Source organism: Lonchura striata, unplaced genomic scaffold, assembly GCF_046129695.1.
Source record: "Lonchura striata isolate bLonStr1 unplaced genomic scaffold, bLonStr1.mat Scaffold_82, whole genome shotgun sequence".
Classification (NCBI taxonomy): domain Eukaryota; kingdom Metazoa; phylum Chordata; class Aves; order Passeriformes; family Estrildidae; genus Lonchura; species Lonchura striata.
In genome coordinates, this window is record NW_027461187.1 from 1,422,130 (window position 1) to 1,494,218 (window position 72,089).

Here is a 72,089-nt window from a genome sequence, read left to right on the forward strand (position 1 = left end):
GAACTGTCCCGGTGTCTGTGTGTCTCTGTGTGTTTGTGTGTGTGTGTGTGTGTGTGGGTGTGTGTGTGTGTGTGTGTGTGTGTGTGACGAAAGGACAGTGAGGGCAAGGAGAAAAGGAATACAGCCTAAAAGCTAAACAGAGCTGTGGAATAACACTTAACAATATTCAACTTTGCTTATAACTTCTATTAAGCTTCACAAATTAGCAAAAGAACAACTCTTAGCAGCATTTAACTTTGCTTACAGCTTGTGACTTTGTCGCTATAAGACACGTGAAAGCACGATGCGAGCCACCTGCTATTTTCAAGGTAAAGAGAAAAGTTTATTCTCTGACTCCAACTTTTATACTTTCCCAAAGGTGACATTGGATTGGAGAGTGAATGGACCACCTGTCCAAAGACATTGGACAAAGCACTAGTACATCAAGTTTGTCCAGCCCCATAAAAGATTGTAAACAATATGTTGTTGACAGAAATTGTGTGGGAAGGTTCTCCAACAGAATGGAAACTCAGAAGGCTTTAGAAAATCTTAAGAATCAGGGTGACATGACTTAACCTTACTTCCAGGCCTGACTGGCTCAGCTATCCAAGGCAATCAAAGCCCTCAGAGAGCAGCATTTCTGCCACATTTCCCTGAGCACAGGCACTCCTGTGTGCACACAGACACAAAGAGTCACTACAAGGCACCTGTGAGAAATTCCCCTGAGCAAAGGGAAATGTTCCCTGTGGAGGCTTTGGCATCTCCCCAGGGGATGAAGGGTTGAGCCTGGAGCAGACAGTGTCTGTGATGAGCTCCAGAGGAGCTGAGCCCAGGGGCTGCTGGCCAAGGCCCTGGCCCAGTGAGCATTTCTCAGCTGGCAGGGTGGCCTGAGAAGGGGAAAGGGGAATGCACCAGACCAGGAACCATGGAACCAAGGGACCATTGTTACACTGTGGGGCCATGTGAGAAGAAGTGACCATTGGGACACTGTGGGGCCTTGTGAGACCAAGGGACCATTGGGACACTGTGGGACCATGTGAGATCAAGAGACCATTGGGATACTGTGAGTCCTCATGGATTCATGGACACCACTGTGACATTGCTGGGCCTCATGGAAGCAAGGGGACCCTAGTGACGCCGTGTGCCTCAGTGGAATGTAGGCATCATTGTGACACTGTGAGGCCCCATCCAGCCAAGGCTCCATTGGGACACTGCGAGACCCCACGGAAACAAAGCTCCAGGGTAACACAGAGAGGCTGCCTGTAATCAGTGCTCCATTGTGACCCTGTGGAGCCAAAGGAGAGCGTTGTGACACTGCAAAGCCCCATGGTCCATTGGTCCAAAGGTCCATTGTGACATTGCAGGACTCATGGAACAGAGGAGTCACATGACACTGTGGGGCCTGTGGAACCATGGAGAACATTGTGACACTGCAAGGCCTCAAGGAATCATTAGGACTGTTATATGTCTATAGGATAATTTGTGCAAATAAAATTGTCGTCTCTTTTATAGTTATGTGCTGTTAAATTATACTCTTATAGGAAGTTTTTAAATCGCACAAGCCAGCAACAGCGATTGCAACACCATGTCAAAGCCACCTGGACGAGAGAGGGAGGACTTTATTTACAAGCGAACGAAAGTGGCCAGCCCAGAGAGGGATCATGCATCAAGGTTGTCCGAGAAACACCCGGACGATAAATACACGATAAATATCCGAGACCGAGATAGTCAGAGCCATCAGGGAGGTACATCTCAAATCCGAATTCCGGGACTGCAAACACAGGTGTTCATCACTCTCCGGACACGTATTGTTCAACTTGCCACAGAGAAAAGAACTCCACATGAATACATGCACTTTGAAAAGGAAGAAAGGGGACTCTGGCTCAGGCAAGGAAAATTGTATAAAAATGGGTCAGACAGGACGGTCGGTGTGAAGCATAGAGGACCCTCTGCTGCAGCTGTCAAACCTGTGTCTCACCCGGTGGCAATCCCGGGCTCCACATTGACTTTTTTTTATAGTGTCTTTTTTTCATTTTTCTCAAAGTTTATATTTGGTACACTTAATAACTTTTATTAAATTAAAAATTAATAACTTGGAGCCTTGCATTTCTAACATGTTCATCACATTCGGTTTCTCATGATAAGCCTATCTACTTCTGCTAATTCTGAGATGGGGAAAATGAACTGTCATGATTCCCGCTTGCACTAGAGGATTGTGACACGGGCTGACTTTGTGATGCCAGAGTCTTCTGTGCCATCACAGCGCAACTGTATGACATCCCAGAGTGATAGAGCAGCACTGGCTCTGTGACATCACAAGGGGGATTTGTGAGATCTCAGGGTGGGCTGTGACATCCCAGGAGGCAGTGTGACATCTCAGGGGCTCTGTGACCTTACTGGGGAGGTCACTTCAAGCCAGCTCCCACTCACAGTTCCTCCCAGAGAAGTCCAAAGCTGCTCGTGCCCGGTGGCATCCCGTGTCCCTCTGGGTCCCCCTGCCCCTGGCGCTGCAGCCCCCTGCTGAGGATGTTCGAGGAGATCAAGCCCAGAGCCTGACACGGGGACAGGGACTCAGGGCCGTCACAGTTGGAACAGGGAGACAGGGACCCCCTAGCAGCATCCCTGTGCCCCCAGGGCCAGAGCTTGGCCAGGGCTCCTTCACCCTCTTATGAAGGAGGGCTTGAGAACACTTTAAAAATCCCCAGCAGGGGAGTAGCATAAAACAGCTTTAATATTAAGTGACAGCACCACAGAGTTCCTTGGCAAGAGTCACTCTGCTCCTGACTGGACACTTCAGGCACACCAAGGAAACAAAGCAACAACAAAACCAAACAAAACCCAGGCAATCAAACCAAAAAGGAGTCAAGAACTGTCCCGGTGTCTGTGTGTCTCTGTGTGTTTGTGTGTGTGTGTGTGTGTGTGGGTGTGTGTGGGTGTGTGTGTGTGTGTGTGACGAAAGGACAGTGAGGGCAAGGATAAAAGGAATACAGCCTAAAAGCTAAACAGAGCTGTGGAATAACACTTAACAATATTCAACTTCGCTTATAACTTCTATTAAGCTTCACAAATTAGCAAAAGAACAACTCTTAGCAGCATTTAACTTTGCTTACAGCTTGTGACTTTGTCGCTATAAGACACGTGAAAGCACGACGCGAGCCACCTGCTATTTTCAAGGTAAAGAGAAAAGTTTATTCTCTGACTCCAACTTTTATACTTTCCCAAAGGTGACATTGGATTGGAGAGTGAATGGACCACCTGTCCAAAGACATTGGACAAAGCACTAGTACATCAAGTTTGTCCAGCCCCATAAAAGATTGTAAACAATATGTTGTTGACAGAAATTGTGTGGGAAGGTTCTCCAACAGAATGGAAACTCAGAAGGCTTTAGAAAATCTTAAGAATCAGGGTGACATGACTTAACCTTACTTCCAGGCCTGACTGGCTCAGCTATCCAAGGCAATCAAAGCCCTCAGAGAGCAGCATTTCTGCCACATTTCCCTGAGCACAGGCACTCCTGTGTGCACACAGACACAAAGAGTCACTACAAGGCACCTGTGAGAAATTCCCCTGAGCAAAGGGAAATGTTCCCTGTGGAGGCTTTGGCATCTCCCCAGGGGATGAAGGGTTGAGCCTGGAGCAGACAGTGTCTGTGATGAGCTCCAGAGGAGCTGAGCCCAGGGGCTGCTGGCCAAGGCCCTGGCCCAGTGAGCATTTCTCAGCTGGCAGGGTGGCCTGAGAAGGGAAAGGGGAATGCACCAGACCAGGAACCATGGAACCAAGGGACCATTGTTACACTGTGGGGCCATGTGAGAAGAAGTGACCATTGGGACACTGTGGGGCCTTGTGAGACCAAGGGACCATTGGGACACTGTGGGACCATGTGAGATCAAGAGACCATTGGGATACTGTGAGTCCTCATGGATTCATGGACACCACTGTGACATTGCTGGGCCTCATGGAAGCAAGGGGACCCTGGTGACGCCGTGTGCCTCAGTGGAATGTAGGCATCATTGTGACACTGTGAGGCCCCATCCAGCCAAGGCTCCATTGGGACACTGCGAGACCCCACGGAAACAAAGCTCCAGGGTAACACAGAGAGGCTGCCTGTAATCAGTGCTCCATTGTGACCCTGTGGAGCCAAAGGAGAGCGTTGTGACACTGCAAAGCCCCATGGTCCATTGGTCCAAAGGTCCATTGTGACATTGCAGGACTCATGGAACAGAGGAGTCACATGACACTGTGGGGCCTGTGGAACCATGGAGAACATTGTGACACTGCAAGGCCTCAAGGAATCATTAGGACTGTTATATGTCTATAGGATAATTCGTGCAAATAAAATTGTCGTCTCTTTTATAGTTATGTGCTGTTAAATTATACTCTTATAGGAAGTTTTTAAATCGCACAAGCCAGCAACAGCGATTGCAACACCATGTCAAAGCCACCTGGACGAGAGAGGGAGGACTTTATTTACAAGCGAACGAAAGTGGCCAGCCCAGAGAGGGATCATGCATCAAGGTTGTCCGAGAAACACCCGGATGATAAATACACGATAAATATCCGAGACCGAGATAGTCAGAGCCATCAGGGAGGTACATCTCAAATCCGAATTCCGGGACTGCAAACACAGGTTTTTCATCACTCTCCGGACACGTATTGTTCAACTTGCCACAGAGAAAAGAACTCCACATGAATACATGCACTTTGAAAAGGAAGAAAGGGGACTCTGGCTCAGGCAAGGAAAATTGTATAAAAATGGGTCAAACAGGACGGTCGGTGTGAAGCATAGAGGACCCTCTGCTGCAGCTGTCCAACCTGTGTCTCACCCGGTGGCAATCCCGGGCTCCACATTGACTTTTTTTTATAGTGTCTTTTTTTCATTTTTCTCAAAGTTTATATTTGGTACACTTAATAACTTTTATTAAATTAAAAATTAATAACTTGGAGCCTTGCATTTCTAACATGTTCATCACATTCGGTTTCTCATGATAAGCCTATCTACTTCTGCTAATTCTGAGATGGGGAAAATGAACTGTCATGATTCCCGCTTGCACTAAAGGATTGTGACACGGGCTGACTTTGTGATGCCAGAGTCTTCTGTGCCATCACAGCGCAACTGTATGACATCCCAGAGTGCTAGAGCAGCACTGGCTCTGTGACATCACAAGGGGGATTTGTGAGATCTCAGGGTGGGCTGTGACATCCCAGGAGGCAGTGTGACATCTCAGGGGCTCTGTGACCTTACTGGGGAGGTCACTTCAAGCCAGCTCCCACTCACAGTTCCTCCCAGAGAAGTCCAAAGCTGCTCGTGCCCGGTGGCATCCCGTGTCCCTCTGGGTCCCCCTGCCCCTGGCGCTGCAGCCCCCTGCTGAGGATGTTCGAGGAGATCAAGCCCAGAGCCTGACACGGGGACAGGGACTCAGGGCCGTCACAGTTGGAACAGGGAGACAGGGACCCCCTAGCAGCATCCCTGTGCCCCCAGGGCCAGAGCTTGGCCAGGGCTCCTTCACCCTCTTATGAAGGAGGGCTTGAGAGCACTTTAAAAATCCCCAGCAGGGGAGTAGCATAAAACAGCTTTAATATTAAGTGACAGCACCACAGAGTTCCTTGGCAAGAGTCACTCTGCTCCTGACTGGACACTTCAGGCACACCAAGGAAACAAAGCAACAACAAAACCAAACAAAATCCAAGCAATCAAACCAAAAAGGAGTCAAGAACTGTCCCGGTGTCTGTGTGTCTCTGTGTGTTTGTGTGTGTGTGTGTGTGTGTGGGTGTGTGTGTGTGTGTGTGTGTGTGTGTGACGAAAGGACAGTGAGGGCAAGGAGAAAAGGAATACAGCCTAAAAGCTAAACAGAGCTGTGGAATAACACTTAACAATATTCAACTTTGCTTATAACTTCTATTAAGCTTCACAAATTAGCAAAAGAACAACTCTTAGCAGCATTTAACTTTGCTTACAGCTTGTGACTTTGTCGCTATAAGACACGTGAAAGCACGATGCGAGCCACCTGCTATTTTCAAGGTAAAGAGAAAAGTTTATTCTCTGACTCCAACTTTTATACTTTCCCAAAGGTGACATTGGATTGGAGAGTGAATGGACCACCTGTCCAAAGACATTGGACAAAGCACTAGTACATCAAGTTTGTCCAGCCCCATAAAAGATTGTAAACAATATGTTGTTGACAGAAATTGTGTGGGAAGGTTCTCCAACAGAATGGAAACTCAGAAGGCTTTAGAAAATCTTAAGAATCAGGGTGACATGACTTAACCTTACTTCCAGGCCTGACTGGCTCAGCTATCCAAGGCAATCAAAGCCCTCAGAGAGCAGCATTTCTGCCACATTTCCCTGAGCACAGGCACTCCTGTGTGCACACAGACACAAAGAGTCACTACAAGGCACCTGTGAGAAATTCCCCTGAGCAAAGGGAAATGTTCCCTGTGGAGGCTTTGGCATCTCCCCAGGGGATGAAGGGTTGAGCCTGGAGCAGACAGTGTCTGTGATGAGCTCCAGAGGAGCTGAGCCCAGGGGCTGCTGGCCAAGGCCCTGGCCCAGTGAGCATTTCTCAGCTGGCAGGGTGGCCTGAGAAGGGGAAAGGGGAATGCACCAGACCAGGAACCATGGAACCAAGGGACCATTGTTACACTGTGGGGCCATGTGAGAAGAAGTGACCATTGGGACACTGTGGGGCCTTGTGAGACCAAGGGACCATTGGGACACTGTGGGACCATGTGAGATCAAGAGACCATTGGGATACTGTGAGTCCTCATGGATTCATGGACACCACTGTGACATTGCTGGGCCTCATGGAAGCAAGGGGACCCTAGTGACGCCGTGTGCCTCAGTGGAATGTAGGCATCATTGTGACACTGTGAGGCCCCATCCAGCCAAGGCTCCATTGGGACACTGCGAGACCCCACGGAAACAAAGCTCCAGGGTAACACAGAGAGGCTGCCTGTAATCAGTGCTCCATTGTGACCCTGTGGAGCCAAAGGAGAGCGTTGTGACACTGCAAAGCCCCATGGTCCATTGGTCCAAAGGTCCATTGTGACATTGCAGGACTCATGGAACAGAGGAGTCACATGACACTGTGGGGCCTGTGGAACCATGGAGAACATTGTGACACTGCAAGGCCTCAAGGAATCATTAGGACTGTTATATGTCTATAGGATAATTGGTGCAAATAAAATTGTCGTCTCTTTTATAGTTATGTGCTGTTAAATTATACTCTTATAGGAAGTTTTTAAATCGCACAAGCCAGCAACAGCGATTGCAACACCATGTCAAAGCCACCTGGACGAGAGAGGGAGGACTTTATTTACAAGCGAACGAAAGTGGCCAGCCCAGAGAGGGATCATGCATCAAGGTTGTCCGAGAAACACCCGGACGATAAATACACGATAAATATCCGAGACCGAGATAGTCAGAGCCATCAGGGAGGTACATCTCAAATCCGAATTCCGGGACTGCAAACACAGGTTGTTCATCACTCTCCGGACACGTATTGTTCAACTTGCCACAGAGAAAAGAACTCCACATGAATACATGCACTTTGAAAAGGAAGAAAGGGGACTCTGGCTCAGGCAAGGAAAATCGTATAAAAATGGGTCAGACAGGACAGTCGGTGTGAAGCATAGAGGACCCTCTGCTGCAGCTGTCCAACCTGTGTCTCACCCGGTGGCAATCCCGGGCTCCACATTGACTTTTTTTTATAGTGTCTTTTTTTCATTTTTCTCAAAGTTTATATTTGGTACACTTAATAACTTTTATTAAATTAAAAATTAATAACTTGGAGCCTTGCATTTCTAACATGTTCATCACATTCGGTTTCTCATGATAAGCCTATCTACTTCTGCTAATTCTGAGATGGGGAAAATGAACTGTCATGATTCCCGCTTGCACTAAAGGATTGTGACACGGGCTGACTTTGTGATGCCAGAGTCTTCTGTGCCATCACAGCGCAACTGTATGACATCCCAGAGTGCTAGAGCAGCACTGGCTCTGTGACATCACAAGGGGGATTTGTGAGATCTCAGGGTGGGCTGTGACATCCCAGGAGGCAGTGTGACATCTCAGGGGCTCTGTGACCTTACTGGGGAGGTCACTTCAAGCCAGCTCCCACTCACAGTTCCTCCCAGAGAAGTCCAAAGCTGCTCGTGCCCGGTGGCATCCCGTGTCCCTCTGGGTCCCCCTGCCCCTGGCGCTGCAGCCCCCTGCTGAGGATGTTCGAGGAGATCAAGCCCAGAGCCTGACACGGGGACAGGGACTCAGGGCCGTCACAGTTGGAACAGGGAGACAGGGACCCCCTAGCAGCATCCCTGTGCCCCCAGGGCCAGAGCTTGGCCAGGGCTCCTTCACCCTCTTATGAAGGAGGGCTTGAGAGCACTTTAAAAATCCCCAGCAGGGGAGTAGCATAAAACAGCTTTAATATTAAGTGACAGCACCACAGAGTTCCTTGGCAAGAGTCACTCTGCTCCTGACTGGACACTTCAGGCACACCAAGGAAACAAAGCAACAAGAAAACCAAACAAAACCCAGGCAATCAAACCAAAAAGGAGTCAAGAACTGTCCCGGTGTCTGTGTGTCTCTGTGTGTTTGTGTGTGTGTGTGTGTGGGTGGGTGGGTGTGTGTGTGTGTGTGTGTGTGTGACGAAAGGACAGTGAGGGCAAGGAGAAAAGGAATACAGCCTAAAAGCTAAACAGAGCTGTGGAATAACACTTAACAATATTCAACTTCGCTTATAACTTCTATTAAGCTTCACAAATTAGCAAAAGAACAACTCTTAGCAGCATTTAACTTTGCTTACAGCTTGTGACTTTGTCGCTATAAGACACGTGAAAGCACGACGCGAGCCACCTGCTATTTTCAAGGTAAAGAGAAAAGTTTATTCTCTGACTCCAACTTTTATACTTTCCCAAAGGTGACATTGGATTGGAGAGTGAATGGACCACCTGTCCAAAGACATTGGACAAAGCACTAGTACATCAAGTTTGTCCAGCCCCATAAAAGATTGTAAACAATATGTTGTTGACAGAAATTGTGTGGGAAGGTTCTCCAACAGAATGGAAACTCAGAAGGCTTTAGAAAATCTTAAGAATCAGGGTGACATGACTTAACCTTACTTCCAGGCCTGACTGGCTCAGCTATCCAAGGCAATCAAAGCCCTCAGAGAGCAGCATTTCTGCCACATTTCCCTGAGCACAGGCACTCCTGTGTGCACACAGACACAAAGAGTCACTACAAGGCACCTGTGAGAAATTCCCCTGAGCAAAGGGAAATGTTCCCTGTGGAGGCTTTGGCATCTCCCCAGGGGATGAAGGGTTGAGCCTGGAGCAGACAGTGTCTGTGATGAGCTCCAGAGGAGCTGAGCCCAGGGGCTGCTGGCCAAGGCCCTGGCCCAGTGAGCATTTCTCAGCTGGCAGGGTGGCCTGAGAAGGGGAAAGGGGAATGCACCAGACCAGGAACCATGGAACCAAGGGACCATTGTTACACTGTGGGGCCATGTGAGAAGAAGTGACCATTGGGACACTGTGGGGCCTTGTGAGACCAAGGGACCATTGGGACACTGTGGGACCATGTGAGATCAAGAGACCATTGGGATACTGTGAGTCCTCATGGATTCATGGACACCACTGTGACATTGCTGGGCCTCATGGAAGCAAGGGGACCCTAGTGACGCCGTGTGCCTCAGTGGAATGTAGGCATCATTGTGACACTGTGAGGCCCCATCCAGCCAAGGCTCCATTGGGACACTGCGAGACCCCACGGAAACAAAGCTCCAGGGTAACACAGAGAGGCTGCCTGTAATCAGTGCTCCATTGTGACCCTGTGGAGCCAAAGGAGAGCGTTGTGACACTGCAAAGCCCCATGGTCCATTGGTCCAAAGGTCCATTGTGACATTGCAGGACTCATGGAACAGAGGAGTCACCTGACACTGTGGGGCCTGTGGAACCATGGAGAACATTGTGACACTGCAAGGCCTCAAGGAATCATTAGGACTGTTATATGTCTATAGGATAATTCGTGCAAATAAAATTGTCGTCTCTTTTATAGTTATGTGCTGTTAAATTATACTCTTATAGGAAGTTTTTAAATCGCACAAGCCAGCAACAGCGATTGCAACACCATGTCAAAGCCACCTGGACGAGAGAGGGAGGACTTTATTTACAAGCGAACGAAAGTGGCCAGCCCAGAGAGGGATCATGCATCAAGGTTGTCCGAGAAACACCCGGACGATAAATACACGATAAATATCCGAGACCGAGATAGTCAGAGCCATCAGGGAGGTACATCTCAAATCCGAATTCCGGGACTGCAAACACAGGTTGTTCATCACTCTCCGGACACGTATTGTTCAACTTGCCACAGAGAAAAGAACTCCACATGAATACATGCACTTTGAAAAGGAAGAAAGGGGACTCTGGCTCAGGCAAGGAAAATCGTATAAAAATGGGTCAGACAGGACGGTCGGTGTGAAGCATAGAGGACCCTCTGCTGCAGCTGTCCAACCTGTGTCTCACCCGGTGGCAATCCCGGGCTCCACATTGACTTTTTTTTATAGTGTCTTTTTTTCATTTTTCTCAAAGTTTATATTTGGTACACTTAATAACTTTTATTAAATTAAAAATTAATAACTTGGAGCCTTGCATTTCTAACATGTTCATCACATTCGGTTTCTCATGATAAGCCTATCTACTTCTGCTAATTCTGAGATGGGGAAAATGAACTGTCATGATTCCCGCTTGCACTAAAGGATTGTGACACGGGCTGACTTTGTGATGCCAGAGTCTTCTGTGCCATCACAGCGCAACTGTATGACATCCCAGAGTGCTAGAGCAGCACTGGCTCTGTGACATCACAAGGGGGATTTGTGAGATCTCAGGGTGGGCTGTGACATCCCAGGAGGCAGTGTGACATCTCAGGGGCTCTGTGACCTTACTGGGGAGGTCACTTCAAGCCAGCTCCCACTCACAGTTCCTCCCAGAGAAGTCCAAAGCTGCTCGTGCCCGGTGGCATCCCGTGTCCCTCTGGGTCCCCCTGCCCCTGGCGCTGCAGCCCCCTGCTGAGGATGTTCGAGGAGATCAAGCCCAGAGCCTGACACGGGGACAGGGACTCAGGGCCGTCACAGTTGGAACAGGGAGACAGGGACCCCCTAGCAGCATCCCTGTGCCCCCAGGGCCAGAGCTTGGCCAGGGCTCCTTCACCCTCTTATGAAGGAGGGCTTGAGAGCACTTTAAAAATCCCCAGCAGGGGAGTAGCATAAAACAGCTTTAATATTAAGTGACAGCACCACAGAGTTCCTTGGCAAGAGTCACTCTGCTCCTGACTGGACACTTCAGGCACACCAAGGAAACAAAGCAACAAGAAAACCAAACAAAACCCAGGCAATCAAACCAAAAAGGAGTCAAGAACTGTCCCGGTGTCTGTGTGTCTCTGTGTGTTTGTGTGTGTGTGTGTGTGTGTGGGTGGGTGTGTGTGTGTGTGTGTGTGTGTGTGACGAAAGGACAGTGAGGGCAAGGATAAAAGGAATACAGCCTAAAAGCTAAACAGAGCTGTGGAATAACACTTAACAATATTCAACTTCGCTTATAACTTCTATTAAGCTTCACAAATTAGCAAAAGAACAACTCTTAGCAGCATTTAACTTTGCTTACAGCTTGTGACTTTGTCGCTATAAGACACGTGAAAGCACGACGCGAGCCACCTGCTATTTTCAAGGTAAAGAGAAAAGTTTATTCTCTGACTCCAACTTTTATACTTTCCCAAAGGTGACATTGGATTGGAGAGTGAATGGACCACCTGTCCAAAGACATTGGACAAAGCACTAGTACATCAAGTTTGTCCAGCCCCATAAAAGATTGTAAACAATATGTTGTTGACAGAAATTGTGTGGGAAGGTTCTCCAACAGAATGGAAACTCAGAAGGCTTTAGAAAATCTTAAGAATCAGGGTGACATGACTTAACCTTACTTCCAGGCCTGACTGGCTCAGCTATCCAAGGCAATCAAAGCCCTCAGAGAGCAGCATTTCTGCCACATTTCCCTGAGCACAGGCACTCCTGTGTGCACACAGACACAAAGAGTCACTACAAGGCACCTGTGAGAAATTCCCCTGAGCAAAGGGAAATGTTCCCTGTGGAGGCTTTGGCATCTCCCCAGGGGATGAAGGGTTGAGCCTGGAGCAGACAGTGTCTGTGATGAGCTCCAGAGGAGCTGAGCCCAGGGGCTGCTGGCCAAGGCCCTGGCCCAGTGAGCATTTCTCAGCTGGCAGGGTGGCCTGAGAAGGGGAAAGGGGAATGCACCAGACCAGGAACCATGGAACCAAGGGACCATTGTTACACTGTGGGGCCATGTGAGAAGAAGTGACCATTGGGACACTGTGGGGCCTTGTGAGACCAAGGGACCATTGGGACACTGTGGGACCATGTGAGATCAAGAGACCATTGGGATACTGTGAGTCCTCATGGATTCATGGACACCACTGTGACATTGCTGGGCCTCATGGAAGCAAGGGGACCCTAGTGACGCCGTGTGCCTCAGTGGAATGTAGGCATCATTGTGACACTGTGAGGCCCCATCCAGCCAAGGCTCCATTGGGACACTGCGAGACCCCACGGAAACAAAGCTCCAGGGTAACACAGAGAGGCTGCCTGTAATCAGTGCTCCATTGTGACCCTGTGGAGCCAAAGGAGAGCGTTGTGACACTGCAAAGCCCCATGGTCCATTGGTCCAAAGGTCCATTGTGACATTGCAGGACTCATGGAACAGAGGAGTCACATGACACTGTGGGGCCTGTGGAACCATGGAGAACATTGTGACACTGCAAGGCCTCAAGGAATCATTAGGACTGTTATATGTCTATAGGATAATTCGTGCAAATAAAATTGTCGTCTCTTTTATAGTTATGTGCTGTTAAATTATACTCTTATAGGAAGTTTTTAAATCGCACAAGCCAGCAACAGCGATTGCAACACCATGTCAAAGCCACCTGGACGAGAGAGGGAGGACTTTATTTACAAGCGAACGAAAGTGGCCAGCCCAGAGAGGGATCATGCATCAAGGTTGTCCGAGAAACACCCGGACGATAAATACACGATAAATATCCGAGACCGAGATAGTCAGAGCCATCAGGGAGGTACATCTCAAATCCGAATTCCGGGACTGCAAACACAGGTGTTCATCACTCTCCGGACACGTATTGTTCAACTTGCCACAGAGAAAAGAACTCCACATGAATACATGCACTTTGAAAAGGAAGAAAGGGGACTCTGGCTCAGGCAAGGAAAATTGTATAAAAATGGGTCAGACAGGACGGTCGGTGTGAAGCATAGAGGACCCTCTGCTGCAGCTGTCAAACCTGTGTCTCACCCGGTGGCAATCCCGGGCTCCACATTGACTTTTTTTTATAGTGTCTTTTTTTCATTTTTCTCAAAGTTTATATTTGGTACACTTAATAACTTTTATTAAATTAAAAATTAATAACTTGGAGCCTTGCATTTCTAACATGTTCATCACATTCGGTTTCTCATGATAAGCCTATCTACTTCTGCTAATTCTGAGATGGGGAAAATGAACTGTCATGATTCCCGCTTGCACTAGAGGATTGTGACACGGGCTGACTTTGTGATGCCAGAGTCTTCTGTGCCATCACAGCGCAACTGTATGACATCCCAGAGTGATAGAGCAGCACTGGCTCTGTGACATCACAAGGGGGATTTGTGAGATCTCAGGGTGGGCTGTGACATCCCAGGAGGCAGTGTGACATCTCAGGGGCTCTGTGACCTTACTGGGGAGGTCACTTCAAGCCAGCTCCCACTCACAGTTCCTCCCAGAGAAGTCCAAAGCTGCTCGTGCCCGGTGGCATCCCGTGTCCCTCTGGGTCCCCCTGCCCCTGGCGCTGCAGCCCCCTGCTGAGGATGTTCGAGGAGATCAAGCCCAGAGCCTGACACGGGGACAGGGACTCAGGGCCGTCACAGTTGGAACAGGGAGACAGGGACCCCCTAGCAGCATCCCTGTGCCCCCAGGGCCAGAGCTTGGCCAGGGCTCCTTCACCCTCTTATGAAGGAGGGCTTGAGAGCACTTTAAAAATCCCCAGCAGGGGAGTAGCATAAAACAGCTTTAATATTAAGTGACAGCACCACAGAGTTCCTTGGCAAGAGTCACTCTGCTCCTGACTGGACACTTCAGGCACACCAAGGAAACAAAGCAACAAGAAAACCAAACAAAATCCAGGCAATCAAACCAAAAAGGAGTCAAGAACTGTCCCGGTGTCTGTGTGTCTCTGTGTGTTTGTGTGTGTGTGTGTGTGTGTGGGTGTGTGTGGGTGTGTGTGTGTGTGTGTGACGAAAGGACAGTGAGGGCAAGGATAAAAGGAATACAGCCTAAAAGCTAAACAGAGCTGTGGAATAACACTTAACAATATTCAACTTTGCTTATAACTTCTATTAAGCTTCACAAATTAGCAAAAGAACAACTCTTAGCAGCATTTAACTTTGCTTACAGCTTGTGACTTTGTCGCTATAAGACACGTGAAAGCACGACGCGAGCCACCTGCTATTTTCAAGGTAAAGAGAAAAGTTTATTCTCTGACTCCAACTTTTATACTTTCCCAAAGGTGACATTGGATTGGAGAGTGAATGGACCACCTGTCCAAAGACATTGGACAAAGCACTAGTACATCAAGTTTGTCCAGCCCCATAAAAGATTGTAAACAATATGTTGTTGACAGAAATTGTGTGGGAAGGTTCTCCAACAGAATGGAAACTCAGAAGGCTTTAGAAAATCTTAAGAATCAGGGTGACATGACTTAACCTTACTTCCAGGCCTGACTGGCTCAGCTATCCAAGGCAATCAAAGCCCTCAGAGAGCAGCATTTCTGCCACATTTCCCTGAGCACAGGCACTCCTGTGTGCACACAGACACAAAGAGTCACTACAAGGCACCTGTGAGAAATTCCCCTGAGCAAAGGGAAATGTTCCCTGTGGAGGCTTTGGCATCTCCCCAGGGGATGAAGGGTTGAGCCTGGAGCAGACAGTGTCTGTGATGAGCTCCAGAGGAGCTGAGCCCAGGGGCTGCTGGCCAAGGCCCAGGACCAGTGAGCATTTCTCAGCTGGCAGGGTGGCCTGAGAAGGGAAAGGGGAATGCACCAGACCAGGAACCATGGAACCAAGGGACCATTGTTACACTGTGGGGCCATGTGAGAAGAAGTGACCATTGGGACACTGTGGGGCCTTGTGAGACCAAGGGACCATTGGGACACTGTGGGACCATGTGAGATCAAGAGACCATTGGGATACTGTGAGTCCTCATGGATTCATGGACACCACTGTGACATTGCTGGGCCTCATGGAAGCAAGGGGACCCTGGTGACGCCGTGTGCCTCAGTGGAATGTAGGCATCATTGTGACACTGTGAGGCCCCATCCAGCCAAGGCTCCATTGGGACACTGCGAGACCCCACGGAAACAAAGCTCCAGGGTAACACAGAGAGGCTGCCTGTAATCAGTGCTCCATTGTGACCCTGTGGAGCCAAAGGAGAGTGTTGTGACACTGCAAAGCCCCATGGTCCATTGGTCCAAAGGTCCATTGTGACATTGCAGGACTCATGGAACAGAGGAGTCACCTGACACTGTGGGGCCTGTGGAACCATGGAGAACATTGTGACACTGCAAGGCCTCAAGGAATCATTAGGACTGTTATATGTCTATAGGATAATTCGTGCAAATAAAATTGTCGTCTCTTTTATAGTTATGTGCTGTTAAATTATACTCTTATAGGAAGTTTTTAAATCGCACAAGCCAGCAACAGCGATTGCAACACCATGTCAAAGCCACCTGGACGAGAGAGGGAGGACTTTATTTACAAGCGAACGAAAGTGGCCAGCCCAGAGAGGGATCATGCATCAAGGTTGTCCGAGAAACACCCGGACGATAAATACACGATAAATATCCGAGACCGAGATAGTCAGAGCCATCAGGGAGGTACATCTCAAATCCGAATTCCGGGACTGCAAACACAGGTTTTTCATCACTCTCCGGACACGTATTGTTCAACTTGCCACAGAGAAAAGAACTCCACATGAATACATGCACTTTGAAAAGGAAGAAAGGGGACTCTGGCTCAGGCAAGGAAAATTGTATAAAAATGGGTCAGACAGGACGGTCGGTGTGAAGCATAGAGGACCCTCTGCTGCAGCTGTCCAACCTGTGTCTCACCCGGTGGCAATCCCGGGCTCCACATTGACTTTTTTTTATAGTGTCTTTTTTTCATTTTTCTCAAAGTTTATATTTGGTACACTTAATAACTTTTATTAAATTAAAAATTAATAACTTGGAGCCTTGCATTTCTAACATGTTCATCACATTCGGTTTCTCATGATAAGCCTATCTACTTCTGCTAATTCTGAGATGGGGAAAATGAACTGTCATGATTCCCGCTTGCACTAGAGGATTGTGACACGGGCTGACTTTGTGATGCCAGAGTCTTCTGTGCCATCACAGCGCAACTGTATGACATCCCAGAGTGCTAGAGCAGCACTGGCTCTGTGACATCACAAGGGGGATTTGTGAGATCTCAGGGTGGGCTGTGACATCCCAGGAGGCAGTGTGACATCTCAGGGGCTCTGTGACCTTACTGGGGAGGTCACTTCAAGCCAGCTCCCACTCACAGTTCCTCCCAGAGAAGTCCAAAGCTGCTCGTGCCCGGTGGCATCCCGTGTCCCTCTGGGTCCCCCTGCCCCTGGCGCTGCAGCCCCCTGCTGAGGATGTTCGAGGAGATCAAGCCCAGAGCCTGACACGGGGACAGGGACTCAGGGCCGTCACAGTTGGAACAGGGAGACAGGGACCCCCTAGCAGCATCCCTGTGCCCCCAGGGCCAGAGCTTGGCCAGGGCTCCTTCACCCTCTTATGAAGGAGGGCTTGAGAGCACTTTAAAAATCCCCAGCAGGGGAGTAGCATAAAACAGCTTTAATATTAAGTGACAGCACCACAGAGTTCCTTGGCAAGAGTCACTCTGCTCCTGACTGGACACTTCAGGCACACCAAGGAAACAAAGCAACAAGAAAACCAAACAAAACCCAGGCAATCAAACCAAAAAGGAGTCAAGAACTGTCCCGGTGTCTGTGTGTCTCTGTGTGTTTGTGTGTGTGTGTGTGTGTGTGGGTGGGTGTGTGTGTGTGTGTGTGTGTGACGAAAGGACAGTGAGGGCAAGGATAAAAGGAATACAGCCTAAAAGCTAAACAGAGCTGTGGAATAACACTTAACAATATTCAACTTCGCTTATAACTTCTATTAAGCTTCACAAATTAGCAAAAGAACAACTCTTAGCAGCATTTAACTTTGCTTACAGCTTGTGACTTTGTCGCTATAAGACACGTGAAAGCATGACGCGAGCCACCTGCTATTTTCAAGGTAAAGAGAAAAGTTTATTCTCTGACTCCAACTTTTATACTTTCCCAAAGGTGACATTGGATTGGAGAGTGAATGGACCACCTGTCCAAAGACATTGGACAAAGCACTAGTACATCAAGTTTGTCCAGCCCCATAAAAGATTGTAAACAATATGTTGTTGACAGAAATTGTGTGGGAAGGTTCTCCAACAGAATGGAAACTCAGAAGGCTTTAGAAAATCTTAAGAATCAGGGTGACATGACTTAACCTTACTTCCAGGCCTGACTGGCTCAGCTATCCAAGGCAATCAAAGCCCTCAGAGAGCAGCATTTCTGCCACATTTCCCTGAGCACAGGCACTCCTGTGTGCACACAGACACAAAGAGTCACTACAAGGCACCTGTGAGAAATTCCCCTGAGCAAAGGGAAATGTTCCCTGTGGAGGCTTTGGCATCTCCCCAGGGGATGAAGGGTTGAGCCTGGAGCAGACAGTGTCTGTGATGAGCTCCAGAGGAGCTGAGCCCAGGGGCTGCTGGCCAAGGCCCTGGCCCAGTGAGCATTTCTCAGCTGGCAGGGTGGCCTGAGAAGGGGAAAGGGGAATGCACCAGACCAGGAACCATGGAACCAAGGGACCATTGTTACACTGTGGGGCCATGTGAGAAGAAGTGACCATTGGGACACTGTGGGGCCTTGTGAGACCAAGGGACCATTGGGACACTGTGGGACCATGTGAGATCAAGAGACCATTGGGATACTGTGAGTCCTCATGGATTCATGGACACCACTGTGACATTGCTGGGCCTCATGGAAGCAAGGGGACCCTAGTGACGCCGTGTGCCTCAGTGGAATGTAGGCATCATTGTGACACTGTGAGGCCCCATCCAGCCAAGGCTCCATTGGGACACTGCGAGACCCCACGGAAACAAAGCTCCAGGGTAACACAGAGAGGCTGCCTGTAATCAGTGCTCCATTGTGACCCTGTGGAGCCAAAGGAGAGCGTTGTGACACTGCAAAGCCCCATGGTCCATTGGTCCAAAGGTCCATTGTGACATTGCAGGACTCATGGAACAGAGGAGTCACCTGACACTGTGGGGCCTGTGGAACCATGGAGAACATTGTGACACTGCAAGGCCTCAAGGAATCATTAGGACTGTTATATGTCTATAGGATAATTCGTGCAAATAAAATTGTCGTCTCTTTTATAGTTATGTGCTGTTAAATTATACTCTTATAGGAAGTTTTTAAATCGCACAAGCCAGCAACAGCGATTGCAACACCATGTCAAAGCCACCTGGACGAGAGAGGGAGGACTTTATTTACAAGCGAACGAAAGTGGCCAGCCCAGAGAGGGATCATGCATCAAGGTTGTCCGAGAAACACCCGGACGATAAATACACGATAAATATCCGAGACCGAGATAGTCAGAGCCATCAGGGAGGTACATCTCAAATCCGAATTCCGGGACTGCAAACACAGGTGTTCATCACTCTCCGGACACGTATTGTTCAACTTGCCACAGAGAAAAGAACTCCACATGAATACATGCACTTTGAAAAGGAAGAAAGGGGACTCTGGCTCAGGCAAGGAAAATTGTATAAAAATGGGTCAGACAGGACGGTCGGTGTGAAGCATAGAGGACCCTCTGCTGCAGCTGTCAAACCTGTGTCTCACCCGGTGGCAATCCCGGGCTCCACATTGACTTTTTTTTATAGTGTCTTTTTTTCATTTTTCTCAAAGTTTATATTTGGTACACTTAATAACTTTTATTAAATTAAAAATTAATAACTTGGAGCCTTGCATTTCTAACATGTTCATCACATTCGGTTTCTCATGATAAGCCTATCTACTTCTGCTAATTCTGAGATGGGGAAAATGAACTGTCATGATTCCCGCTTGCACTAGAGGATTGTGACACGGGCTGACTTTGTGATGCCAGAGTCTTCTGTGCCATCACAGCGCAACTGTATGACATCCCAGAGTGATAGAGCAGCACTGGCTCTGTGACATCACAAGGGGGATTTGTGAGATCTCAGGGTGGGCTGTGACATCCCAGGAGGCAGTGTGACATCTCAGGGGCTCTGTGACCTTACTGGGGAGGTCACTTCAAGCCAGCTCCCACTCACAGTTCCTCCCAGAGAAGTCCAAAGCTGCTCGTGCCCGGTGGCATCCTGTGTCCCTCTGGGTCCCCCTGCCCCTGGCGCTGCAGCCCCCTGCTGAGGATGTTCGAGGAGATCAAGCCCAGAGCCTGACACGGGGACAGGGACTCAGGGCCGTCACAGTTGGAACAGGGAGACAGGGACCCCCTAGCAGCATCCCTGTGCCCCCAGGGCCAGAGCTTGGCCAGGGCTCCTTCACCCTCTTATGAAGGAGGGCTTGAGAGCACTTTAAAAATCCCCAGCAGGGGAGTAGCATAAAACAGCTTTAATATTAAGTGACAGCACCACAGAGTTCCTTGGCAAGAGTCACTCTGCTCCTGACTGGACACTTCAGGCACACCAAGGAAACAAAGCAACAACAAAACCAAACAAAATCCAGGCAATCAAACCAAAAAGGAGTCAAGAACTGTCCCGGTGTCTGTGTGTCTCTGTGTGTTTGTGTGTGTGTGTGTGTGTGTGGGTGTGTGTGGGTGTGTGTGTGTGTGTGTGACGAAAGGACAGTGAGGGCAAGGATAAAAGGAATACAGCCTAAAAGCTAAACAGAGCTGTGGAATAACACTTAACAATATTCAACTTCGCTTATAACTTCTATTAAGCTTCACAAATTAGCAAAAGAACAACTCTTAGCAGCATTTAACTTTGCTTACAGCTTGTGACTTTGTCGCTATAAGACACGTGAAAGCACGACGCGAGCCACCTGCTATTTTCAAGGTAAAGAGAAAAGTTTATTCTCTGACTCCAACTTTTATACTTTCCCAAAGGTGACATTGGATTGGAGAGTGAATGGACCACCTGTCCAAAGACATTGGACAAAGCACTAGTACATCAAGTTTGTCCAGCCCCATAAAAGATTGTAAACAATATGTTGTTGACAGAAATTGTGTGGGAAGGTTCTCCAACAGAATGGAAACTCAGAAGGCTTTAGAAAATCTTAAGAATCAGGGTGACATGACTTAACCTTACTTCCAGGCCTGACTGGCTCAGCTATCCAAGGCAATCAAAGCCCTCAGAGAGCAGCATTTCTGCCACATTTCCCTGAGCACAGGCACTCCTGTGTGCACACAGACACAAAGAGTCACTACAAGGCACCTGTGAGAAATTCCCCTGAGCAAAGGGAAATGTTCCCTGTGGAGGCTTTGGCATCTCCCCAGGGGATGAAGGGTTGAGCCTGGAGCAGACAGTGTCTGTGATGAGCTCCAGAGGAGCTGAGCCCAGGGGCTGCTGGCCAAGGCCCTGGCCCAGTGAGCATTTCTCAGCTGGCAGGGTGGCCTGAGAAGGGAAAGGGGAATGCACCAGACCAGGAACCATGGAACCAAGGGACCATTGTTACACTGTGGGGCCATGTGAGAAGAAGTGACCATTGGGACACTGTGGGGCCTTGTGAGACCAAGGGACCATTGGGACACTGTGGGACCATGTGAGATCAAGAGACCATTGGGATACTGTGAGTCCTCATGGATTCATGGACACCACTGTGACATTGCTGGGCCTCATGGAAGCAAGGGGACCCTGGTGACGCCGTGTGCCTCAGTGGAATGTAGGCATCATTGTGACACTGTGAGGCCCCATCCAGCCAAGGCTCCATTGGGACACTGCGAGACCCCACGGAAACAAAGCTCCAGGGTAACACAGAGAGGCTGCCTGTAATCAGTGCTCCATTGTGACCCTGTGGAGCCAAAGGAGAGCGTTGTGACACTGCAAAGCCCCATGGTCCATTGGTCCAAAGGTCCATTGTGACATTGCAGGACTCATGGAACAGAGGAGTCACCTGACACTGTGGGGCCTGTGGAACCATGGAGAACATTGTGACACTGCAAGGCCTCAAGGAATCATTAGGACTGTTATATGTCTATAGGATAATTCGTGCAAATAAAATTGTCGTCTCTTTTATAGTTATGTGCTGTTAAATTATACTCTTATAGGAAGTTTTTAAATCGCACAAGCCAGCAACAGCGATTGCAACACCATGTCAAAGCCACCTGGACGAGAGAGGGAGGACTTTATTTACAAGCGAACGAAAGTGGCCAGCCCAGAGAGGGATCATGCATCAAGGTTGTCCGAGAAACACCCGGACGATAAATACACGATAAATATCCGAGACCGAGATAGTCAGAGCCATCAGGGAGGTACATCTCAAATCCGAATTCCGGGACTGCAAACACAGGTTGTTCATCACTCTCCGGACACGTATTGTTCAACTTGCCACAGAGAAAAGAACTCCACATGAATACATGCACTTTGAAAAGGAAGAAAGGGGACTCTGGCTCAGGCAAGGAAAATCGTATAAAAATGGGTCAGACAGGACAGTCGGTGTGAAGCATAGAGGACCCTCTGCTGCAGCTGTCCAACCTGTGTCTCACCCGGTGGCAATCCCGGGCTCCACATTGACTTTTTTTTATAGTGTCTTTTTTTCATTTTTCTCAAAGTTTATATTTGGTACACTTAATAACTTTTATTAAATTAAAAATTAATAACTTGGAGCCTTGCATTTCTAACATGTTCATCACATTCGGTTTCTCATGATAAGCCTATCTACTTCTGCTAATTCTGAGATGGGGAAAATGAACTGTCATGATTCCCGCTTGCACTAAAGGATTGTGACACGGGCTGACTTTGTGATGCCAGAGTCTTCTGTGCCATCACAGCGCAACTGTATGACATCCCAGAGTGCTAGAGCAGCACTGGCTCTGTGACATCACAAGGGGGATTTGTGAGATCTCAGGGTGGGCTGTGACATCCCAGGAGGCAGTGTGACATCTCAGGGGCTCTGTGACCTTACTGGGGAGGTCACTTCAAGCCAGCTCCCACTCACAGTTCCTCCCAGAGAAGTCCAAAGCTGCTCGTGCCCGGTGGCATCCCGTGTCCCTCTGGGTCCCCCTGCCCCTGGCGCTGCAGCCCCCTGCTGAGGATGTTCGAGGAGATCAAGCCCAGAGCCTGACACGGGGACAGGGACTCAGGGCCGTCACAGTTGGAACAGGGAGACAGGGACCCCCTAGCAGCATCCCTGTGCCCCCAGGGCCAGAGCTTGGCCAGGGCTCCTTCACCCTCTTATGAAGGAGGGCTTGAGAGCACTTTAAAAATCCCCAGCAGGGGAGTAGCATAAAACAGCTTTAATATTAAGTGACAGCACCACAGAGTTCCTTGGCAAGAGTCACTCTGCTCCTGACTGGACACTTCAGGCACACCAAGGAAACAAAGCAACAAGAAAACCAAACAAAACCCAGGCAATCAAACCAAAAAGGAGTCAAGAACTGTCCCGGTGTCTGTGTGTCTCTGTGTGTTTGTGTGTGTGTGTGTGTGTGTGGGTGGGTGTGTGTGTGTGTGTGTGTGTGACGAAAGGACAGTGAGGGCAAGGATAAAAGGAATACAGCCTAAAAGCTAAACAGAGCTGTGGAATAACACTTAACAATATTCAACTTCGCTTATAACTTCTATTAAGCTTCACAAATTAGCAAAAGAACAACTCTTAGCAGCATTTAACTTTGCTTACAGCTTGTGACTTTGTCGCTATAAGACACGTGAAAGCACGACGCGAGCCACCTGCTATTTTCAAGGTAAAGAGAAAAGTTTATTCTCTGACTCCAACTTTTATACTTTCCCAAAGGTGACATTGGATTGGAGAGTGAATGGACCACCTGTCCAAAGACATTGGACAAAGCACTAGTACATCAAGTTTGTCCAGCCCCATAAAAGATTGTAAACAATATGTTGTTGACAGAAATTGTGTGGGAAGGTTCTCCAACAGAATGGAAACTCAGAAGGCTTTAGAAAATCTTAAGAATCAGGGTGACATGACTTAACCTTACTTCCAGGCCTGACTGGCTCAGCTATCCAAGGCAATCAAAGCCCTCAGAGAGCAGCATTTCTGCCACATTTCCCTGAGCACAGGCACTCCTGTGTGCACACAGACACAAAGAGTCACTACAAGGCACCTGTGAGAAATTCCCCTGAGCAAAGGGAAATGTTCCCTGTGGAGGCTTTGGCATCTCCCTAGGGGATGAAGGGTTGAGCCTGGAGCAGACAGTGTCTGTGATGAGCTCCAGAGGAGCTGAGCCCAGGGGCTGCTGGCCAAGGCCCTGGCCCAGTGAGCATTTCTCAGCTGGCAGGGTGGCCTGAGAAGGGGAAAGGGGAATGCACCAGACCAGGAACCATGGAACCAAGGGACCATTGTTACACTGTGGGGCCATGTGAGAAGAAGTGACCATTGGGACACTGTGGGGCCTTGTGAGACCAAGGGACCATTGGGACACTGTGGGACCATGTGAGATCAAGAGACCATTGGGATACTGTGAGTCCTCATGGATTCATGGACACCACTGTGACATTGCTGGGCCTCATGGAAGCAAGGGGACCCTAGTGACGCCGTGTGCCTCAGTGGAATGTAGGCATCATTGTGACACTGTGAGGCCCCATCCAGCCAAGGCTCCATTGGGACACTGCGAGACCCCACGGAAACAAAGCTCCAGGGTAACACAGAGAGGCTGCCTGTAATCAGTGCTCCATTGTGACCCTGTGGAGCCAAAGGAGAGCGTTGTGACACTGCAAAGCCCCATGGTCCATTGGTCCAAAGGTCCATTGTGACATTGCAGGACTCATGGAACAGAGGAGTCACATGACACTGTGGGGCCTGTGGAACCATGGAGAACATTGTGACACTGCAAGGCCTCAAGGAATCATTAGGACTGTTATATGTCTATAGGATAATTCGTGCAAATAAAATTGTCGTCTCTTTTATAGTTATGTGCTGTTAAATTATACTCTTATAGGAAGTTTTTAAATCGCACAAGCCAGCAACAGCGATTGCAACACCATGTCAAAGCCACCTGGACGAGAGAGGGAGGACTTTATTTACAAGCGAACGAAAGTGGCCAGCCCAGAGAGGGATCATGCATCAAGGTTGTCCGAGAAACACCCGGACGATAAATACACGATAAATATCCGAGACCGAGATAGTCAGAGCCATCAGGGAGGTACATCTCAAATCCGAATTCCGGGACTGCAAACACAGGTGTTCATCACTCTCCGGACACGTATTGTTCAACTTGCCACAGAGAAAAGAACTCCACATGAATACATGCACTTTGAAAAGGAAGAAAGGGGACTCTGGCTCAGGCAAGGAAAATTGTATAAAAATGGGTCAGACAGGACGGTCGGTGTGAAGCATAGAGGACCCTCTGCTGCAGCTGTCAAACCTGTGTCTCACCCGGTGGCAATCCCGGGCTCCACATTGACTTTTTTTTATAGTGTCTTTTTTTCATTTTTCTCAAAGTTTATATTTGGTACACTTAATAACTTTTATTAAATTAAAAATTAATAACTTGGAGCCTTGCATTTCTAACATGTTCATCACATTCGGTTTCTCATGATAAGCCTATCTACTTCTGCTAATTCTGAGATGGGGAAAATGAACTGTCATGATTCCCGCTTGCACTAGAGGATTGTGACATGGGCTGACTTTGTGATGCATGAGTCTTCTGTGCCATCACAGCGCAACTGTATGACATCCCAGAGTGATAGAGCAGCACTGGCTCTGTGACATCACAAGGGGGATTTGTGAGATCTCAGGGTGGGCTGTGACATCCCAGGAGGCAGTGTGACATCTCAGGGGCTCTGTGACCTTACTGGGGAGGTCACTTCAAGCCAGCTCCCACTCACAGTTCCTCCCAGAGAAGTCCAAAGCTGCTCGTGCCTGGTGGCATCCCGTGTCCCTCTGGGTCCCCCTGCCCCTGGCGCTGCAGCCCCCTGCTGAGGATGTTCGAGGAGATCAAGCCCAGAGCCTGACACGGGGACAGGGACTCAGGGCCGTCACAGTTGGAACAGGGAGACAGGGACCCCCTAGCAGCATCCCTGTGCCCCCAGGGCCAGAGCTTGGCCAGGGCTCCTTCACCCTCTTATGAAGGAGGGCTTGAGAGCACTTTAAAAATCCCCAGCAGGGGAGTAGCATAAAACAGCTTTAATATTAAGTGACAGCACCACAGAGTTCCTTGGCAAGAGTCACTCTGCTCCTGACTGGACACTTCAGGCACACCAAGGAAACAAAGCAACAACAAAACCAAACAAAATCCAAGCAATCAAACCAAAAAGGAGTCAAGAACTGTCCCGGTGTCTGTGTGTCTCTGTGTTTTTGTGTGTGTGTGTGTGTGTGTGGGTGTGTGTGTGTGTGTGTGTGTGTGTGTGACGAAAGGACAGTGAGGGCAAGGATAAAAGGAATACAGCCTAAAAGCTAAACAGAGCTGTGGAATTACACTTAACAATATTCAACTTTGCTTATAACTTCTATTAAGCTTCACAAATTAGCAAAAGAACAACTCTTAGCAGCATTTAACTTTGCTTACAGCTTGTGACTTTGTCGCTATAAGACACGTGAAAGCACGATGCGAGCCACCGGCTATTTTCAAGGTAAAGAGAAAAGTTTATTCTCTGACTCCAACTTTTATACTTTCCCAAAGGTGACATTGGATTGGAGAGTGAATGGACCACCTGTCCAAAGACATTGGACAAAGCACTAGTACATCAAGTTTGTCCAGCCCCATAAAAGATTGTAAACAATATGTTGTTGACAGAAATTGTGTGGGAAGGTTCTCCAACAGAATGGAAACTCAGAAGGCTTTAGAAAATCTTAAGAATCAGGGTGACATGACTTAACCTTACTTCCAGGCCTGACTGGCTCAGCTATCCAAGGCAATCAAAGCCCTCAGAGAGCAGCATTTCTGCCACATTTCCCTGAGCACAGGCACTCCTGTGTGCACACAGACACAAAGAGTCACTACAAGGCACCTGTGAGAAATTCCCCTGAGCAAAGGGAAATGTTCCCTGTGGAGGCTTTGGCATCTCCCCAGGGGATGAAGGGTTGAGCCTGGAGCAGACAGTGTCTGTGATGAGCTCCAGAGGAGCTGAGCCCAGGGGCTGCTGGCCAAGGCCCTGGCCCAGTGAGCATTTCTCAGCTGGCAGGGTGGCCTGAGAAGGGGAAAGGGGAATGCACCAGACCAGGAACCATGGAACCAAGGGACCATTGTTACACTGTGGGGCCATGTGAGAAGAAGTGACCATTGGGACACTGTGGGGCCTTGTGAGACCAAGGGACCATTGGGACACTGTGGGACCATGTGAGATCAAGAGACCATTGGGATACTGTGAGTCCTCATGGATTCATGGACACCACTGTGACATTGCTGGGCCTCATGGAAGCAAGGGGACCCTAGTGACGCCGTGTGCCTCAGTGGAATGTAGGCATCATTGTGACACTGTGAGGCCCCATCCAGCCAAGGCTCCATTGGGACACTGCGAGACCCCACGGAAACAAAGCTCCAGGGTAACACAGAGAGGCTGCCTGTAATCAGTGCTCCATTGTGACCCTGTGGAGCCAAAGGAGAGCGTTGTGACACTGCAAAGCCCCATGGTCCATTGGTCCAAAGGTCCATTGTGACATTGCAGGACTCATGGAACAGAGGAGTCACATGACACTGTGGGGCCTGTGGAACCATGGAGAACATTGTGACACTGCAAGGCCTCAAGGAATCATTAGGACTGTTATATGTCTATAGGATAATTCGTGCAAATAAAATTGTCGTCTCTTTTATAGTTATGTGCTGTTAAATTATACTCTTATAGGAAGTTTTTAAATCGCACAAGCCAGCAACAGCGATTGCAACACCATGTCAAAGCCACCTGGACGAGAGAGGGAGGACTTTATTTACAAGCGAACGAAAGTGGCCAGCCCAGAGAGGGATCATGCATCAAGGTTGTCCGAGAAACACCCGGACGATAAATACACGATAAATATCCGAGACCGAGATAGTCAGAGCCATCAGGGAGGTACATCTCAAATCCGAATTCCGGGACTGCAAACACAGGTTGTTCATCACTCTCCGGACACGTATTGTTCAACTTGCCACAGAGAAAAGAACTCCACATGAATACATGCACTTTCAAAAGGAAGAAAGGGGACTCTGGCTCAGGCAAGGAAAATCGTATAAAAATGGGTCAGACAGGACGGTCGGTGTGAAGCATAGAGGACCCTCTGCTGCAGCTGTCAAACCTGTGTCTCACCCGGTGGCAATCCCGGGCTCCACATTGACTTTTTTTTATAGTGTCTTTTTTTCATTTTTCTCAAAGTTTATATTTGGTACACTTAATAACTTTTATTAAATTAAAAATTAATAACTTGGAGCCTTGCATTTCTAACATGTTCATCACATTCGGTTTCTCATGATAAGCCTATCTACTTCTGCTAATTCTGAGATGGGGAAAATGAACTGTCATGATTCCCGCTTGCACTAAAGGATTGTGACACGGGCTGACTTTGTGATGCCCGAGTCTTCTGTGCCATCACAGCGCAACTGTATGACATCCCAGAGTGCTAGAGCAGCACTGGCTCTGTGACATCACAAGGGGGATTTGTGAGATCTCAGGGTGGGCTGTGACATCCCAGGAGGCAGTGTGACATCTCAGGGGCTCTGTGACCTTACTGGGGAGGTCACTTCAAGCCAGCTCCCACTCACAGTTCCTCCCAGAGAAGTCCAAAGCTGCTCGTGCCCGGTGGCATCCCGTGTCCCTCTGGGTCCCCCTGCCCCTGGCGCTGCAGCCCCCTGCTGAGGATGTTCGAGGAGATCAAGCCCAGAGCCTGACACGGGGACAGGGACTCAGGGCCGTCACAGTTGGAACAGGGAGACAGGGACCCCCTAGCAGCATCCCTGTGCCCCCAGGGCCAGAGCTTGGCCAGGGCTCCTTCACCCTCTTATGAAGGAGGGCTTGAGAGCACTTTAAAAATCCCCAGCAGGGGAGTAGCATAAAACAGCTTTAATATTAAGTGACAGCACCACAGAGTTCCTTGGCAAGAGTCACTCTGCTCCTGACTGGACACTTCAGGCACACCAAGGAAACAAAGCAACAACAAAACCAAACAAAATCCAAGCAATCAAACCAAAAAGGAGTCAAGAACTGTCCCGGTGTCTGTGTGTCTCTGTGTGTTTGTGTGTGTGTGTGTGTGTGTGTGTGACGAAAGGACAGTGAGGGCAAGGATAAAAGGAATACAGCCTAAAAGCTAAACAGAGCTGTGGAATAACACTTAACAATATTCAACTTCGCTTATAACTTCTATTAAGCTTCACAAATTAGCAAAAGAACAACTCTTAGCAGCATTTAACTTTGCTTACAGCTTGTGACTTTGTCGCTATAAGACACGTGAAAGCACGACGCGAGCCACCTGCTATTTTCAAGGTAAAGAGAAAAGTTTATTCTCTGACTCCAACTTTTATACTTTCCCAAAGGTGACATTGGATTGGAGAGTGAATGGACCACCTGTCCAAAGACATTGGACAAAGCACTAGTACATCAAGTTTGTCCAGCCCCATAAAAGATTGTAAACAATATGTTGTTGACAGAAATTGTGTGGGAAGGTTCTCCAACAGAATGGAAACTCAGAAGGCTTTAGAAAATCTTAAGAATCAGGGTGACATGACTTAACCTTACTTCCAGGCCTGACTGGCTCAGCTATCCAAGGCAATCAAAGCCCTCAGAGAGCAGCATTTCTGCCACATTTCCCTGAGCACAGGCACTCCTGTGTGCACACAGACACAAAGAGTCACTACAAGACACCTGTGAGAAATTCCCCTGAGCAAAGGGAAATGTTCCCTGTGGAGGCTTTGGCATCTCCCCAGGGGATGAAGGGTTGAGCCTGGAGCAGACAGTGTCTGTGATGAGCTCCAGAGGAGCTGAGCCCAGGGGCTGCTGGCCAAGGCCCTGGCCCAGTGAGCATTTCTCAGCTGGCAGGGTGGCCTGAGAAGGGGAAAGGGGAATGCACCAGACCAGGAACCATGGAACCAAGGGACCATTGTTACACTGTGGGGCCATGTGAGAAGAAGTGACCATTGGGACACTGTGGGGCCTTGTGAGACCAAGGGACCATTGGGACACTGTGGGACCATGTGAGATCAAGAGACCATTGGGATACTGTGAGTCCTCATGGATTCATGGACACCACTGTGACATTGCTGGGCCTCATGGAAGCAAGGGGACCCTAGTGACGCCGTGTGCCTCAGTGGAATGTAGGCATCATTGTGACACTGTGAGGCCCCATCCAGCCAAGGCTCCATTGGGACACTGCGAGACCCCACGGAAACAAAGCTCCAGGGTAACACAGAGAGGCTGCCTGTAATCAGTGCTCCATTGTGACCCTGTGGAGCCAAAGGAGAGCGTTGTGACACTGCAAAGCCCCATGGTCCATTGGTCCAAAGGTCCATTGTGACATTGCAGGACTCATGGAACAGAGGAGTCACATGACACTGTGGGGCCTGTGGAACCATGGAGAACATTGTGACACTGCAAGGCCTCAAGGAATCATTAGGACTGTTATATGTCTATAGGATAATTCGTGCAAATAAAATTGTCGTCTCTTTTATAGTTATGTGCTGTTAAATTATACTCTTATAGGAAGTTTTTAAATCGCACAAGCCAGCAACAGCGATTGCAACACCATGTCAAAGCCACCTGGACGAGAGAGGGAGGACTTTATTTACAAGCGAACGAAAGTGGCCAGCCCAGAGAGGGATCATGCATCAAGGTTGTCCGAGAAACACCCGGACGATAAATACACGATAAATATCCGAGACCGAGATAGTCAGAGCCATCAGGGAGGTACATCTCAAATCCGAATTCCGGGACTGCAAACACAGGTTGTTCATCACTCTCCGGACACGTATTGTTCAACTTGCCACAGAGAAAAGAACTCCACATGAATACATGCACTTTGAAAAGGAAGAAAGGGGACTCTGGCTCAGGCAAGGAAAATCGTATAAAAATGGGTCAGACAGGACGGTCGGTGTGAAGCATAGAGGACCCTCTGCTGCAGCTGTCAAACCTGTGTCTCACCCGGTGGCAATCCCGGGCTCCACATTGACTTTTTTTTATAGTGTCTTTTTTTCATTTTTCTCAAAGTTTATATTTGGTACACTTAATAACTTTTATTAAATTAAAAATTAATAACTTGGAGCCTTGCATTTCTAACATGTTCATCACATTCGGTTTCTCATGATAAGCCTATCTACTTCTGCTAATTCTGAGATGGGGAAAATGAACTGTCATGATTCCCGCTTGCACTAAAGGATTGTGACACGGGCTGACTTTGTGATGCCCGAGTCTTCTGTGCCATCACAGCGCAACTGTATGACATCCCAGAGTGCTAGAGCAGCACTGGCTCTGTGACATCACAAGGGGGATTTGTGAGATCTCAGGGTGGGCTGTGACATCCCAGGAGGCAGTGTGACATCTCAGGGGCTCTGTGACCTTACTGGGGAGGTCACTTCAAGCCAGCTCCCACTCACAGTTCCTCCCAGAGAAGTCCAAAGCTGCTCGTGCCCGGTGGCATCCCGTGTCCCTCTGGGTCCCCCTGCCCCTGGCGCTGCAGCCCCCTGCTGAGGATGTTCGAGGAGATCAAGCCCAGAGCCTGACACGGGGACAGGGACTCAGGGCCGTCACAGTTGGAACAGGGAGACAGGGACCCCCTAGCAGCATCCCTGTGCCCCCAGGGCCAGAGCTTGGCCAGGGCTCCTTCACCCTCTTATGAAGGAGGGCTTGAGAACACTTTAAAAATCCCCAGCAGGGGAGTAGCATAAAACAGCTTTAATATTAAGTGACAGCACCACAGAGTTCCTTGGCAAGAGTCACTCTGCTCCTGACTGGACACTTCAGGCACACCAAGGAAACAAAGCAACAAGAAAACCAAACAAAACCCAGGCAATCAAACCAAAAAGGAGTCAAGAACTGTCCCGGTGTCTGTGTGTCTCTGTGTGTTTGTGTGTGTGTGTGTGTGTGTGGGTGGGTGTGTGTGTGTGTGTGTGTGTGACGAAAGGACAGTGAGGGCAAGGATAAAAGGAATACAGCCTAAAAGCTAAACAGAGCTGTGGAATAACACTTAACAATATTCAACTTCGCTTATAACTTCTATTAAGCTTCACAAATTAGCAAAAGAACAACTCTTAGCAGCATTTAACTTTGCTTACAGCTTGTGACTTTGTCGCTATAAGACACGTGAAAGCACGATGCGAGCCACCGGCTATTTTCAAGGTAAAGAGAAAAGTTTATTCTCTGACTCCAACTTTTATACTTTCCCAAAGGTGACATTGGATTGGAGAGTGAATGGACCACCTGTCCAAAGACATTGGACAAAGCACTAGTACATCAAGTTTGTCCAGCCCCATAAAAGATTGTAAACAATATGTTGTTGACAGAAATTGTGTGGGAAGGTTCTCCAACAGAATGGAAACTCAGAAGGCTTTAGAAAATCTTAAGAATCAGGGTGACATGACTTAACCTTACTTCCAGGCCTGACTGGCTCAGCTATCCAAGGCAATCAAAGCCCTCAGAGAGCAGCATTTCTGCCACATTTCCCTGAGCACAGGCACTCCTGTGTGCACACAGACACAAAGAGTCACTACAAGGCACCTGTGAGAAATTCCCCTGAGCAAAGGGAAATGTTCCCTGTGGAGGCTTTGGCATCTCCCCAGGGGATGAAGGGTTGAGCCTGGAGCAGACAGTGTCTGTGATGAGCTCCAGAGGAGCTGAGCCCAGGGGCTGCTGGCCAAGGCCCTGGCCCAGTGAGCATTTCTCAGCTGGCAGGGTGGCCTGAGAAGGGGAAAGGGGAATGCACCAGACCAGGAACCATGGAACCAAGGGACCATTGTTACACTGTGGGGCCATGTGAGAAGAAGTGACCATTGGGACACTGTGGGGCCTTGTGAGACCAAGGGACCATTGGGACACTGTGGGACCATGTGAGATCAAGAGACCATTGGGATACTGTGAGTCCTCATGGATTCATGGACACCACTGTGACATTGCTGGGCCTCATGGAAGCAAGGGGACCCTAGTGACGCCGTGTGCCTCAGTGGAATGTAGGCATCATTGTGACACTGTGAGGCCCCATCCAGCCAAGGCTCCATTGGGACACTGCGAGACCCCACGGAAACAAAGCTCCAGGGTAACACAGAGAGGCTGCCTGTAATCAGTGCTCCATTGTGACCCTGTGGAGCCAAAGGAGAGCGTTGTGACACTGCAAAGCCCCATGGTCCATTGGTCCAAAGGTCCATTGTGACATTGCAGGACTCATGGAACAGAGGAGTCACATGACACTGTGGGGCCTGTGGAACCATGGAGAACATTGTGACACTGCAAGGCCTCAAGGAATCATTAGGACTGTTATATGTCTATAGGATAATTCGTGCAAATAAAATTGTCGTCTCTTTTATAGTTATGTGCTGTTAAATTATACTCTTATAGGAAGTTTTTAAATCGCACAAGCCAGCAACAGCGATTGCAACACCATGTCAAAGCCACCTGGACGAGAGAGGGAGGACTTTATTTACAAGCGAACGAAAGTGGCCAGCCCAGAGAGGGATCATGCATCAAGGTTGTCCGAGAAACACCCGGACGATAAATACACGATAAATATCCGAGACCGAGATAGTCAGAGCCATCAGGGAGGTACATCTCAAATCCGAATTCCGGGACTGCAAACACAGGTGTTCATCACTCTCCGGACACGTATTGTTCAACTTGCCACAGAGAAAAGAACTCCACATGAATACATGCACTTTGAAAAGGAAGAAAGGGGACTCTGGCTCAGGCAAGGAAAATTGTATAAAAATGGGTCAGACAGGACGGTCGGTGTGAAGCATAGAGGACCCTCTGCTGCAGCTGTCAAACCTGTGTCTCACCCGGTGGCAATCCCGGGCTCCACATTGACTTTTTTTTATAGTGTCTTTTTTTCATTTTTCTCAAAGTTTATATTTGGTACACTTAATAACTTTTATTAAATTAAAAATTAATAACTTGGAGCCTTGCATTTCTAACATGTTCATCACATTCGGTTTCTCATGATAAGCCTATCTACTTCTGCTAATTCTGAGATGGGGAAAATGAACTGTCATGATTCCCGCTTGCACTAGAGGATTGTGACACGGGCTGACTTTGTGATGCATGAGTCTTCTGTGCCATCACAGCGCAACTGTATGACATCCCAGAGTGATAGAGCAGCACTGGCTCTGTGACATCACAAGGGGGATTTGTGAGATCTCAGGGTGGGCTGTGACATCCCAGGAGGCAGTGTGACATCTCAGGGGCTCTGTGACCTTACTGGGGAGGTCACTTCAAGCCAGCTCCCACTCACAGTTCCTCCCAGAGAAGTCCAAAGCTGCTCGTGCCTGGTGGCATCCCGTGTCCCTCTGGGTCCCCCTGCCCCTGGCGCTGCAGCCCCCTGCTGAGGATGTTCGAGGAGATCAAGCCCAGAGCCTGACACGGGGACAGGGACTCAGGGCCGTCACAGTTGGAACAGGGAGACAGGGACCCCCTAGCAGCATCCCTGTGCCCCCAGGGCCAGAGCTTGGCCAGGGCTCCTTCACCCTCTTATGAAGGAGGGCTTGAGAGCACTTTAAAAATCCCCAGCAGGGGAGTAGCATAAAACAGCTTTAATATTAAGTGACAGCACCACAGAGTTCCTTGGCAAGAGTCACTCTGCTCCTGACTGGACACTTCAGGCACACCAAGGAAACAAAGCAACAACAAAACCAAACAAAATCCAAGCAATCAAACCAAAAAGGAGTCAAGAACTGTCCCGGTGTCTGTGTGTCTCTGTGTTTTTGTGTGTGTGTGTGTGTGTGTGGGTGTGTGTGTGTGTGTGTGTGTGTGTGTGACGAAAGGACAGTGAGGGCAAGGATAAAAGGAATACAGCCTAAAAGCTAAACAGAGCTGTGGAATTACACTTAACAATATTCAACTTTGCTTATAACTTCTATTAAGCTTCACAAATTAGCAAAAGAACAACTCTTAGCAGCATTTAACTTTGCTTACAGCTTGTGACTTTGTCGCTATAAGACACGTGAAAGCACGATGCGAGCCACCGGCTATTTTCAAGGTAAAGAGAAAAGTTTATTCTCTGACTCCAACTTTTATACTTTCCCAAAGGTGACATTGGATTGGAGAGTGAATGGACCACCTGTCCAAAGACATTGGACAAAGCACTAGTACATCAAGTTTGTCCAGCCCCATAAAAGATTGTAAACAATATGTTGTTGACAGAAATTGTGTGGGAAGGTTCTCCAACAGAATGGAAACTCAGAAGGCTTTAGAAAATCTTAAGAATCAGGGTGACATGACTTAACCTTACTTCCAGGCCTGACTGGCTCAGCTATCCAAGGCAATCAAAGCCCTCAGAGAGCAGCATTTCTGCCACATTTCCCTGAGCACAGGCACTCCTGTGTGCACACAGACACAAAGAGTCACTACAAGGCACCTGTGAGAAATTCCCCTGAGCAAAGGGAAATGTTCCCTGTGGAGGCTTTGGCATCTCCCCAGGGGATGAAGGGTTGAGCCTGGAGCAGACAGTGTCTGTGATGAGCTCCAGAGGAGCTGAGCCCAGGGGCTGCTGGCCAAGGCCCTGGCCCAGTGAGCATTTCTCAGCTGGCAGGGTGGCCTGAGAAGGGGAAAGGGGAATGCACCAGACCAGGAACCATGGAACCAAGGGACCATTGTTACACTGTGGGGCCATGTGAGAAGAAGTGACCATTGGGACACTGTGGGGCCTTGTGAGACCAAGGGACCATTGGGACACTGTGGGACCATGTGAGATCAAGAGACCATTGGGATACTGTGAGTCCTCATGGATTCATGGACACCACTGTGACATTGCTGGGCCTCATGGAAGCAAGGGGACCCTAGTGACGCCGTGTGCCTCAGTGGAATGTAGGCATCATTGTGACACTGTGAGGCCCCATCCAGCCAAGGCTCCATTGGGACACTGCGAGACCCCACGGAAACAAAGCTCCAGGGTAACACAGAGAGGCTGCCTGTAATCAGTGCTCCATTGTGACCCTGTGGAGCCAAAGGAGAGCGTTGTGACACTGCAAAGCCCCATGGTCCATTGGTCCAAAGGTCCATTGTGACATTGCAGGACTCATGGAACAGAGGAGTCACATGACACTGTGGGGCCTGTGGAACCATGGAGAACATTGTGACACTGCAAGGCCTCAAGGAATCATTAGGACTGTTATATGTCTATAGGATAATTCGTGCAAATAAAATTGTCGTCTCTTTTATAGTTATGTGCTGTTAAATTATACTCTTATAGGAAGTTTTTAAATCGCACAAGCCAGCAACAGCGATTGCAACACCATGTCAAAGCCACCTGGACGAGAGAGGGAGGACTTTATTTACAAGCGAACGAAAGTGGCCAGCCCAGAGAGGGATCATGCATCAAGGTTGTCCGAGAAACACCCGGATGATAAATACACGATAAATATCCGAGACCGAGATAGTCAGAGCCATCAGGGAGGTACATCTCAAATCCGAATTCCGGGACTGCAAACACAGGTTGTTCATCACTCTCCGGACACGTATTGTTCAACTTGCCACAGAGAAAAGAACTCCACATGAATACATGCACTTTGAAAAGGAAGAAAGGGGACTCTGGCTCAGGCAAGGAAAATCGTATAAAAATGGGTCAGACAGGACGGTCGGTGTGAAGCATAGAGGACCCTCTGCTGCAGCTGTCAAACCTGTGTCTCACCCGGTGGCAATCCCGGGCTCCACATTGACTTTTTTTTATAGTGTCTTTTTTTCATTTTTCTCAAAGTTTATATTTGGTACACTTAATAACTTTTATTAAATTAAAAATTAATAACTTGGAGCCTTGCATTTCTAACATGTTCATCACATTCGGTTTCTCATGATAAGCCTATCTACTTCTGCTAATTCTGAGATGGGGAAAATGAACTGTCATGATTCCCGCTTGCACTAAAGGATTGTGACACGGGCTGACTTTGTGATGCCCGAGTCTTCTGTGCCATCACAGCGCAACTGTATGACATCCCAGAGTGCTAGAGCAGCACTGGCTCTGTGACATCACAAGGGGGATTTGTGAGATCTCAGGGTGGGCTGTGACATCCCAGGAGGCAGTGTGACATCTCAGGGGCTCTGTGACCTTACTGGGGAGGTCACTTCAAGCCAGCTCCCACTCACAGTTCCTCCCAGAGAAGTCCAAAGCTGCTCGTGCCCGGTGGCATCCCGTGTCCCTCTGGGTCCCCCTGCCCCTGGCGCTGCAGCCCCCTGCTGAGGATGTTCGAGGAGATCAAGCCCAGAGCCTGACACGGGGACAGGGACTCAGGGCCGTCACAGTTGGAACAGGGAGACAGGGACCCCCTAGCAGCATCCCTGTGCCCCCAGGGCCAGAGCTTGGCCAGGGCTCCTTCACCCTCTTATGAAGGAGGGCTTGAGAGCACTTTAAAAATCCCCAGCAGGGGAGTAGCATAAAACAGCTTTAATATTAAGTGACAGCACCACAGAGTTCCTTGGCAAGAGTCACTCTGCTCCTGACTGGACACTTCAGGCACACCAAGGAAACAAAGCAACAACAAAACCAAACAAAATCCAAGCAATCAAACCAAAAAGGAGTCAAGAACTGTCCCGGTGTCTGTGTGTCTCTGTGTGTTTGTGTGTGTGTGTGTGTGTGTGTGTGACGAAAGGACAGTGAGGGCAAGGATAAAAGGAATACAGCCTAAAAGCTAAACAGAGCTGTGGAATAACACTTAACAATATTCAACTTCGCTTATAACTTCTATTAAGCTTCACAAATTAGCAAAAGAACAACTCTTAGCAGCATTTAACTTTGCTTACAGCTTGTGACTTTGTCGCTATAAGACACGTGAAAGCACGACGCGAGCCACCTGCTATTTTCAAGGTAAAGAGAAAAGTTTATTCTCTGACTCCAACTTTTATACTTTCCCAAAGGTGACATTGGATTGGAGAGTGAATGGACCACCTGTCCAAAGACATTGGACAAAGCACTAGTACATCAAGTTTGTCCAGCCCCATAAAAGATTGTAAACAATATGTTGTTGACAGAAATTGTGTGGGAAGGTTCTCCAACAGAATGGAAACTCAGAAGGCTTTAGAAAATCTTAAGAATCAGGGTGACATGACTTAACCTTACTTCCAGGCCTGACTGGCTCAGCTATCCAAGGCAATCAAAGCCCTCAGAGAGCAGCATTTCTGCCACATTTCCCTGAGCACAGGCACTCCTGTGTGCACACAGACACAAAGAGTCACTACAAGACACCTGTGAGAAATTCCCCTGAGCAAAGGGAAATGTTCCCTGTGGAGGCTTTGGCATCTCCCCAGGGGATGAAGGGTTGAGCCTGGAGCAGACAGTGTCTGTGATGAGCTCCAGAGGAGCTGAGCCCAGGGGCTGCTGGCCAAGGCCCTGGCCCAGTGAGCATTTCTCAGCTGGCAGGGTGGCCTGAGAAGGGGAAAGGGGAATGCACCAGACCAGGAACCATGGAACCAAGGGACCATTGTTACACTGTGGGGCCATGTGAGAAGAAGTGACCATTGGGACACTGTGGGGCCTTGTGAGACCAAGGGACCATTGGGACACTGTGGGACCATGTGAGATCAAGAGACCATTGGGATACTGTGAGTCCTCATGGATTCATGGACACCACTGTGACATTGCTGGGCCTCATGGAAGCAAGGGGACCCTAGTGACGCCGTGTGCCTCAGTGGAATGTAGGCATCATTGTGACACTGTGAGGCCCCATCCAGCCAAGGCTCCATTGGGACACTGCGAGACCCCACGGAAACAAAGCTCCAGGGTAACACAGAGAGGCTGCCTGTAATCAGTGCTCCATTGTGACCCTGTGGAGCCAAAGGAGAGCGTTGTGACACTGCAAAGCCCCATGGTCCATTGGTCCAAAGGTCCATTGTGACATTGCAGGACTCATGGAACAGAGGAGTCACATGACACTGTGGGGCCTGTGGAACCATGGAGAACATTGTGACACTGCAAGGCCTCAAGGAATCATTAGGACTGTTATATGTCTATAGGATAATTCGTGCAAATAAAATTGTCGTCTCTTTTATAGTTATGTGCTGTTAAATTATACTCTTATAGGAAGTTTTTAAATCGCACAAGCCAGCAACTGCGATTGCAACACCATGTCAAAGCCACCTGGACGAGAGAGGGAGGACTTTATTTACAAGCGAACGAAAGTGGCCAGCCCAGAGAGGGATCATGCATCAAGGTTGTCCGAGAAACACCCGGACGATAAATACACGATAAATATCCGAGACCGAGATAGTCAGAGCCATCAGGGAGGTACATCTCAAATCCGAATTCCGGGACTGCAAACACAGGTTGTTCATCACTCTCCGGACACGTATTGTTCAACTTGCCACAGAGAAAAGAACTCCACATGAATACATGCACTTTCAAAAGGAAGAAAGGGGACTCTGGCTCAGGCAAGGAAAATCGTATAAAAATGGGTCAGACAGGACGGTCGGTGTGAAGCATAGAGGACCCTCTGCTGCAGCTGTCAAACCTGTGTCTCACCCGGTGGCAATCCCGGGCTCCACATTGACTTTTTTTTATAGTGGCTTTTTTCATTTTTCTCAAAGTTTATATTTGGTACACTTAATAACTTTTATTAAATTAAAAATTAATAACTTGGAGCCTTGCATTTCTAACATGTTCATCACATTCGGTTTCTCATGATAAGCCTATCTACTTCTGCTAATTCTGAGATGGGGAAAATGAACTGTCATGATTCCCGCTTGCACTAAAGGATTGTGACACGGGCTGACTTTGTGATGCCAGAGTCTTCTGTGCCATCACAGCGCAACTGTATGACATCCCAGAGTGCTAGAGCAGCACTGGCTCTGTGACATCACAAGGGGGATTTGTGAGATCTCAGGGTGGGCTGTGACATCCCAGGAGGCAGTGTGACATCTCAGGGGCTCTGTGACCTTACTGGGGAGGTCACTTCAAGCCAGCTCCCACTCACAGTTCCTCCCAGAGAAGTCCAAAGCTGCTCGTGCCCGGTGGCATCCCGTGTCCCTCTGGGTCCCCCTGCCCCTGGCGCTGCAGCCCCCTGCTGAGGATGTTCGAGGAGATCAAGCCCAGAGCCTGACACGGGGACAGGGACTCAGGGCCGTCACAGTTGGAACAGGGAGACAGGGACCCCCTAGCAGCATCCCTGTGCCCCCAGGGCCAGAGCTTGGCCAGGGCTCCTTCACCCTCTTATGAAGGAGGGCTTGAGAGCACTTTAAAAATCCCCAGCAGGGGAGTAGCATAAAACAGCTTTAATATTAAGTGACAGCACCACAGAGTTCCTTGGCAAGAGTCACTCTGCTCCTGACTGGACACTTCAGGCACACCAAGGAAACAAAGCAACAACAAAACCAAACAAAATCCAAGCAATCAAACCAAAAAGGAGTCAAGAACTGTCCCGGTGTCTGTGTGTCTCTGTGTGTTTGTGTGTGTGTGTGTGTGTGTGTGTGTGTGTGTGTGTGTGTGTGGGGGTGTGTGTGACGAAAGGACAGTGAGGGCAAGGATAAAAGGAATACAGCCTAAAAGCTAAACAGAGCTGTGGAATAACACTTAACAATATTCAACTTTGCTTATAACTTCTATTAAGCTTCACAAATTAGCAAAAGAACAACTCTTAGCAGCATTTAACTTTGCTTACAGCTTGTGACTTTGTCGCTATAAGACACGTGAAAGCACGATGCGAGCCACCGGCTATTTTCAAGGTAAAGAGAAAAGTTTATTCTCTGACTCCAACTTTTATACTTTCCCAAAGGTGACATTGGATTGGAGAGTGAATGGACCACCTGTCCAAAGACATTGGACAAAGCACTAGTACATCAAGTTTGTCCAGCCCCATAAAAGATTGTAAACAATATGTTGTTGACAGAAATTGTGTGGGAAGGTTCTCCAACAGAATGGAAACTCAGAAGGCTTTAGAAAATCTTAAGAATCAGGGTGACATGACTTAACCTTACTTCCAGGCCTGACTGGCTCAGCTATCCAAGGCAATCAAAGCCCTCAGAGAGCAGCATTTCTGCCACATTTCCCTGAGCACAGGCACTCCTGTGTGCACACAGACACAAAGAGTCACTACAAGGCACCTGTGAGAAATTCCCCTGAGCAAAGGGAAATGTTCCCTGTGGAGGCTTTGGCATCTCCCCAGGGGATGAAGGGTTGAGCCTGGAGCAGACAGTGTCTGTGATGAGCTCCAGAGGAGCTGAGCCCAGGGGCTGCTGGCCAAGGCCCTGGCCCAGTGAGCATTTCTCAGCTGGCAGGGTGGCCTGAGAAGGGGAAAGGGGAATGCACCAGACCAGGAACCATGGAACCAAGGGACCATTGTTACACTGTGGGGCCATGTGAGAAGAAGTGACCATTGGGACACTGTGGGGCCTTGTGAGACCAAGGGACCATTGGGACACTGTGGGACCATGTGAGATCAAGAGACCATTGGGATACTGTGAGTCCTCATGGATTCATGGACACCACTGTGACATTGCTGGGCCTCATGGAAGCAAGGGGACCCTAGTGACGCCGTGTGCCTCAGTGGAATGTAGGCATCATTGTGACACTGTGAGGCCCCATCCAGCCAAGGCTCCATTGGGACACTGCGAGACCCCACGGAAACAAAGCTCCAGGGTAACACAGAGAGGCTGCCTGTAATCAGTGCTCCATTGTGACCCTGTGGAGCCAAAGGAGAGCGTTGTGACACTGCAAAGCCCCATGGTCCATTGGTCCAAAGGTCCATTGTGACATTGCAGGACTCATGGAACAGAGGAGTCACATGACACTGTGGGGCCTGTGGAACCATGGAGAACATTGTGACACTGCAAGGCCTCAAGGAATCATTAGGACTGTTATATGTCTATAGGATAATTCGTGCAAATAAAATTGTCGTCTCTTTTATAGTTATGTGCTGTTAAATTATACTCTTATAGGAAGTTTTTAAATCGCACAAGCCAGCAACAGCGATTGCAACACCATGTCAAAGCCACCTGGACGAGAGAGGGAGGACTTTATTTACAAGCGAACGAAAGTGGCCAGCCCAGAGAGGGATCATGCATCAAGGTTGTCCGAGAAACACCCGGACGATAAATACACGATAAATATCCGAGACCGAGATAGTCAGAGCCATCAGGGAGGTACATCTCAAATCCGAATTCCGGGACTGCAAACACAGGTGTTCATCACTCTCCGGACACGTATTGTTCAACTTGCCACAGAGAAAAGAACTCCACATGAATACATGCACTTTGAAAAGGAAGAAAGGGGACTCTGGCTCAGGCAAGGAAAATCGTATAAAAATGGGTCAGACAGGACGGTCGGTGTGAAGCATAGAGGACCCTCTGCTGCAGCTGTCAAACCTGTGTCTCACCCGGTGGCAATCCCGGGCTCCACATTGACTTTTTTTTATAGTGGCTTTTTTTCATTTTTCTCAAAGTTTATATTTGGTACACTTAATAACTTTTATTAAATTAAAAATTAATAACTTGGAGCCTTGCATTTCTAACATGTTCATCACATTCGGTTTCTCATGATAAGCCTATCTACTTCTGCTAATTCTGAGATGGGGAAAATGAACTGTCATGATTCCCGCTTACACTAAAGGATTGTGACACGGGCTGACTTTGTGATGCCCGAGTCTTCTGTGCCATCACAGCGCAACTGTATGACATCCCAGAGTGCTAGAGCAGCACTGGCTCTGTGACATCACAAGGGGGATTTGTGAGATCTCAGGGTGGGCTGTGACATCCCAGGAGGCAGTGTGACATCTCAGGGGCTCTGTGACCTTACTGGGGAGGTCACTTCAAGCCAGCTCCCACTCACAGTTCCTCCCAGAGAAGTCCAAATCTGCTGGTGCACAGTGGCATCCCGTGTCCCTCTGGGTCCCCCTGCCCCTAGCGCTGCAGCCCCCTGCTGAGGATGTTCGAGGAGATCAAGCCCAGAGCCTGACACGGGGACAGGGACTCAGGGCCGTCACAGTTGGAACAGGGAGACAGGGACCCCCTAGCAGCATCCCTGTGCCCCCAGGGCCAGAGCTTGGCCAGGGCTCCTTCACCCTCTTATGAAGGAGGGCTTGAGAGCACTTTAAAAATCCCCAGCAGGGGAGTAGCATAAAACAGCTTTAATATTAAGTGACAGCACCACAGAGTTCCTTGGCAAGAGTCACTCTGCTCCTGACTGGACACTTCAGGCACACCAAGGAAACAAAGCAACAACAAAACCAAACAAAATCCAAGCAATCAAACCAAAAAGGAGTCAAGAACTGTCCCGGTGTCTGTGTGTCTCTGTGTGTTTGTGTGTGTGTGTGTGTGTGTGTGTGACGAAAGGACAGTGAGGGCAAGGATAAAAGGAATACAGCCTAAAAGCTAAACAGAGCTGTGGAATAACACTTAACAATATTCAACTTTGCTTATAACTTCTATTAAGCTTCACAAATTAGCAAAAGAACAACTCTTAGCAGCATTTAACTTTGCTTACAGCTTGTGACTTTGTCGCTATAAGACACGTGAAAGCACGATGCGAGCCACCTGCTATTTTCAAGGTAAAGAGAAAAGTTTATTCTCTGACTCCAACTTTTATACTTTCCCAAAGGTGACATTGGATTGGAGAGTGAATGGACCACCTGTCCAAAGACATTGGACAAAGCACTAGTACATCAAGTTTGTCCAGCCCCATAAAAGATTGTAAACAATATGTTGTTGACAGAAATTGTGTGGGAAGGTTCTCCAACAGAATGGAAACTCAGAAGGCTTTAGAAAATCTTAAGAATCAGGGTGACATGACTTAACCTTACTTCCAGGCCTGACTGGCTCAGCTATCCAAGGCAATCAAAGCCCTCAGAGAGCAGCATTTCTGCCACATTTCCCTGAGCACAGGCACTCCTGTGTGCACACAGACACAAAGAGTCACTACAAGGCACCTGTGAGAAATTCCCCTGAGCAAAGGGAAATGTTCCCTGTGGAGGCTTTGGCATCTCCCCAGGGGATGAAGGGTTGAGCCTGGAGCAGACAGTGTCTGTGATGAGCTCCAGAGGAGCTGAGCCCAGGGGCTGCTGGCCAAGGCCCTGGCCCAGTGAGCATTTCTCAGCTGGCAGGGTGGCCTGAGAAGGGGAAAGGGGAATGCACCAGACCAGGAACCATGGAACCAAGGGACCATTGTTACACTGTGGGGCCATGTGAGAAGAAGTGACCATTGGGACACTGTGGGGCCTTGTGAGACCAAGGGACCATTGGGACACTGTGGGACCATGTGAGATCAAGAGACCATTGGGATACTGTGAGTCCTCATGGATTCATGGACACCACTGTGACATTGCTGGGCCTCATGGAAGCAAGGGGACCCTAGTGACGCCGTGTGCCTCAGTGGAATGTAGGCATCATTGTGACACTGTGAGGCCCCATCCAGCCAAGGCTCCATTGGGACACTGCGAGACCCCACGGAAACAAAGCTCCAGGGTAACACAGAGAGGCTGCCTGTAATCAGTGCTCCATTGTGACCCTGTGGAGCCAAAGGAGAGCGTTGTGACACTGCAAAGCCCCATGGTCCATTGGTCCAAAGGTCCATTGTGACATTGCAGGACTCATGGAACAGAGGAGTCACATGACACTGTGGGGCCTGTGGAACCATGGAGAACATTGTGACACTGCAAGGCCTCAAGGAATCATTAGGACTGTTATATGTCTATAGGATAATTCGTGCAAATAAAATTGTCGTCTCTTTTATAGTTATGTGCTGTTAAATTATACTCTTATAGGAAGTTTTTAAATCGCACAAGCCAGCAACAGCGATTGCAACACCATGTCAAAGCCACCTGGACGAGAGAGGGAGGACTTTATTTACAAGCGAACGAAAGTGGCCAGCCCAGAGAGGGATCATGCATCAAGGTTGTCCGAGAAACACCCGGATGATAAATACACGATAAATATCCGAGACCGAGATAGTCAGAGCCATCAGGGAGGTACATCTCAAATCCGAATTCCGGGACTGCAAACACAGGTTGTTCATCACTCTCCGGACACGTATTGTTCAACTTGCCACAGAGAAAAGAACTCCACATGAATACATGCACTTTCAAAAGGAAGAAAGGGGACTCTGGCTCAGGCAAGGAAAATCGTATAAAAATGGGTCAGACAGGACGGTCGGTGTGAAGCATAGAGGACCCTCTGCTGCAGCTGTCAAACCTGTGTCTCACCCGGTGGCAATCCCGGGCTCCACATTGACTTTTTTTTATAGTGGCTTTTTTCATTTTTCTCAAAGTTTATATTTGGTACACTTAATAACTTTTATTAAATTAAAAATTAATAACTTGGAGCCTTGCATTTCTAACATGTTCATCACATTCGGTTTCTCATGATAAGCCTATCTACTTCTGCTAATTCTGAGATGGGGAAAATGAACTGTCATGATTCCCGCTTGCACTAAAGGATTGTGACACGGGCTGACTTTGTGATGCCAGAGTCTTCTGTGCCATCACAGCGCAACTGTATGACATCCCAGAGTGCTAGAGCAGCACTGGCTCTGTGACATCACAAGGGGGATTTGTGAGATCTCAGGGTGGGCTGTGACATCCCAGGAGGCAGTGTGACATCTCAGGGGCTCTGTGACCTTACTGGGGAGGTCACTTCAAGCCAGCTCCCACTCACAGTTCCTCCCAGAGAAGTCCAAAGCTGCTCGTGCCCGGTGGCATCCCGTGTCCCTCTGGGTCCCCCTGCCCCTGGCGCTGCAGCCCCCTGCTGAGGATGTTCGAGGAGATCAAGCCCAGAGCCTGACACGGGGACAGGGACTCAGGGCCGTCACAGTTGGAACAGGGAGACAGGGACCCCCTAGCAGCATCCCTGTGCCCCCAGGGCCAGAGCTTGGCCAGGGCTCCTTCACCCTCTTATGAAGGAGGGCTTGAGAGCACTTTAAAAATCCCCAGCAGGGGAGTAGCATAAAACAGCTTTAATATTAAGTGACAGCACCACAGAGTTCCTTGGCAAGAGTCACTCTGCTCCTGACTGGACACTTCAGGCACACCAAGGAAACAAAGCAACAACAAAACCAAACAAAATCCAAGCAATCAAACCAAAAAGGAGTCAAGAACTGTCCCGGTGTCTGTGTGTCTCTGTGTGTTTGTGTGTGTGTGTGTGTGTGTGTGTGTGTGTGTGTGTGTGTGTGTGTGGGTGTGTGTGACGAAAGGACAGTGAGGGCAAGGATAAAAGGAATACAGCCTAAAAGCTAAACAGAGCTGTGGAATAACACTTAACAATATTCAACTTTGCTTATAACTTCTATTAAGCTTCACAAATTAGCAAAAGAACAACTCTTAGCAGCATTTAACTTTGCTTACAGCTTGTGACTTTGTCGCTATAAGACACGTGAAAGCACGATGCGAGCCACCGGCTATTTTCAAGGTAAAGAGAAAAGTTTATTCTCTGACTCCAACTTTTATACTTTCCCAAAGGTGACATTGGATTGGAGAGTGAATGGACCACCTGTCCAAAGACATTGGACAAAGCACTAGTACATCAAGTTTGTCCAGCCCCATAAAAGATTGTAAACAATATGTTGTTGACAGAAATTGTGTGGGAAGGTTCTCCAACAGAATGGAAACTCAGAAGGCTTTAGAAAATCTTAAGAATCAGGGTGACATGACTTAACCTTACTTCCAGGCCTGACTGGCTCAGCTATCCAAGGCAATCAAAGCCCTCAGAGAGCAGCATTTCTGCCACATTTCCCTGAGCACAGGCACTCCTGTGTGCACACAGACACAAAGAGTCACTACAAGGCACCTGTGAGAAATTCCCCTGAGCAAAGGGAAATGTTCCCTGTGGAGGCTTTGGCATCTCCCCAGGGGATGAAGGGTTGAGCCTGGAGCAGACAGTGTCTGTGATGAGCTCCAGAGGAGCTGAGCCCAGGGGCTGCTGGCCAAGGCCCTGGCCCAGTGAGCATTTCTCAGCTGGCAGGGTGGCCTGAGAAGGGGAAAGGGGAATGCACCAGACCAGGAACCATGGAACCAAGGGACCATTGTTACACTGTGGGGCCATGTGAGAAGAAGTGACCATTGGGACACTGTGGGGCCTTGTGAGACCAAGGGACCATTGGGACACTGTGGGACCATGTGAGATCAAGAGACCATTGGGATACTGTGAGTCCTCATGGATTCATGGACACCACTGTGACATTGCTGGGCCTCATGGAAGCAAGGGGACCCTAGTGACGCCGTGTGCCTCAGTGGAATGTAGGCATCATTGTGACACTGTGAGGCCCCATCCAGCCAAGGCTCCATTGGGACACTGCGAGACCCCACGGAAACAAAGCTCCAGGGTAACACAGAGAGGCTGCCTGTAATCAGTGCTCCATTGTGACCCTGTGGAGCCAAAGGAGAGCGTTGTGACACTGCAAAGCCCCATGGTCCATTGGTCCAAAGGTCCATTGTGACATTGCAGGACTCATGGAACAGAGGAGTCACATGACACTGTGGGGCCTGTGGAACCATGGAGAACATTGTGACACTGCAAGGCCTCAAGGAATCATTAGGACTGTTATATGTCTATAGGATAATTCGTGCAAATAAAATTGTCGTCTCTTTTATAGTTATGTGCTGTTAAATTATACTCTTATAGGAAGTTTTTAAATCGCACAAGCCAGCAACAGCGATTGCAACACCATGTCAAAGCCACCTGGACGAGAGAGGGAGGACTTTATTTACAAGCGAACGAAAGTGGCCAGCCCAGAGAGGGATCATGCATCAAGGTTGTCCGAGAAACACCCGGACGATAAATACACGATAAATATCCGAGACCGAGATAGTCAGAGCCATCAGGGAGGTACATCTCAAATCCGAATTCCGGGACTGCAAACACAGGTGTTCATCACTCTCCGGACACGTATTGTTCAACTTGCCACAGAGAAAAGAACTCCACATGAATACATGCACTTTGAAAAGGAAGAAAGGGGACTCTGGCTCAGGCAAGGAAAATCGTATAAAAATGGGTCAGACAGGACGGTCGGTGTGAAGCATAGAGGACCCTCTGCTGCAGCTGTCAAACCTGTGTCTCACCCGGTGGCAATCCCGGGCTCCACATTGACTTTTTTTTATAGTGGCTTTTTTTCATTTTTCTCAAAGTTTATATTTGGTACACTTAATAACTTTTATTAAATTAAAAATTAATAACTTGGAGCCTTGCATTTCTAACATGTTCATCACATTCGGTTTCTCATGATAAGCCTATCTACTTCTGCTAATTCTGAGATGGGGAAAATGAACTGTCATGATTCCCGCTTACACTAAAGGATTGTGACACGGGCTGACTTTGTGATGCCCGAGTCTTCTGTGCCATCACAGCGCAACTGTATGACATCCCAGAGTGCTAGAGCAGCACTGGCTCTGTGACATCACAAGGGGGATTTGTGAGATCTCAGGGTGGGCTGTGACATCCCAGGAGGCAGTGTGACATCTCAGGGGCTCTGTGACCTTACTGGGGAGGTCACTTCAAGCCAGCTCCCACTCACAGTTCCTCCCAGAGAAGTCCAAATCTGCTGGTGCACAGTGGCATCCCGTGTCCCTCTGGGTCCCCCTGCCCCTAGCGCTGCAGCCCCCTGCTGAGGATGTTCGAGGAGATCAAGCCCAGAGCCTGACACGGGGACAGGGACTCAGGGCCGTCACAGTTGGAACAGGGAGACAGGGACCCCCTAGCAGCATCCCTGTGCCCCCAGGGCCAGAGCTTGGCCAGGGCTCCTTCACCCTCTTATGAAGGAGGGCTTGAGAGCACTTTAAAAATCCCCAGCAGGGGAGTAGCATAAAACAGCTTTAATATTAAGTGACAGCACCACAGAGTTCCTTGGCAAGAGTCACTCTGCTCCTGACTGGACACTTCAGGCACACCAAGGAAACAAAGCAACAACAAAACCAAACAAAATCCAAGCAATCAAACCAAAAAGGAGTCAAGAACTGTCCCGGTGTCTGTGTGTCTCTGTGTGTTTGTGTGTGTGTGTGTGTGTGTGTGTGACGAAAGGACAGTGAGGGCAAGGATAAAAGGAATACAGCCTAAAAGCTAAACAGAGCTGTGGAATAACACTTAACAATATTCAACTTTGCTTATAACTTCTATTAAGCTTCACAAATTAGCAAAAGAACAACTCTTAGCAGCATTTAACTTTGCTTACAGCTTGTGACTTTGTCGCTATAAGACACGTGAAAGCACGATGCGAGCCACCTGCTATTTTCAAGGTAAAGAGAAAAGTTTATTCTCTGACTCCAACTTTTATACTTTCCCAAAGGTGACATTGGATTGGAGAGTGAATGGACCACCTGTCCAAAGACATTGGACAAAGCACTAGTACATCAAGTTTGTCCAGCCCCATAAAAGATTGTAAACAATATGTTGTTGACAGAAATTGTGTGGGAAGGTTCTCCAACAGAATGGAAACTCAGAAGGCTTTAGAAAATCTTAAGAATCAGGGTGACATGACTTAACCTTACTTCCAGGCCTGACTGGCTCAGCTATCCAAGGCAATCAAAGCCCTCAGAGAGCAGCATTTCTGCCACATTTCCCTGAGCACAGGCACTCCTGTGTGCACACAGACACAAAGAGTCACTACAAGGCACCTGTGAGAAATTCCCCTGAGCAAAGGGAAATGTTCCCTGTGGAGGCTTTGGCATCTCCCCAGGGGATGAAGGGTTGAGCCTGGAGCAGACAGTGTCTGTGATGAGCTCCAGAGGAGCTGAGCCCAGGGGCTGCTGGCCAAGGCCCTGGCCCAGTGAGCATTTCTCAGCTGGCAGGGTGGCCTGAGAAGGGGAAAGGGGAATGCACCAGACCAGGAACCATGGAACCAAGGGACCATTGTTACACTGTGGGGCCATGTGAGAAGAAGTGACCATTGGGACACTGTGGGGCCTTGTGAGACCAAGGGACCATTGGGACACTGTGGGACCATGTGAGATCAAGAGACCATTGGGATACTGTGAGTCCTCATGGATTCATGGACACCACTGTGACATTGCTGGGCCTCATGGAAGCAAGGGGACCCTAGTGACGCCGTGTGCCTCAGTGGAATGTAGGCATCATTGTGACACTGTGAGGCCCCATCCAGCCAAGGCTCCATTGGGACACTGCGAGACCCCACGGAAACAAAGCTCCAGGGTAACACAGAGAGGCTGCCTGTAATCAGTGCTCCATTGTGACCCTGTGGAGCCAAAGGAGAGCGTTGTGACACTGCAAAGCCCCATGGTCCATTGGTCCAAAGGTCCATTGTGACATTGCAGGACTCATGGAACAGAGGAGTCACATGACACTGTGGGGCCTGTGGAACCATGGAGAACATTGTGACACTGCAAGGCCTCAAGGAATCATTAGGACTGTTATATGTCTATAGGATAATTCGTGCAAATAAAATTGTCGTCTCTTTTATAGTTATGTGCTGTTAAATTATACTCTTATAGGAAGTTTTTAAATCGCACAAGCCAGCAACAGCGATTGCAACACCATGTCAAAGCCACCTGGACGAGAGAGGGAGGACTTTATTTACAAGCGAACGAAAGTGGCCAGCCCAGAGAGGGATCATGCATCAAGGTTGTCCGAGAAACACCCGGATGATAAATACACGATAAATATCCGAGACCGAGATAGTCAGAGCCATCAGGGAGGTACATCTCAAATCCGAATTCCGGGACTGCAAACACAGGTTGTTCATCACTCTCCGGACACGTATTGTTCAACTTGCCACAGAGAAAAGAACTCCACATGAATACATGCACTTTCAAAAGGAAGAAAGGGGACTCTGGCTCAGGCAAGGAAAATCGTATAAAAATGGGTCAGACAGGACGGTCGGTGTGAAGCATAGAGGACCCTCTGCTGCAGCTGTCAAACCTGTGTCTCACCCGGTGGCAATCCCGGGCTCCACATTGACTTTTTTTTATAGTGGCTTTTTTCATTTTTCTCAAAGTTTATATTTGGTACACTTAATAACTTTTATTAAATTAAAAATTAATAACTTGGAGCCTTGCATTTCTAACATGTTCATCACATTCGGTTTCTCATGATAAGCCTATCTACTTCTGCTAATTCTGAGATGGGGAAAATGAACTGTCATGATTCCCGCTTGCACTAAAGGATTGTGACACGGGCTGACTTTGTGATGCCCGAGTCTTCTGTGCCATCACAGCGCAACTGTATGACATCCCAGAGTGCTAGAGCAGCACTGGCTCTGTGACATCACAAGGGGGATTTGTGAGATCTCAGGGTGGGCTGTGACATCCCAGGAGGCAGTGTGACATCTCAGGGGCTCTGTGACCTTACTGGGGAGGTCACTTCAAGCCAGCTCCCACTCACAGTTCCTCCCAGAGAAGTCCAAAGCTGCTCGTGCCCGGTGGCATCCCGTGTCCCTCTGGGTCCCCCTGCCCCTGGCGCTGCAGCCCCCTGCTGAGGATGTTCGAGGAGATCAAGCCCAGAGCCTGACACGGGGACAGGGACTCAGGGCCGTCACAGTTGGAACAGGGAGACAGGGACCCCCTAGCAGCATCCCTGTGCCCCCAGGGCCAGAGCTTGGCCAGGGCTCCTTCACCCTCTTATGAAGGAGGGCTTGAGAGCACTTTAAAAATCCCCAGCAGGGGAGTAGCATAAAACAGCTTTAATATTAAGTGACAGCACCACAGAGTTCCTTGGCAAGAGTCACTCTGCTCCTGACTGGACACTTCAGGCACACCAAGGAAACAAAGCAACAACAAAACCAAACAAAATCCAAGCAATCAAACCAAAAAGGAGTCAAGAACTGTCCCGGTGTCTGTGTGTCTCTGTGTGTTTGTGTGTGTGTGTGTGTGTGTGTGTGTGTGTGTGTGTGTGTGTGGGTGTGTGTGACGAAAGGACAGTGAGGGCAAGGATAAAAGGAATACAGCCTAAAAGCTAAACAGAGCTGTGGAATAACACTTAACAATATTCAACTTTGCTTATAACTTCTATTAAGCTTCACAAATTAGCAAAAGAACAACTCTTAGCAGCATTTAACTTTGCTTACAGCTTGTGACTTTGTCGCTATAAGACACGTGAAAGCACGATGCGAGCCACCGGCTATTTTCAAGGTAAAGAGAAAAGTTTATTCTCTGACTCCAACTTTTATACTTTCCCAAAGGTGACATTGGATTGGAGAGTGAATGGACCACCTGTCCAAAGACATTGGACAAAGCACTAGTACATCAAGTTTGTCCAGCCCCATAAAAGATTGTAAACAATATGTTGTTGACAGAAATTGTGTGGGAAGGTTCTCCAACAGAATGGAAACTCAGAAGGCTTTAGAAAATCTTAAGAATCAGGGTGACATGACTTAACCTTACTTCCAGGCCTGACTGGCTCAGCTATCCAAGGCAATCAAAGCCCTCAGAGAGCAGCATTTCTGCCACATTTCCCTGAGCACAGGCACTCCTGTGTGCACACAGACACAAAGAGTCACTACAAGGCACCTGTGAGAAATTCCCCTGAGCAAAGGGAAATGTTCCCTGTGGAGGCTTTGGCATCTCCCCAGGGGATGAAGGGTTGAGCCTGGAGCAGACAGTGTCTGTGATGAGCTCCAGAGGAGCTGAGCCCAGGGGCTGCTGGCCAAGGCCCTGGCCCAGTGAGCATTTCTCAGCTGGCAGGGTGGCCTGAGAAGGGGAAAGGGGAATGCACCAGACCAGGAACCATGGAACCAAGGGACCATTGTTACACTGTGGGGCCATGTGAGAAGAAGTGACCATTGGGACACTGTGGGGCCTTGTGAGACCAAGGGACCATTGGGACACTGTGGGACCATGTGAGATCAAGAGACCATTGGGATACTGTGAGTCCTCATGGATTCATGGACACCACTGTGACATTGCTGGGCCTCATGGAAGCAAGGGGACCCTAGTGACGCCGTGTGCCTCAGTGGAATGTAGGCATCATTGTGACACTGTGAGGCCCCATCCAGCCAAGGCTCCATTGGGACACTGCGAGACCCCACGGAAACAAAGCTCCAGGGTAACACAGAGAGGCTGCCTGTAATCAGTGCTCCATTGTGACCCTGTGGAGCCAAAGGAGAGCGTTGTGACACTGCAAAGCCCCATGGTCCATTGGTCCAAAGGTCCATTGTGACATTGCAGGACTCATGGAACAGAGGAGTCACATGACACTGTGGGGCCTGTGGAACCATGGAGAACATTGTGACACTGCAAGGCCTCAAGGAATCATTAGGACTGTTATATGTCTATAGGATAATTCGTGCAAATAAAATTGTCGTCTCTTTTATAGTTATGTGCTGTTAAATTATACTCTTATAGGAAGTTTTTAAATCGCACAAGCCAGCAACAGCGATTGCAACACCATGTCAAAGCCACCTGGACGAGAGAGGGAGGACTTTATTTACAAGCGAACGAAAGTGGCCAGCCCAGAGAGGGATCATGCATCAAGGTTGTCCGAGAAACACCCGGACGATAAATACACGATAAATATCCGAGACCGAGATAGTCAGAGCCATCAGGGAGGTACATCTCAAATCCGAATTCCGGGACTGCAAACACAGGTGTTCATCACTCTCCGGACAGGTATTGTTCAACTTGCCACAGAGAAAAGAACTCCACATGAATACATGCACTTTGAAAAGGAAGAAAGGGGACTCTGGCTCAGGCAAGGAAAATCGTATAAAAATGGGTCAGACAGGACGGTCGGTGTGAAGCATAGAGGACCCTCTGCTGCAGCTGTCAAACCTGTGTCTCACCCGGTGGCAATCCCGGGCTCCACATTGACTTTTTTTTATAGTGGCTTTTTTTCATTTTTCTCAAAGTTTATATTTGGTACACTTAATAACTTTTATTAAATTAAAAATTAATAACTTGGAGCCTTGCATTTCTAACATGTTCATCACATTCGGTTTCTCATGATAAGCCTATCTACTTCTGCTAATTCTGAGATGGGGAAAATGAACTGTCATGATTCCCGCTTACACTAAAGGATTGTGACACGGGCTGACTTTGTGATGCCCGAGTCTTCTGTGCCATCACAGCGCAACTGTATGACATCCCAGAGTGCTAGAGCAGCACTGGCTCTGTGACATCACAAGGGGGATTTGTGAGATCTCAGGGTGGGCTGTGACATCCCAGGAGGCAGTGTGACATCTCAGGGGCTCTGTGACCTTACTGGGGAGGTCACTTCAAGCCAGCTCCCACTCACAGTTCCTCCCAGAGAAGTCCAAATCTGCTGGTGCACAGTGGCATCCCGTGTCCCTCTGGGTCCCCCTGCCCCTAGCGCTGCAGCCCCCTGCCCTGCTGAGGATGTTCGAGGAGATCAAGCCCAGAGCCTGACACGGGGACAGGGACTCAGGGCCGTCACAGTTGGAACAGGGAGACAGGGACCCCCTAGCAGCATCCCTGTGCCCCCAGGGCCAGAGCTTGGCCAGGGCTCCTTCACCCTCTTATGAAGGAGGGCTTGAGAGCACTTTAAAAATCCCCAGCAGGGGAGTAGCATAAAACAGCTTTAATATTAAGTGACAGCACCACAGAGTTCCTTGGCAAGAGTCACTCTGCTCCTGACTGGACACTTCAGGCACACCAAGGAAACAAAGCAACAACAAAACCAAACAAAATCCAAGCAATCAAACCAAAAAGGAGTCAAGAACTGTCCCGGTGTCTGTGTGTCTCTGTGTGTTTGTGTGTGTGTGTGTGTGTGTGTGTGTGACGAAAGGACAGTGAGGGCAAGGATAAAAGGAATACAGCCTAAAAGCTAAACAGAGCTGTGGAATAACACTTAACAATATTCAACTTTGCTTATAACTTCTATTAAGCTTCACAAATTAGCAAAAGAACAACTCTTAGCAGCATTTAACTTTGCTTACAGCTTGTGACTTTGTCGCTATAAGACACGTGAAAGCACGATGCGAGCCACCTGCTATTTTCAAGGTAAAGAGAAAAGTTTATTCTCTGACTCCAACTTTTATACTTTCCCAAAGGTGACATTGGATTGGAGAGTGAATGGACCACCTGTCCAAAGACATTGGACAAAGCACTAGTACATCAAGTTTGTCCAGCCCCATAAAAGATTGTAAACAATATGTTGTTGACAGAAATTGTGTGGGAAGGTTCTCCAACAGAATGGAAACTCAGAAGGCTTTAGAAAATCTTAAGAATCAGGGTGACATGACTTAACCTTACTTCCAGGCCTGACTGGCTCAGCTATCCAAGGCAATCAAAGCCCTCAGAGAGCAGCATTTCTGCCACATTTCCCTGAGCACAGGCACTCCTGTGTGCACACAGACACAAAGAGTCACTACAAGGCACCTGTGAGAAATTCCCCTGAGCAAAGGGAAATGTTCCCTGTGGAGGCTTTGGCATCTCCCCAGGGGATGAAGGGTTGAGCCTGGAGCAGACAGTGTCTGTGATGAGCTCCAGAGGAGCTGAGCCCAGGGGCTGCTGGCCAAGGCCCTGGCCCAGTGAGCATTTCTCAGCTGGCAGGGTGGCCTGAGAAGGGGAAAGGGGAATGCACCAGACCAGGAACCATGGAACCAAGGGACCATTGTTACACTGTGGGGCCATGTGAGAAGAAGTGACCATTGGGACACTGTGGGGCCTTGTGAGACCAAGGGACCATTGGGACACTGTGGGACCATGTGAGATCAAGAGACCATTGGGATACTGTGAGTCCTCATGGATTCATGGACACCACTGTGACATTGCTGGGCCTCATGGAAGCAAGGGGACCCTAGTGACGCCGTGTGCCTCAGTGGAATGTAGGCATCATTGTGACACTGTGAGGCCCCATCCAGCCAAGGCTCCATTGGGACACTGCGAGACCCCACGGAAACAAAGCTCCAGGGTAACACAGAGAGGCTGCCTGTAATCAGTGCTCCATTGTGACCCTGTGGAGCCAAAGGAGAGCGTTGTGACACTGCAAAGCCCCATGGTCCATTGGTCCAAAGGTCCATTGTGACATTGCAGGACTCATGGAACAGAGGAGTCACATGACACTGTGGGGCCTGTGGAACCATGGAGAACATTGTGACACTGCAAGGCCTCAAGGAATCATTAGGACTGTTATATGTCTATAGGATAATTCGTGCAAATAAAATTGTCGTCTCTTTTATAGTTATGTGCTGTTAAATTATACTCTTATAGGAAGTTTTTAAATCGCACAAGCCAGCAACAGCGATTGCAACACCATGTCAAAGCCACCTGGACGAGAGAGGGAGGACTTTATTTACAAGCGAACGAAAGTGGCCAGCCCAGAGAGGGATCATGCATCAAGGTTGTCCGAGAAACACCCGGATGATAAATACACGATAAATATCCGAGACCGAGATAGTCAGAGCCATCAGGGAGGTACATCTCAAATCCGAATTCCGGGACTGCAAACACAGGTTGTTCATCACTCTCCGGACACGTATTGTTCAACTTGCCACAGAGAAAAGAACTCCACATGAATACATGCACTTTCAAAAGGAAGAAAGGGGACTCTGGCTCAGGCAAGGAAAATCGTATAAAAATGGGTCAGACAGGACGGTCGGTGTGAAGCATAGAGGACCCTCTGCTGCAGCTGTCAAACCTGTGTCTCACCCGGTGGCAATCCCGGGCTCCACATTGACTTTTTTTTATAGTGGCTTTTTTCATTTTTCTCAAAGTTTATATTTGGTACACTTAATAACTTTTATTAAATTAAAAATTAATAACTTGGAGCCTTGCATTTCTAACATGTTCATCACATTCGGTTTCTCATGATAAGCCTATCTACTTCTGCTAATTCTGAGATGGGGAAAATGAACTGTCATGATTCCCGCTTGCACTAAAGGATTGTGACACGGGCTGACTTTGTGATGCCCGAGTCTTCTGTGCCATCACAGCGCAACTGTATGACATCCCAGAGTGCTAGAGCAGCACTGGCTCTGTGACATCACAAGGGGGATTTGTGAGATCTCAGGGTGGGCTGTGACATCCCAGGAGGCAGTGTGACATCTCAGGGGCTCTGTGACCTTACTGGGGAGGTCACTTCAAGCCAGCTCCCACTCACAGTTCCTCCCAGAGAAGTCCAAATCTGCTGGTGCACAGTGGCATCCCGTGTCCCTCTGGGTCCCCCTGCCCCTGGCGCTGCAGCCCCCTGCTGAGGATGTTCGAGGAGATCAAGCCCAGAGCCTGACACGGGGACAGGGACTCAGGGCCGTCACAGTTGGAACAGGGAGACAGGGACCCCCTAGCAGCATCCCTGTGCCCCCAGGGCCAGAGCTTGGCCAGGGCTCCTTCACCCTCTTATGAAGGAGGGCTTGAGAGCACTTTAAAAATCCCCAGCAGGGGAGTAGCATAAAACAGCTTTAATATTAAGTGACAGCACCACAGAGTTCCTTGGCAAGAGTCACTCTGCTCCTGACTGGACACTTCAGGCACACCAAGGAAACAAAGCAACAACAAAACCAAACAAAATCCAAGCAATCAAACCAAAAAGGAGTCAAGAACTGTCCCGGTGTCTGTGTGTCTCTGTGTGTTTGTGTGTGTGTGTGTGTGTGTGTGTGTGTGTGTGTGTGTGGGTGTGTGTGACGAAAGGACAGTGAGGGCAAGGATAAAAGGAATACAGCCTAAAAGCTAAACAGAGCTGTGGAATAACACTTAACAATATTCAACTTTGCTTATAACTTCTATTAAGCTTCACAAATTAGCAAAAGAACAACTCTTAGCAGCATTTAACTTTGCTTACAGCTTGTGACTTTGTCGCTATAAGACACGTGAAAGCACGATGCGAGCCACCGGCTATTTTCAAGGTAAAGAGAAAAGTTTATTCTCTGACTCCAACTTTTATACTTTCCCAAAGGTGACATTGGATTGGAGAGTGAATGGACCACCTGTCCAAAGACATTGGACAAAGCACTAGTACATCAAGTTTGTCCAGCCCCATAAAAGATTGTAAACAATATGTTGTTGACAGAAATTGTGTGGGAAGGTTCTCCAACAGAATGGAAACTCAGAAGGCTTTAGAAAATCTTAAGAATCAGGGTGACATGACTTAACCTTACTTCCAGGCCTGACTGGCTCAGCTATCCAAGGCAATCAAAGCCCTCAGAGAGCAGCATTTCTGCCACATTTCCCTGAGCACAGGCACTCCTGTGTCCACACAGACACAAAGAGTCACTACAAGGCACCTGTGAGAAATTCCCCTGAGCAAAGGGAAATGTTCCCTGTGGAGGCTTTGGCATCTCCCCAGGGGATGAAGGGTTGAGCCTGGAGCAGACAGTGTCTGTGATGAGCTCCAGAGGAGCTGAGCCCAGGGGCTGCTGGCCAAGGCCCTGGCCCAGTGAGCATTTCTCAGCTGGCAGGGTGGCCTGAGAAGGGGAAAGGGGAATGCACCAGACCAGGAACCATGGAACCAAGGGACCATTGTTACACTGTGGGGCCATGTGAGAAGAAGTGACCATTGGGACACTGTGGGGCCTTGTGAGACCAAGGGACCATTGGGACACTGTGGGACCATGTGAGATCAAGAGACCATTGGGATACTGTGAGTCCTCATGGATTCATGGACACCACTGTGACATTGCTGGGCCTCATGGAAGCAAGGGGACCCTAGTGACGCCGTGTGCCTCAGTGGAATGTAGGCATCATTGTGACACTGTGAGGCCCCATCCAGCCAAGGCTCCATTGGGACACTGCGAGACCCCACGGAAACAAAGCTCCAGGGTAACACAGAGAGGCTGCCTGTAATCAGTGCTCCATTGTGACCCTGTGGAGCCAAAGGAGAGCGTTGTGACACTGCAAAGCCCCATGGTCCATTGGTCCAAAGGTCCATTGTGACATTGCAGGACTCATGGAACAGAGGAGTCACATGACACTGTGGGGCCTGTGGAACCATGGAGAACATTGTGACACTGCAAGGCCTCAAGGAATCATTAGGACTGTTATATGTCTATAGGATAATTCGTGCAAATAAAATTGTCGTCTCTTTTATAGTTATGTGCTGTTAAATTATACTCTTATAGGAAGTTTTTAAATCGCACAAGCCAGCAACAGCGATTGCAACACCATGTCAAAGCCACCTGGACGAGAGAGGGAGGACTTTATTTACAAGCGAACGAAAGTGGCCAGCCCAGAGAGGGATCATGCATCAAGGTTGTCCGAGAAACACCCGGATGATAAATACACGATAAATATCCGAGACCGAGATAGTCAGAGCCATCAGGGAGGTACATCTCAAATCCGAATTCCGGGACTGCAAACACAGGTTGTTCATCACTCTCCGGACACGTATTGTTCAACTTGCCACAGAGAAAAGAACTCCACATGAATACATGCACTTTCAAAAGGAAGAAAGGGGACTCTGGCTCAGGCAAGGAAAATCGTATAAAAATGGGTCAGACAGGACGGTCGGTGTGAAGCATAGAGGACCCTCTGCTGCAGCTGTCAAACCTGTGTCTCACCCGGTGGCAATCCCGGGCTCCACATTGACTTTTTTTTATAGTGGCTTTTTTCATTTTTCTCAAAGTTTATATTTGGTACACTTAATAACTTTTATTAAATTAAAAATTAATAACTTGGAGCCTTGCATTTCTAACATGTTCATCACATTCGGTTTCTCATGATAAGCCTATCTACTTCTGCTAATTCTGAGATGGGGAAAATGAACTGTCATGATTCCCGCTTGCACTAAAGGATTGTGACACGGGCTGACTTTGTGATGCCCGAGTCTTCTGTGCCATCACAGCGCAACTGTATGACATCCCAGAGTGCTAGAGCAGCACTGGCTCTGTGACATCACAAGGGGGATTTGTGAGATCTCAGGGTGGGCTGTGACATCCCAGGAGGCAGTGTGACATCTCAGGGGCTCTGTGACCTTACTGGGGAGGTCACTTCAAGCCAGCTCCCACTCACAGTTCCTCCCAGAGAAGTCCAAAGCTGCTCGTGCCCGGTGGCATCCCGTGTCCCTCTGGGTCCCCCTGCCCCTGGCGCTGCAGCCCCCTGCTGAGGATGTTCGAGGAGATCAAGCCCAGAGCCTGACACGGGGACAGGGACTCAGGGCCGTCACAGTTGGAACAGGGAGACAGGGACCCCCTAGCAGCATCCCTGTGCCCCCAGGGCCAGAGCTTGGCCAGGGCTCCTTCACCCTCTTATGAAGGAGGGCTTGAGAGCACTTTAAAAATCCCCAGCAGGGGAGTAGCATAAAACAGCTTTAATATTAAGTGACAGCACCACAGAGTTCCTTGGCAAGAGTCACTCTGCTCCTGACTGGACACTTCAGGCACACCAAGGAAACAAAGCAACAACAAAACCAAACAAAATCCAAGCAATCAAACCAAAAAGGAGTCAAGAACTGTCCCGGTGTCTGTGTGTCTCTGTGTGTTTGTGTGTGTGTGTGTGTGTGGGTGTGGGTGTGTGTGTGTGTGTGGGTGTGTGTGACGAAAGGACAGTGAGGGCAAGGATAAAAGGAATACAGCCTAAAAGCTAAACAGAGCTGTGGAATAACACTTAACAATATTCAACTTTGCTTATAACTTCTATTAAGCTTCACAAATTAGCAAAAGAACAACTCTTAGCAGCATTTAACTTTGCTTACAGCTTGTGACTTTGTCGCTATAAGACACGTGAAAGCACGATGCGAGCCACCGGCTATTTTCAAGGTAAAGAGAAAAGTTTATTCTCTGACTCCAACTTTTATACTTTCCCAAAGGTGACATTGGATTGGAGAGTGAATGGACCACCTGTCCAAAGACATTGGACAAAGCACTAGTACATCAAGTTTGTCCAGCCCCATAAAAGATTGTAAACAATATGTTGTTGACAGAAATTGTGTGGGAAGGTTCTCCAACAGAATGGAAACTCAGAAGGCTTTAGAAAATCTTAAGAATCAGGGTGACATGACTTAACCTTACTTCCAGGCCTGACTGGCTCAGCTATCCAAGGCAATCAAAGCCCTCAGAGAGCAGCATTTCTGCCACATTTCCCTGAGCACAGGCACTCCTGTGTGCACACAGACACAAAGAGTCACTACAAGGCACCTGTGAGAAATTCCCCTGAGCAAAGGGAAATGTTCCCTGTGGAGGCTTTGGCATCTCCCCAGGGGATGAAGGGTTGAGCCTGGAGCAGACAGTGTCTGTGATGAGCTCCAGAGGAGCTGAGCCCAGGGGCTGCTGGCCAAGGCCCTGGCCCAGTGAGCATTTCTCAGCTGGCAGGGTGGCCTGAGAAGGGGAAAGGGGAATGCACCAGACCAGGAACCATGGAACCAAGGGACCATTGTTACACTGTGGGGCCATGTGAGAAGAAGTGACCATTGGGACACTGTGGGGCCTTGTGAGACCAAGGGACCATTGGGACACTGTGGGACCATGTGAGATCAAGAGACCATTGGGATACTGTGAGTCCTCATGGATTCATGGACACCACTGTGACATTGCTGGGCCTCATGGAAGCAAGGGGACCCTAGTGACGCCGTGTGCCTCAGTGGAATGTAGGCATCATTGTGACACTGTGAGGCCCCATCCAGCCAAGGCTCCATTGGGACACTGCGAGACCCCACGGAAACAAAGCTCCAGGGTAACACAGAGAGGCTGCCTGTAATCAGTGCTCCATTGTGACCCTGTGGAGCCAAAGGAGAGCGTTGTGACACTGCAAAGCCCCATGGTCCATTGGTCCAAAGGTCCATTGTGACATTGCAGGACTCATGGAACAGAGGAGTCACATGACACTGTGGGGCCTGTGGAACCATGGAGAACATTGTGACACTGCAAGGCCTCAAGGAATCATTAGGACTGTTATATGTCTATAGGATAATTCGTGCAAATAAAATTGTCGTCTCTTTTATAGTTATGTGCTGTTAAATTATACTCTTATAGGAAGTTTTTAAATCGCACAAGCCAGCAACAGCGATTGCAACACCATGTCAAAGCCACCTGGACGAGAGAGGGAGGACTTTATTTACAAGCGAACTAAAGTGGCCAGCCCAGAGAGGGATCATGCATCAAGGTTGTCCGAGAAACACCCGGATGATAAATACACGATAAATATCCGAGACCGAGATAGTCAGAGCCATCAGGGAGGTACATCTCAAATCCGAATTCCGGGACTGCAAACACAGGTTGTTCATCACTCTCCGGACACGTATTGTTCAACTTGCCACAGAGAAAAGAACTCCACATGAATACATGCACTTTCAAAAGGAAGAAAGGGGACTCTGGCTCAGGCAAGGAAAATCGTATAAAAATGGGTCAGACAGGACGGTCGGTGTGAAGCATAGAGGACCCTCTGCTGCAGCTGTCAAACCTGTGTCTCACCCGGTGGCAATCCCGGGCTCCACATTGACTTTTTTTTATAGTGGCTTTTTTCATTTTTCTCAAAGTTTATATTTGGTACACTTAATAACTTTTATTAAATTAAAAATTAATAACTTGGAGCCTTGCATTTCTAACATGTTCATCACATTCGGTTTCTCATGATAAGCCTATCTACTTCTGCTAATTCTGAGATGGGGAAAATGAACTGTCATGATTCCCGCTTGCACTAAAGGATTGTGACACGGGCTGACTTTGTGATGCCCGAGTCTTCTGTGCCATCACAGCGCAACTGTATGACATCCCAGAGTGCTAGAGCAGCACTGGCTCTGTGACATCACAAGGGGGATTTGTGAGATCTCAGGGTGGGCTGTGACATCCCAGGAGGCAGTGTGACATCTCAGGGGCTCTGTGACCTTACTGAGGAGGTCACTTCAAGCCAGCTCCCACTCACAGTTCCTCCCAGAGAAGTCCAAATCTGCTGGTGCACAGTGGCATCCCGTGTCCCTCTGGGTCCCCCTGCCCCTGGCGCTGCAGCCCCCTGCTGAGGATGTTCGAGGAGATCAAGCCCAGAGCCTGACACGGGGACAGGGACTCAGGGCCGTCACAGTTGGAACAGGGAGACAGGGACCCCCTAGCAGCATCCCTGTGCCCCCAGGGCCAGAGCTTGGCCAGGGCTCCTTCACCCTCTTATGAAGGAGGGCTTGAGAGCACTTTAAAAATCCCCAGCAGGGGAGTAGCATAAAACAGCTTTAATATTAAGTGACAGCACCACAGAGTTCCTTGGCAAGAGTCACTCTGCTCCTGACTGGACACTTCAGGCACACCAAGGAAACAAAGCAACAACAAAACCAAACAAAATCCAAGCAATCAAACCAAAAAGGAGTCAAGAACTGTCCCGGTGTCTGTGTGTCTCTGTGTGTTTGTGTGTGTGTGTGTGTGTGTGTGTGTGTGTGTGTGTGTGTGGGTGTGTGTGACGAAAGGACAGTGAGGGCAAGGATAAAAGGAATACAGCCTAAAAGCTAAACAGAGCTGTGGAATAACACTTAACAATATTCAACTTTGCTTATAACTTCTATTAAGCTTCACAAATTAGCAAAAGAACAACTCTTAGCAGCATTTAACTTTGCTTACAGCTTGTGACTTTGTCGCTATAAGACACGTGAAAGCACGATGCGAGCCACCGGCTATTTTCAAGGTAAAGAGAAAAGTTTATTCTCTGACTCCAACTTTTATACTTTCCCAAAGGTGACATTGGATTGGAGAGTGAATGGACCACCTGTCCAAAGACATTGGACAAAGCACTAGTACATCAAGTTTGTCCAGCCCCATAAAAGATTGTAAACAATATGTTGTTGACAGAAATTGTGTGGGAAGGTTCTCCAACAGAATGGAAACTCAGAAGGCTTTAGAAAATCTTAAGAATCAGGGTGACATGACTTAACCTTACTTCCAGGCCTGACTGGCTCAGCTATCCAAGGCAATCAAAGCCCTCAGAGAGCAGCATTTCTGCCACATTTCCCTGAGCACAGGCACTCCTGTGTGCACACAGACACAAAGAGTCACTACAAGGCACCTGTGAGAAATTCCCCTGAGCAAAGGGAAATGTTCCCTGTGGAGGCTTTGGCATCTCCCCAGGGGATGAAGGGTTGAGCCTGGAGCAGACAGTGTCTGTGATGAGCTCCAGAGGAGCTGAGCCCAGGGGCTGCTGGCCAAGGCCCTGGCCCAGTGAGCATTTCTCAGCTGGCAGGGTGGCCTGAGAAGGGGAAAGGGGAATGCACCAGACCAGGAACCATGGAACCAAGGGACCATTGTTACACTGTGGGGCCATGTGAGAAGAAGTGACCATTGGGACACTGTGGGGCCTTGTGAGACCAAGGGACCATTGGGACACTGTGGGACCATGTGAGATCAAGAGACCATTGGGATACTGTGAGTCCTCATGGATTCATGGACACCACTGTGACATTGCTGGGCCTCATGGAAGCAAGGGGACCCTAGTGACGCCGTGTGCCTCAGTGGAATGTAGGCATCATTGTGACACTGTGAGGCCCCATCCAGCCAAGGCTCCATTGGGACACTGCGAGACCCCACGGAAACAAAGCTCCAGGGTAACACAGAGAGGCTGCCTGTAATCAGTGCTCCATTGTGACCCTGTGGAGCCAAAGGAGAGCGTTGTGACACTGCAAAGCCCCATGGTCCATTGGTCCAAAGGTCCATTGTGACATTGCAGGACTCATGGAACAGAGGAGTCACATGACACTGTGGGGCCTGTGGAACCATGGAGAACATTGTGACACTGCAAGGCCTCAAGGAATCATTAGGACTGTTATATGTCTATAGGATAATTCGTGCAAATAAAATTGTCGTCTCTTTTATAGTTATGTGCTGTTAAATTATACTCTTATAGGAAGTTTTTAAATCGCACAAGCCAGCAACAGCGATTGCAACACCATGTCAAAGCCACCTGGACGAGAGAGGGAGGACTTTATTTACAAGCGAACTAAAGTGGCCAGCCCAGAGAGGGATCATGCATCAAGGTTGTCCGAGAAACACCCGGACGATAAATACACGATAAATATCCGAGACCGAGATAGTCAGAGCCATCAGGGAGGTACATCTCAAATCCGAATTCCGGGACTGCAAACACAGGTGTTCATCACTCTCCGGACACGTATTGTTCAACTTGCCACAGAGAAAAGAACTCCACATGAATACATGCACTTTGAAAAGGAAGAAAGGGGACTCTGGCTCAGGCAAGGAAAATCGTATAAAAATGGGTCAGACAGGACGGTCGGTGTGAAGCATAGAGGACCCTCTGCTGCAGCTGTCAAACCTGTGTCTCACCCGGTGGCAATCCCGGGCTCCACATTGACTTTTTTTTATAGTGGCTTTTTTTCATTTTTCTCAAAGTTTATATTTGGTACACTTAATAACTTTTATTAAATTAAAAATTAATAACTTGGAGCCTTGCATTTCTAACATGTTCATCACATTCGGTTTCTCATGATAAGCCTATCTACTTCTGCTAATTCTGAGATGGGGAAAATGAACTGTCATGATTCCCGCTTGCACTAAAGGATTGTGACACGGGCTGACTTTGTGATGCCCGAGTCTTCTGTGCCATCACAGCGCAACTGTATGACATCCCAGAGTGCTAGAGCAGCACTGGCTCTGTGACATCACAAGGGGGATTTGTGAGATCTCAGGGTGGGCTGTGACATCCCAGGAGGCAGTGTGACATCTCAGGGGCTCTGTGACCTTACTGGGGAGGTCACTTCAAGCCAGCTCCCACTCACAGTTCCTCCCAGAGAAGTCCAAATCTGCTGGTGCACAGTGGCATCCCGTGTCCCTCTGGGTCCCCCTGCCCCTGGCGCTGCAGCCCCCTGCTGAGGATGTTCGAGGAGATCAAGCCCAGAGCCTGACACGGGGACAGGGACTCAGGGCCGTCACAGTTGGAACAGGGAGACAGGGACCCCCTAGCAGCATCCCTGTGCCCCCAGGGCCAGAGCTTGGCCAGGGCTCCTTCACCCTCTTATGAAGGAGGGCTTGAGAGCACTTTAAAAATCCCCAGCAGGGGAGTAGCATAAAACAGCTTTAATATTAAGTGACAGCACCACAGAGTTCCTTGGCAAGAGTCACTCTGCTCCTGACTGGACACTTCAGGCACACCAAGGAAACAAAGCAACAACAAAACCAAACAAAATCCAAGCAATCAAACCAAAAAGGAGTCAAGAACTGTCCCGGTGTCTGTGTGTCTCTGTGTGTTTGTGTGTGTGTGTGTGTGTGTGTGTGACGAAAGGACAGTGAGGGCAAGGATAAAAGGAATACAGCCTAAAAGCTAAACAGAGCTGTGGAATAACACTTAACAATATTCAACTTTGCTTATAACTTCTATTAAGCTTCACAAATTAGCAAAAGAACAACTCTTAGCAGCATTTAACTTTGCTTACAGCTTGTGACTTTGTCGCTATAAGACACGTGAAAGCACGATGCGAGCCACCTGCTATTTTCAAGGTAAAGAGAAAAGTTTATTCTCTGACTCCAACTTTTATACTTTCCCAAAGGTGACATTGGATTGGAGAGTGAATGGACCACCTGTCCAAAGACATTGGACAAAGCACTAGTACATCAAGTTTGTCCAGCCCCATAAAAGATTGTAAACAATATGTTGTTGACAGAAATTGTGTGGGAAGGTTCTCCAACAGAATGGAAACTCAGAAGGCTTTAGAAAATCTTAAGAATCAGGGTGACATGACTTAACCTTACTTCCAGGCCTGACTGGCTCAGCTATCCAAGGCAATCAAAGCCCTCAGAGAGCAGCATTTCTGCCACATTTCCCTGAGCACAGGCACTCCTGTGTGCACACAGACACAAAGAGTCACTACAAGGCACCTGTGAGAAATTCCCCTGAGCAAAGGGAAATGTTCCCTGTGGAGGCTTTGGCATCTCCCCAGGGGATGAAGGGTTGAGCCTGGAGCAGACAGTGTCTGTGATGAGCTCCAGAGGAGCTGAGCCCAGGGGCTGCTGGCCAAGGCCCTGGCCCAGTGAGCATTTCTCAGCTGGCAGGGTGGCCTGAGAAGGGGAAAGGGGAATGCACCAGACCAGGAACCATGGAACCAAGGGACCATTGTTACACTGTGGGGCCATGTGAGAAGAAGTGACCATTGGGACACTGTGGGGCCTTGTGAGACCAAGGGACCATTGGGACACTGTGGGACCATGTGAGATCAAGAGACCATTGGGATACTGTGAGTCCTCATGGATTCATGGACACCACTGTGACATTGCTGGGCCTCATGGAAGCAAGGGGACCCTAGTGACGCCGTGTGCCTCAGTGGAATGTAGGCATCATTGTGACACTGTGAGGCCCCATCCAGCCAAGGCTCCATTGGGACACTGCGAGACCCCACGGAAACAAAGCTCCAGGGTAACACAGAGAGGCTGCCTGTAATCAGTGCTCCATTGTGACCCTGTGGAGCCAAAGGAGAGCGTTGTGACACTGCAAAGCCCCATGGTCCATTGGTCCAAAGGTCCATTGTGACATTGCAGGACTCATGGAACAGAGGAGTCACATGACACTGTGGGGCCTGTGGAACCATGGAGAACATTGTGACACTGCAAGGCCTCAAGGAATCATTAGGACTGTTATATGTCTATAGGATAATTCGTGCAAATAAAATTGTCGTCTCTTTTATAGTTATGTGCTGTTAAATTATACTCTTATAGGAAGTTTTTAAATCGCACAAGCCAGCAACAGCGATTGCAACACCATGTCAAAGCCACCTGGACGAGAGAGGGAGGACTTTATTTACAAGCGAACGAAAGTGGCCAGCCCAGAGAGGGATCATGCATCAAGGTTGTCCGAGAAACACCCGGACGATAAATACACGATAAATATCCGAGACCGAGATAGTCAGAGCCATCAGGGAGGTACATCTCAAATCCGAATTCCGGGACTGCAAACACAGGTTGTTCATCACTCTCCGGACACGTATTGTTCAACTTGCCACAGAGAAAAGAACTCCACATGAATACATGCACTTTCAAAAGGAAGAAAGGGGACTCTGGCTCAGGCAAGGAAAATCGTATAAAAATGGGTCAGACAGGACGGTCGGTGTGAAGCATAGAGGACCCTCTGCTGCAGCTGTCAAACCTGTGTCTCACCCGGTGGCAATCCCGGGCTCCACATTGACTTTTTATTATAGTGGCTTTTTTTCATTTTTCTCAAAGTTTATATTTGGTACACTTAATAACTTTTATTAAATTAAAAATTAATAACTTGGAGCCTTGCATTTCTAACATGTTCATCACATTCGGTTTCTCATGATAAGCCTATCTACTTCTGCTAATTCTGAGATGGGGAAAATGAACTGTCATGATTCCCGCTTGCACTAAAGGATTGTGACACGGGCTGACTTTGTGATGCCAGAGTCTTCTGTGCCATCACAGCGCAACTGTATGACATCCCAGAGTGCTAGAGCAGCACTGGCTCTGTGACATCACAAGGGGGATTTGTGAGATCTCAGGGTGGGCTGTGACATCCCAGGAGGCAGTGTGACATCTCAGGGGCTCTGTGACCTTACTGGGGAGGTCACTTCAAGCCAGCTCCCACTCACAGTTCCTCCCAGAGAAGTCCAAAGCTGCTCGTGCCCGGTGGCATCCCGTGTCCCTCTGGGTCCCCCTGCCCCTGGCGCTGCAGCCCCCTGCTGAGGATGTTCGAGGAGATCAAGCCCAGAGCCTGACACGGGGACAGGGACTCAGGGCCGTCACAGTTGGAACAGGGAGACAGGGACCCCCTAGCAGCATCCCTGTGCCCCCAGGGCCAGAGCTTGGCCAGGGCTCCTTCACCCTCTTATGAAGGAGGGCTTGAGAGCACTTTAAAAATCCCCAGCAGGGGAGTAGCATAAAACAGCTTTAATATTAAGTGACAGCACCACAGAGTTCCTTGGCAAGAGTCACTCTGCTCCTGACTGGACACTTCAGGCACACCAAGGAAACAAAGCAACAACAAAACCAAACAAAATCCAAGCAATCAAACCAAAAAGGAGTCAAGAACTGTCCCGGTGTCTGTGTGTCTCTGTGTGTTTGTGTGTGTGTGTGTGTGTGGGTGTGTGTGTGTGTGTGTGTGTGTGTGTGACGAAAGGACAGTGAGGGCAAGGATAAAAGGAATACAGCCTAAAAGCTAAACAGAGCTGTGGAATAACACTTAACAATATTCAACTTTGCTTATAACTTCTATTAAGCTTCACAAATTAGCAAAAGAACAACTCTTAGCAGCATTTAACTTTGCTTACAGCTTGTGACTTTGTCGCTATAAGACACGTGAAAGCACGACGCGAGCCACCTGCTATTTTCAAGGTAAAGAGAAAAGTTTATTCTCTGACTCCAACTTTTATACTTTCCCAAAGGTGACATTGGATTGGAGAGTGAATGGACCACCTGTCCAAAGACATTGGACAAAGCACTAGTACATCAAGTTTGTCCAGCCCCATAAAAGATTGTAAACAATATGTTGTTGACAGAAATTGTGTGGGAAGGTTCTCCAACAGAATGGAAACTCAGAAGGCTTTAGAAAATCTTAAGAATCAGGGTGACATGACTTAACCTTACTTCCAGGCCTGACTGGCTCAGCTATCCAAGGCAATCAAAGCCCTCAGAGAGCAGCATTTCTGCCACATTTCCCTGAGCACAGGCACTCCTGTGTGCACACAGACACAAAGAGTCACTACAAGGCACCTGTGAGAAATTCCCCTGAGCAAAGGGAAATGTTCCCTGTGGAGGCTTTGGCATCTCCCCAGGGGATGAAGGGTTGAGCCTGGAGCAGACAGTGTCTGTGATGAGCTCCAGAGGAGCTGAGCCCAGGGGCTGCTGGCCAAGGCCCTGGCCCAGTGAGCATTTCTCAGCTGGCAGGGTGGCCTGAGAAGGGGAAAGGGGAATGCACCAGACCAGGAACCATGGAACCAAGGGACCATTGTTACACTGTGGGGCCATGTGAGAAGAAGTGACCATTGGGACACTGTGGGGCCTTGTGAGACCAAGGGACCATTGGGACACTGTGGGACCATGTGAGATCAAGAGACCATTGGGATACTGTGAGTCCTCATGGATTCATGGACACCACTGTGACATTGCTGGGCCTCATGGAAGCAAGGGGACCCTAGTGACGCCGTGTGCCTCAGTGGAATGTAGGCATCATTGTGACACTGTGAGGCCCCATCCAGCCAAGGCTCCATTGGGACACTGCGAGACCCCACGGAAACAAAGCTCCAGGGTAACACAGAGAGGCTGCCTGTAATCAGTGCTCCATTGTGACCCTGTGGAGCCAAAGGAGAGCGTTGTGACACTGCAAAGCCCCATGGTCCATTGGTCCAAAGGTCCATTGTGACATTGCAGGACTCATGGAACAGAGGAGTCACATGACACTGTGGGGCCTGTGGAACCATGGAGAACATTGTGACACTGCAAGGCCTCAAGGAATCATTAGGACTGTTATATGTCTATAGGATAATTCGTGCAAATAAAATTGTCGTCTCTTTTATAGTTATGTGCTGTTAAATTATACTCTTATAGGAAGTTTTTAAATCGCACAAGCCAGCAACAGCGATTGCAACACCATGTCAAAGCCACCTGGACGAGAGAGGGAGGACTTTATTTACAAGCGAACGAAAGTGGCCAGCCCAGAGAGGGATCATGCATCAAGGTTGTCCGAGAAACACCCGGACGATAAATACACGATAAATATCCGAGACCGAGATAGTCAGAGCCATCAGGGAGGTACATCTCAAATCCGAATTCCGGGACTGCAAACACAGGTTGTTCATCACTCTCCGGACACGTATTGTTCAACTTGCCACAGAGAAAAGAACTCCACATGAATACATGCACTTTGAAAAGGAAGAAAGGGGACTCTGGCTCAGGCAAGGAAAATCGTATAAAAATGGGTCAGACAGGACGGTCGGTGTGAAGCATAGAGGACCCTCTGCTGCAGCTGTCAAACCTGTGTCTCACCCGGTGGCAATCCCGGGCTCCACATTGACTTTTTTTTATAGTGGCTTTTTTTCATTTTTCTCAAAGTTTATATTTGGTACACTTAATAACTTTTATTAAATTAAAAATTAATAACTTGGAGCCTTGCATTTCTAACATGTTCATCACATTCGGTTTCTCATGATAAGCCTATCTACTTCTGCTAATTCTGAGATGGGGAAAATGAACTGTCATGATTCCCGCTTGCACTAAAGGATTGTGACACGGGCTGACTTTGTGATGCCAGAGTCTTCTGTGCCATCACAGCGCAACTGTATGACATCCCAGAGTGCTAGAGCAGCACTGGCTCTGTGACATCACAAGGGGGATTTGTGAGATCTCAGGGTGGGCTGTGACATCCCAGGAGGCAGTGTGACATCTCAGGGGCTCTGTGACCTTACTGGGGAGGTCACTTCAAGCCAGCTCCCACTCACAGTTCCTCCCAGAGAAGTCCAAAGCTGCTCGTGCCCGGTGGCATCCCGTGTCCCTCTGGGTCCCCCTGCCCCTGGCGCTGCAGCCCCCTGCTGAGGATGTTCGAGGAGATCAAGCCCAGAGCCTGACACGGGGACAGGGACTCAGGGCCGTCACAGTTGGAACAGGGAGACAGGGACCCCCTAGCAGCATCCCTGTGCCCCCAGGGCCAGAGCTTGGCCAGGGCTCCTTCACCCTCTTATGAAGGAGGGCTTGAGAGCACTTTAAAAATCCCCAGCAGGGGAGTAGCATAAAACAGCTTTAATATTAAGTGACAGCACCACAGAGTTCCTTGGCAAGAGTCACTCTGCTCCTGACTGGACACTTCAGGCACACCAAGGAAACAAAGCAACAACAAAACCAAACAAAATCCAAGCAATCAAACCAAAAAGGAGTCAAGAACTGTCCCGGTGTCTGTGTGTCTCTGTGTGTTTGTGTGTGTGTGTGTGTGTGTGGGGGTGTGTGTGTGTGTGTGTGTGTGTGTGTGTGACGAAAGGACAGTGAGGGCAAGGATAAAAGGAATACAGCCTGAAAGCTAAACAGAGCTGTGGAATAACACTTAACAATATTCAACTTTGCTTATAACTTCTATTAAGCTTCACAAATTAGCAAAAGAACAACTCTTAGCAGCATTTAACTTTGCTTACAGCTTGTGACTTTGTCGCTATAAGACACGTGAAAGCACGACGCGAGCCACCTGCTATTTTCAAGGTAAAGAGAAAAGTTTATTCTCTGACTCCAACTTTTATACTTTCCCAAAGGTGACATTGGATTGGAGAGTGAATGGACCACCTGTCCAAAGACATTGGACAAAGCACTAGTACATCAAGTTTGTCCAGCCCCATAAAAGATTGTAAACAATATGTTGTTGACAGAAATTGTGTGGGAAGGTTCTCCAACAGAATGGAAACTCAGAAGGCTTTAGAAAATCTTAAGAATCAGGGTGACATGACTTAACCTTACTTCCAGGCCTGACTGGCTCAGCTATCCAAGGCAATCAAAGCCCTCAGAGAGCAGCATTTCTGCCACATTTCCCTGAGCACAGGCACTCCTGTGTGCACACAGACACAAAGAGTCACTACAAGGCACCTGTGAGAAATTCCCCTGAGCAAAGGGAAATGTTCCCTGTGGAGGCTTTGGCATCTCCCCAGGGGATGAAGGGTTGAGCCTGGAGCAGACAGTGTCTGTGATGAGCTCCAGAGGAGCTGAGCCCAGGGGCTGCTGGCCAAGGCCCTGGCCCAGTGAGCATTTCTCAGCTGGCAGGGTGGCCTGAGAAGGGGAAAGGGGAATGCACCAGACCAGGAACCATGGAACCAAGGGACCATTGTTACACTGTGGGGCCATGTGAGAAGAAGTGACCATTGGGACACTGTGGGGCCTTGTGAGACCAAGGGACCATTGGGACACTGTGGGACCATGTGAGATCAAGAGACCATTGGGATACTGTGAGTCCTCATGGATTCATGGACACCACTGTGACATTGCTGGGCCTCATGGAA